Source organism: Glycine soja, chromosome 17 (assembly GCF_004193775.1).
Source record: "Glycine soja cultivar W05 chromosome 17, ASM419377v2, whole genome shotgun sequence".
Classification (NCBI taxonomy): Eukaryota; Viridiplantae; Streptophyta; class Magnoliopsida; order Fabales; family Fabaceae; genus Glycine; species Glycine soja.
The window spans coordinates 17,879,093-17,951,181 of NC_041018.1; the positions used below are offsets into that span (position 1 = coordinate 17,879,093).

General features: G+C 35.5%; 3 protein-coding genes across 12 annotated transcripts in view; 2 read left to right on the forward strand and 1 right to left on the reverse strand.

Annotated features, from left to right (window-relative positions):
* The first annotated feature begins 2,521 nt into the window (after positions 1 to 2,521).
* On the forward strand, positions 2,522 to 15,964 carry LOC114391986. 10 transcript variants are annotated; one of them, XR_003662220.1, is made up of 11 exons: positions 2,523 to 2,787; positions 2,930 to 3,071; positions 4,346 to 4,459; positions 9,396 to 9,619; positions 9,704 to 9,843; positions 10,755 to 10,883; positions 11,095 to 11,232; positions 11,579 to 11,671; positions 12,734 to 12,871; positions 14,010 to 14,072; positions 15,580 to 15,964. XR_003662220.1 is itself a non-coding variant. In XM_028353014.1 (10 exons), the coding sequence occupies exons 2-10, from the start codon at positions 2,994 to 2,996 to the stop codon at positions 15,652 to 15,654; spliced, it is 1,131 nt and encodes a 376-aa protein (XP_028208815.1). In that variant the 5' UTR covers positions 2,523 to 2,846; positions 2,930 to 2,993; the 3' UTR covers positions 15,655 to 15,964. The 10 variants fall into 10 exon arrangements, 9 of the variants coding, with proteins under 9 accessions (XP_028208818.1, XP_028208815.1, XP_028208813.1 ...); XM_028353014.1 differs by lacking the exon at positions 14,010 to 14,072 and having other exon boundaries at positions 2,523 to 2,846; positions 2,930 to 3,078; positions 9,401 to 9,619; XM_028353012.1 differs by lacking the exon at positions 14,010 to 14,072 and having other exon boundaries at positions 2,523 to 2,846.
* A 14,852-nt stretch (positions 15,965 to 30,816) lies between these two features.
* On the reverse strand, positions 30,817 to 33,987 carry LOC114391511. The gene is made up of 3 exons (XM_028352515.1): positions 33,840 to 33,987; positions 31,402 to 31,568; positions 30,817 to 31,314 (listed from the first exon to the last, which is right to left on the reverse strand). Exons 1-3 carry the CDS (start codon positions 33,985 to 33,987, stop codon positions 30,817 to 30,819), a joined length of 813 nt encoding a protein of 270 aa, XP_028208316.1.
* Positions 33,988 to 70,135: 36,148 nt separating this feature from the next.
* Positions 70,136 to 72,089, forward strand: part of LOC114392428 — a 2,019-nt gene continuing 65 nt past the window's right edge. Inside the window, exons 1-3 of the mRNA XM_028353561.1 lie at positions 70,136 to 70,898; positions 71,194 to 71,379; positions 71,492 to 72,089. The exon at positions 71,492 to 72,089 is cut by the window's right edge and continues 65 nt beyond it. Coding sequence (XP_028209362.1) covers positions 70,398 to 70,898; positions 71,194 to 71,379; positions 71,492 to 71,776 — 972 coding nt within the window. The 5' untranslated portion in view covers positions 70,136 to 70,397 and the 3' untranslated portion in view covers positions 71,777 to 72,089. The remainder of the gene's footprint in view (positions 70,899 to 71,193; positions 71,380 to 71,491) is intronic.

The following is a 72,089-nucleotide window of genomic DNA, read 5'->3' on the forward strand; positions in this document are numbered from 1 at the left end:
GTAACTACATGATATTTCATCAAGCATACAGATTCAAATCTATGTGAACACATGTATTATGAAGTATCATTTTGGGTATCAACAAAAGACACAATAATTTTAACTCTAGCTAGAGTATAAACATATGATTCCTTAGTATGTTTATACTTGCATTGTTCTCAACAAGTGTTAAAAAAAAAAATAGCAAAAGTTACTAAAAAAACAAGAAACTATATTAAATCAACAAATCCAAATAGAGAAATTGTACAAAGTTTATCTAATCTACAATGAGTTTAACAAAACATTGAGAAATTACAATACATGTCTTTTGCTTTATTTTCCTAAAAAAATAAAAAGAAATTTCTCAAATAATATATATTTATTTACACTAAAATTAAAATCAAAATATTTTTGTTATTTTTGTCTTTATTTTTTATAGTTCTTTTTCACTGTTGTTACAAATAAAATTAGGTACATAAATTCATCAAATATGAATTTATCAATTAGTTTGTCTTTATCACGATCATATGACTTTCGAAATAAGGCCCAAGGCAACTAGCTATTGTAATGTAATTAAGGTGAAAACTACTTTTTTCTATTTTCTAATATCTTATCCAAATCCCTTGGAAAGTGCAACTAGTGAAATAGACTAACTGTTCTTTTCCCTCCATTTCCTATGTTAAGGAAAAATTGATTATTTTTTGTTTGAGGCCAAGTATAAGATCAACTATTGGCATGACATTGATTTTTCAGGATAGGCAAAGATGACTTGTATCTCTTGATAATTTGGAGCACTTCCATGCAATTGGGTGTCCATTGGGATTTACAATGTTTTTTAATGCACTAGAAGATAGGGCATAGTTGACTGCTAACTTAGATAAGAATATTCATAGTGCGACAATGTGGTCAACCAACCTTTGGACTCACTGTGTGGTTTCTATGCCTTTTATTTTTAGTATGGCCTCACATTATTTGGGGTTGCCTCAATTCCTTAGTCAAATAACATGAAGCAGAGGAATTATCCTCTATGAACCATGAAGGTACATTTCTCTAAGTTAAGACACATTGTCGCAACCTACCATTCGACAGGAGGGCGAGGGGAAATGCCAAAGGTGCATCTTCCAAAAAGGAAAATGCGTTGGAGTCGTCACCAACGTTTATTCGAGGAAAACGTTAGAAAAACCAAAAAGAGGTCTGCGAATTTTGAAAATAAGGGTTCGGGAGTTGTTTACGCATGGGGAAGGTATTAGCACCCCACGCGCCTGTTACGAGGGACGACAACCTTTGATTGAGTGTGCAAAACATGACTTCAAAATTGTGTATTTACCCTTTTTTATTTTTTTATTTTTTTGAGTCGACAAGGGTGTTGCCTTAGCTCCTACATATCCTCAGGTGCGATGAGGAATTCAGACCTACGTAGTTCTTTAAAGTGAGAAAGTTTGTGTGTTAAATTTTTTTTATGCTTTTGAAAGATTCTTTTTAATAAGAACAAAAGAGGGTTGTTAAGGCATTGGACCTTGAATGATTTCAAGTGACTTTGATGGAGAGAAAATTAGTTATGCGTTGGTTTTATTAACTTTCAATGACTTTAAAAGACAACTTTACGGTGCTAATGATCGGTTAAGATTAAACTTTATAAAAGAAAAGAGATTACCGATGATAGAAGGAGGAGATGAATATGCACAAAACAACAAAGGGGACCCCTATGGGTGCATAGATCGCATTCAAATCATAAAAACAAAACTAATCAATGATCGCATGAGAAACACCGAACCAAGAACGATGTAGAGATTGATCACAATCGCAATTTGGCAGCGCCTTGGCTTCATTTCCTTTTCTTTCTTCTTCTTCTCATTTATTTCTCTCAATTTCCTTCACTCCTCAATGCTGGAACCCCTCCCTCAGCTCCCCTTCATGCCTATTTATAGAAAAAAAGGCACTAGGGACCATGGTAGCTCGCCCAGGCGAGCTAAGACTTACTCCTGAAGTAACTGGCTCGCCCAGGCGAGCTGGTTCCTTCAGCCTGAAGTCATTTAAGGGCCCAGGTGAGCCAAAGGCTAGCCTGGGTGAGCTAGGGTCCATGAAACTCAATAAAAAGACCATTTTGTCCCTCCTTTTTGGTATCTTTCGCATTCTTGATCAAAACAATGAACCATCTTTCATCTTGTGCGGTAACTAGTGTCAAACAATGCAGTTCGGCTAGCAAGAATCAAAATATCAGTGAATGATAGTCCCCGGACGAAATTAGGGTCTGACAGTTGTCCCTCTCACTACTAGAAATGTAGCCTTTTACGACGCACATTCTAAGACGGTTATCTAGGACCATCTTAGAATGTGACGCGATGGCAAACTTGTAATTAGAATACCTGAAAATTATTTTTTACAACGCACATTCTAAGACAGTTGTTAATAACCGTCTTAGAATATACTTGGGTGGCAATTTTGTAATTATTGGCAAAACAACAACGACGATTTTAAGAGAAAACCGCCTTTATTCCCAGTAATTAATTACCACTCGATACAATCTTAAAAACACAAGTTCCACCTCTCACGACCATCATTTCCTTGGTCAGCAGAAAACCCTAGATCTTATTTTAAAGCCAAACCCTCCCTTTCTTTCTCCAACGCCCAATTCCAAAGTCGTTGTTTCACTTTTCCCAATCCTCCATGGTCGCTGCCACCGCATTGCTCCACTCTCTCTGCTGCCGCGACCTTCCCTCTTCTCCTCTCTCTGCCTTCTGATCGGTACCATTCCGCCCTCTCTTACTAATAAGGTGTGAGCGCCCCCACACCCTCGTAGCCGCCAAGGTATGCACTAACATAACAAATATCCTTCACATTAGCCTTTAGCCTCTCTCTCTCTACCTGTAAGTTCTTCTTCTTCCTCTCTCACCAACAAGTAAATGCTTTCTTATATGTTCCTTATTCTCTTGTCGTGCTTCCTTGCCAGGATATACTACCTCTATTACCAGTGTGCTCCGTACTGCTTACCAGACTAACGTGATGGCCTTCAAATGGAAATGTTGTTCGCTTGTGCCTTCAAAGGTTGGGGGTTTTGGATTCGCAAGTTTGCTGAGATATACGCGTCCAAGGTTAGGGGTATTGTGTGAATTCTTTACAAAAAAACATTGTGGGGTGCAAAGTATTTTAACATTATTATGACGAAGATGATTGTTGGGAAGGAAGGAGGATTTTTATAAAACAAGTAATTAAAAAAATTATCTAAGAGTCGGGATCCAGAAATTATTTAATAGGGATAAAAAAAATAATTCATTATATTTTCATAGAAAAAATTATAAATTTTTACAAAATACATTTTTATACAAAAAATTCTAAAAGATTTAAGTTTTTATAAATTACAACCACCTTCGGCACATATCAATTGTGAAATCCTGGTGGCTTTGCTTACAGACTCTGGTGGCTTTCAAATGGTAGTATATGACCTTATATATGCTTGATTCTTGTTTTCATCTTGTGAATTTTTAGCATTCTTTCATCCTGCGAATACTATTGCTTGCTAAATTCTCTTTTGTGTATTTAATGTAAATATAAATCTAAAATTCAATCTTGAAATTACTGATTAAAATCAAACAATATCATACCAATTCATTTAACGTGTGCACTTGTAGAAAATTTAAAATTTGAACTAACCTACAATAAACTTATAAATTAGTCAAATACATTATAAGTTAATTAAATTATTTTGTCAAACACAATTTAGTTTAGGTTATATATATATATATATATATATATACACAACGAAATTTTAATTAAATAAAAGCAATCTTAATTTTCATCAAAGTTATAATTAGTCTAAGAATATTTTTTTTTATTTTAAAAAAAGTGGCGCTACTAACATTATATATAGTACCTCCCATGCCATTAACGTAAACAAGCTTTTGTATTTCTTCAGTTTTTGTTTTGTGTATCTCTGTATCTTAAAGATTTGAAGTGTTGTTGTTTTGTTTTTAGATGTTAAATAAATTAGTATAACGTTTTATGTCATTTATTGTTTAACCTTACAAAATGAAGATCATATTTAACTCTTTAAGAACGAAGATATGTTATGTAAAGTGGACCAATATTATACGTTGGTTGATGGATCTGGCTCACAGGATATTTTTTAATTATGATGATGGTATATGGGATTGATTTCGTGTGGTTTCTCTCACCTCAAGACAAGCATTGGCTTTTGACTGTTTCTCTGTACTTTCTGAGGGATGTTATCTATATACTTTTTATTGTTGTGCATGTCTCATTACCAAGTTCGCAAGAAACACATTAATTTCTCATTCAGACTGGTGATATTTTTTAATTAATTTATGTATGTAAATTAATTGCCAACAATGATCTTTATTTGTGCCAGTGAAAAGATCCAGTGGGCTCAATGTAAAGATTGTTTCAAGTGGCGCAAATTGCCAGCAAGTGCACTTCTTCCATCAAAATGGACATGTTCTGATAATTTGTGGGATCCAGAAAGGTAACAAGAGTGATGAAATTCTCTTAATTCTCATAAGCATTTTTGGTCTCCTGTGTTATCATTAGCTTCTTTTTTTGCCCTCCATTTTAAGCTTTCCCGAGTGTATAATAAGAATGTATTTCATATTTAAACAATTAGTATGGATAGAAAGTCATCCTTGATGTTCAAGAGGGTATCTTTCTGGACCTTAGATACATCTAGCTAACATGTACATATGATTTTCCTTTCATAATAGAGTTGCAGTATATAAATGTATTTCTTGCTTTATTTTGGATTCAACTGAAAGTGCTATGGACAAGCTTTGTATACATGGGATATCTTGTGCTGATATTTAGACTTTGGTAGGAAGGTTTGTTATTTAAATATGATTCTTTTGGTGATGTTTTTGTGATATGAAATATTTATCTATTTCAATTTATTGTAGTGTAGAGCACTCTAGGTAACACATATTTCCCTGTCTAGGATGTGGTTGGCAAGAGAGAAAGAAAATATAATAAGTGGGAGAAGGGTTTCGAAAAATGACCACCTTACCATGCATGATGTCAAGATACACCGTCAATTTTCACCCTATTCCCTCAACTTAGTTCATGTTTACTTGCACAAGGCACGTGATTAATTTATCAATCTAACAAGGCTGTCCCATAGAATCATTTGCTCAAACTTTATAAACCTATGTTAGTATGTAACCAATATATTAGTGCATTATTTTTTATTTATCAAATTCTCTATGCTGCCAAATCTTCTTGTTCAACTGCGCAAGAGCTGACAGTAGAGCAACTTGAGAATTTGCTACCTCCTTGTAGTTCAAGTTTGAATAGTTTGATTTATATGAATTGCAACATTAGAGTATGAAAACTATGTTGTTAAATGCATTTTTTTTCTAGAAAATTGATGTTAATGATGCTTGTGTTGCAAGTATAATATAATTTATTCAATTTTTTTTAAATTCTTTGGTGAAGATGCGTGCAAGTTGTTCTCTGTTTTGCATATATCCAGTAACAAGAGGACAGTGTTGAATCTTCTTGTGTCCAAAATGACAATTAGTCTCCATATACTTCTTTGGTGAAAATTAGGATCAAAGGCAATAAGAATAGCAGGTTGGTTGTTGCTTTGTACCACAACCAAGCTATTATTCTTGACTATAGACTAGTTGAATTGAATCGCCTTTATACTTTAGTTTTTTTTTTGGTACATACTTGAGAGTTTGTGACTTTGCAAGAGTTTACCAAGTTTATTAAATTTATTTAAAAAAAAAAGGGTTTGACAAGTGATTTTTGTAGCTAGAAGTATAAATTCTTACGAGTTGACTTGAGAGTTTGATAATAATATTTTAATTTGTATATTGCACAAGATAAACACCCTTAGCTTAAAATTTTTTAGCTGTAATTTTATTGTTCAAAAGGGAGAATTGTCCTAATTTTTAGCTGTAGTTGGTAATTACATTTAGACCTTGTACCCGATGGCCAGGTCTAAACAAAAACCAATTTTCAGATTTTGGCACAGTTATTTGTGAAATATATGTGCAAATAATTATTGCTTCCTGACTTTGAATCTGATCCTTGTTGCACTAATGTAATACTCCTAAATTTTAATTTGAAAATTGGAGCTCACTATTATTGATGTTACACTCATTTACTTCTGCATCATTAATGATTTGAAATGATTTAGCAGTGTAGACTCATTATACACAAATTCTATTGATATCATAAGAAAAAAGTGAAAAGAAGAAAAGAAAAGAAAGAGTATTGATGAGTTTAATATAATCATTAATATACAAATAGAAAATATATCATTAAAAATTCAAAATGATCAAGCAAATTACTATTATCAACTATTGTACCTCAAAATTTGGAATGGTTAAGTAAATTGATTTTGTTTAATTTTTTATGCCCATCGTTAGCTTAGTCAAAAAGTCAATTCGTTAAGAATTTTATTATAGCCCTTCTTTCCCTTGGAAATCCTCTTATTCTTTCCGATAGCCATAGCTCTTCAAGGTCGCTCTGCTCTGTTTCAAGCTGCGGCCGTAACTCCAAAACCTACTTGTCTTAGCACACCTCCTCTTTATATTTAAAACCCTACTTGTGCTTGGGCTTCCTCTTGGAATTTGTTTTATTGAAATAATAAGGTGATTGATATTTTCATTCTCTTTTTCTTCTAAGTACACTCCTTTTTTCTTTTCTAAAATCAAATTAATTAAATACTTTTTTTCTTCCTTGGAGACTCCCCTTTGTAGCTTAACAACACACTCTTTTTTTTTATGGCAAAGCATATTCCTTTTTCTTTCCTTACACTTCCTCCTCTTTTATATAAAATGTTTTAAATATTAGATAAATTATGCCACGTTATTTTATATAAAAATATAAAACAGTGGGATTACAATTCTTGTCTACAAATCATACATGTAACAATAAAAAAATAATATTAAATCTAATATATATATATATATATATATATATATATATATAGATAGATAGATAGATACATATGTGTTATAAATAATTTAAAAAGAAAGGATTTAATTAATTTTCTAAGTAACATAAGAGATGTTCGTTATTTGAAGGAAAAAGTAGAAGAAAAAAATCTTATTTTGTTGCCTATCCTAGCAAATTTTTTGGAACAGATTCATTGACTTTGGTGGCTTTCCATTGTCTTGAACTATTAGATTAATATAATGGCCTATATTTTACCACTTGTTTTAAAAGATATTTTTAATTTAATTATTAGTTTAGTTTTATATTTTTTTATACTTTAAAACCATAGAAAAATATATTGAACATATACATTAACTGATACAGATTCATTTCGCTTTAACCGGTAGTAGCTGTTAAATCGCTAGTAATTTCTTTTACAGTAGAAAAATTGGGATAATGCAAGAATTTATTTTTTATAATTTTACATTGTCAATGTTTTTTTCACAACATATAACAATCTAAAAATTACTTGAGACAACCGGTTAAAATAAAACAACTTTGTAGCTGTTAATTTACACGTTTAACAATATTTTTATAATAAATTTAAAATATAAAAAGTGAATGAGTACTTATATTAAAAATATTTTCTGATGACTGAACCTTTTAGTTTTTATTCGTATCGGGTTGCCCTTTTTCCTTCCTTAACGTCCCATCATGTCATCAAGTACCCAGCCCAATTACACCAACACACATTGTCTTCTCTTCTTTATCTTCCTCCACCATCAGAATTACTATGTTATTATGTGAATGTGCAAATCATTTAATCTTGGCAAAAGCAGCAGACGAGAACACATATCAGTATTATTAGGGCATGCTCGATCAATTTGGAATTTTATTTTGCCTATGCAGTCACTCAGCTAAAGTAGAATGCATAAGAATTCCTTAAGTTTCATAGTTAATGATTTCATGATTGCATGTTTGTCCCTATGTGTTGTGTAAATTTTAACTCTATAAACACTAAATATTGTTCTTCATGTACTTGTTGACTTAAGGAAATTACAGAAAATTGTTAGATTCAAAGCTTTATATAAGGTTTATCTATCATTGTTCTCTTGTTTGGAGAATCATTTAACTTGTGTTACATTACCTAAGATAACATTTTCTCTTGCCTAAATCTAAATCATCCTTTCCCTGAAGACAATTTTCTATCACAACAGCTTACTGCAACGGCAAAAAACTTTGCTAATACCCTCATGTGTCATTCACCCAGATATATTTTCATTCATTTTGTATTGAGAGAAGTGCTATACGTTATCAAGTGGATAGAATAGGAAAAACAATTCCAAGATATAGGGATGATATTCTTGCTCTGTGTCACTATTGCTCCACCTTTTTACGCTTGGTGCTTTGATTATACTGAAACTAAGTTTTATCTATATGACACTACCCTAGTATCCTAACAACTCAAATATTATATTCAACACTGTAGAGATGGGCAAGGAAAAACATTGATCCTCTCCGCTGTGTTTTTTTTCTGTCTGCAGATTTTCCCAAATTTGTCCACTACCCTATATCCTTTGCTCCTGAAATGCCTAGGATGCATGCGTCTTTGTTTCAATGTCCCATAATTGTTTCCCTTTACCAGAGATCTCCTTAAATAGTGCAAAAGGATTACAAGTTTATATGATGACGTATGGTCCTTTCTTTTCATGTTTTCTCATTTTTGCATATCTGTGGTTTCTGGTTAGCCAGTGGATAATAGTTACTGTTTACTATTGTCTCTACTAGAAAAGTGAGATTTTACGACAGCCATTTTACGTCGGTTGATGAAAAACCGGCTTAGAAAGAACATAATGGCATTTTGGTAAATAAATGCAACACCTCTATTATGGTTTTCGGAAAAAACGCCTTTAAAAGACCGTAATTCTAAGACGGTTTTTATAAAAACCGCCTTAGAATATGACTCTACATTTTTTAATATTTCATTTTCTCCCTCCAGCCTCTCGCGTTCTCACTCTTCAACTTCTCTCTCATTCTTCGACTCCGCTTCTAGGGTTCTGCCGTCATCGCTGGTGCCCTCCTCTCTTCCTCCTCTAGGGTTCCTTAGCCGTCATCGCTAACGCCATCATACCATACATGTAACGTGCTTCATCTTCACTTCTTTTTGTTCTTCTTCTTCTTCTTCGTTTTGCTTCTGCCAATTTCGATGTCAGCAATTCCTATTACCTCCAGCTATGCTTCCACCTTTTCTTATTCTGCTGGGTATGCTCTTCATGAGAAAGACACGACACGGCGATGAAGACGGAGAACAGTGGTGTTTGTGTATGTACACTTAATTGTATTTCTGTTTCTGCCCTTTGTCTAGTCTAGTACACTTGTATATGCAAAATCTAGTCTTGTATGCAGTGTCTGTTCTAGCAATGCGTCTCTCTTTTCCATATATGTAGTTATTTACTTGTAAGTATAAATAGATGCTTATGAAACTAATATTATCTACAACATTTATTTTCTCCTGAATTCTAAAGTGAAGATGTAATTGTCGCTCTGACTGATATCTTGAAGCTACCTCTGATGGATAAAAGCAATGGCTGCAGCTTCTCTAGCATATCTTCAATTGTTGTCTTTTCAAGTGCTGTTTTTGTTGTCTCCTTGATTTTGGTTCGTCTCCTTTATCTCTTATACTGTAGCAGCAAGCCCTTGAGCAAAAGGGCTTCAAAACCTTTTAGTACCCTTATTATTTTAGGATCAGGTTTGCACTTTCTTTTCCTTCTTTTCCATCCATATCAAAACATTTCATGAGAATTCCACAAATTTATAGTTTTATCTGTTGTAGGTCGTCATATTGTTGAGATGCTTAATCTACTGGCAGTGTTACAGAAAGGTAGGTTTAATCCAAGATTCTACATTGCTGCTGCTACTGATAATATGAGTCTTCAAAAAGCTCAGTTGTTGGAGAATTCCCTGGCTGCTGAGGTTCTATTTTTTGCTATGTCTCTCAAAGTACCTTTTATTCAATGAACTATATTTTTCTTTTTTTTTCTTTGGTGTGTGTGTGGGTGTTTTGGTGGGGGTGAGGGGGAGTTCTAAAATATAAATTGGGTAGTTTTTAACTTGGTGCTCCTTTATTGCAACATATGGATCAATATGTTAATGGCTATAGAAATAGGTGTTCAACACTTTGTCTATGCTTTCATTTGATAATTATAGGAAAATTATGGAACTCTTTGTTTGGAGATAGTATATGGGCTGAAGTCCTGTATATTTAGATGTCACAATAATTGGCTTTGACTGATGATTATAAGCATGACTACTGCTAATGATTCAACCTGTTGCTTGAATAGGTAGATCCAAAGCAATGTTGTCTGGTGCTTTATAGTTTTGTTACATGACTGCATCTAGGAATCTAATAATAGCTTATTGCCACAAGAACTTTGTAGTCTTTAATTATCTGCCATTATCCTTGATGGAAATTATTTTTAAATACTAAATTAAAATATCTGTATTTTTTAAATGGTATCGATAGTTTGTTTTGCTGATTTCTGCCATTCTTTCTGGTTTGCTAATCTCAAACTTTTGCCAGTTGCAGATTTGGGGACAGGAAATAGACAATATATATCTATCTAACTTGTCCTTTTCTGTTTTCCATTTCTTCTATTGACATATATGTAGCTTATCAGTTTTGGAGAGCATCATTACCTGCCAAAATCAAACATGTTAACGAATTTGATTCAATTAAATAATTCTTATTTGACTCAATTAAATAACATGCTAACGAACATATAATGATTGCTATAAGTTTGAACTTAGAATTACATGCAGACTGTCTAAACCTTCACCACTAACACTAACCTATCCTAATGAGTTTAATCTCTTAATACATTTAGTACGTTCATGATGAATCAGAAACTTTATCTGATATTGATGATGAAGAAGTTGATTTGTACATTCATGATGAGGAGGGGAAGCATATCAAGAAGATACTGTGGGAAACAGCAAATAGGGAGTATCTTGAGGTACAGATAACTTTATCTACTATTTTCTTTTTAATAGTGCTAGATCAAGTTGTCTGTTAAGTTTTTTTTTCCACTATCTATCGTGATTAGAAGTTCAAATTCAGAACTGGGTGCTTGTACTTTTGTTTGTTCCTGGTTTTCTATTTAATTTTAGGCTTATTTGGGAGGTTAATCTGCACGGATCTCACTCAATCTTCCTTTTTTTTTTCAGGAGCAGGCAGCCAAGGAAGCAGCTGCAGCAGCTAGCAAGAAAGCTTTTGAGGCAAAATTTGAAAACTGTTCGGAGGATATACTAGCGGCAAGAGAGCTTGCTGCATCTTCTACTGAAGCTGTGGCAAAATCCAAAAAGGTACTTTATGAAAGTAGAAAGTGCTAATTACCACTGAAATTAACATGGGCATTAGTTTGGAATTAGTTGCTATGAAATAAAAAATTGGGACTTCATGGCCAGTGCAAGTAGAAAGTGCTAATTACCACTGAAAAATATATTTGTGATTGACAGAATTTTTTTTAACTGCTTTATTTTCAAATTGATTATACTCCTCGATATACTTTTCAATGGCTGTGCTTTCGAAGAGTGGATCCAATAGTTATGCACTGTTTTTTTTTTGTTTACATAGTATCATTAATGCTGCATAAACTACTCCAAGACTTCAAGCGTATAATTTTTTTGTTTGTTAAATACACTATTGCAGGAAATGAGACAGAAACGAGCTTATGAGGCAAAAAATACAAGGCCAGCTCAATCTGCTGCAGAGACCTTTGGCCAAATGTCTAATAAAAAAAGGGTATTTATTCAACAAGAGACATACATTTTCTTTAGATATTCTTGTAGCCCAATACATTTTTTAAACTCCTAGTTTCTTTTTTTAGGAGATTTTAACATTGATGTAGTTTAGTCTATATATTGACGTTATGTGCAGTCTTTTGAAATGAGGAATAAAGTTAAGTTGATCTATTTTGCCACTCCTACCCTTTATAACTAAATTATTGTAACAAAGTTCTATTTCATAAATTATATTTGGTTAAGATAATGATAAATATAAGATTTGAGTAACACCTTAATTATTATGTTAAAACTTATCGTGAGAAAATTTATTTCTACGTCTACATTTAATATACATTGAGCTTATATGATCCTTCATAATAAAAGTATTGAATTATATTCCTTTAAATCAAGTTAGTTGATTAAATTATAGAACATAAATTGTAAGTATGTGTTTTGTCTTTTTTAATTCACTTATTCCTTTTTTTGGTGCTATATTTCCTTATTCTTTCTCATTCCCTCCATTCTTTCCTTTGCAAGACATTATGAGCCTCCTTTTTGAAAAAGAATATAAAATTGTATATATAAGTGTGCAACTTAGAAATAAATGGTATGAATGAATTGTGGCACAATAAATTGCAATATTAAATGCAAAATAAAACCGCATTCCCTTAAGCATATTAAATTGATTAAATTACAGAACATTAATTGTGACTATGCAATGTGCTTATCTTTTTTTTTTATTCCCTTATTTCTTCCCTCCTTCTTACAAGATGAATTATGAGTCTTATTTATTTAATTTAAATATAATATAAAGGGAAGGAATGATGTTCAATTCAAAGCAAAGGAAAACCTGTAGACTCAAATATCAATTAGGAGGTAATCTTTTTATTCTAAAATAAATATTTTTTTAGGTTATTTTACACATATAAAAATTAATAAATAAATAAAAGAGAATAATATTAATATTAGATTAAAAACTGGGTGCTTGTACTTTTGTTTGCTCCTGGTTTTCTGTTTAATTTTAGGCTTATTTGGGAGGTTAATCTGCACGGATCTCACTCAATCTTCCTTTTTTTTTCAGGAGCAAGCAGCCAAGGAAGTAGCTGCAGCAATTAACAAGAAAGCTTTTGAGGCAAAATTTGAAAACTGTTCGGAGGATATACTAGCGGCAAGAGAGCTTGGTGCATCTTCTACTGAAGCTGTGGCAAAATCCAGAAAGGTTAGAGGTGTTCATGTTAGAGGTTATGGTGTTCATGTTTGATTTATAGTTATAGACCATTTTTTGGCTAGTACCTAGTAGCATAAGATTTTAGAAGAGTTGGTCCTCGACATGGTATATCGAAGTGCTTATGGCCAATAGGTTAGAGGTTTCCTGGCTTCAAGCCTAAAGATTTTACACGTGAGGGGGAATTTGAGGTATAAATTGTTCCTGACACAATAGCACTGCACTAGCTTAAACTCTTCGGATAGTTGTTGCTTGAGAGTTTGACTTAAACTTGTTCGATTGAGTCTGCAATTTTTGGGACCTGCTTTAGGAAGGAAGGAAATGTTCGTAAGCATGCATGCTCCAATAAGTCATGAGTCATGTTCCTTATTTTTCTTCCTATGTTATTGGGGGTTGCTAAAGCTTTCTTCCACTTCTGTTCCGTGCCAAAGGGAAAATCTTTTGTTGGCTAGAGGAAAATTTTCAATGCATTATGCATAACTCATCTTTGAATCAGTCATGCTTGTGTGTGTATACATAGTCTAAAAATCCCATGGGATTCCTTTGTAAAACCCCAAGATCAAGGGATTAGGTTAATCCAAAAATTACTAGGTTATGATACATTTGTAATTATTAAGAGAATATTTGTTTTTGTATTTTCTAGTAGGATCTGATTATTAAATTTTTCTGGAGTTTGTTCTCTTTTAATGCATATTTTCCTAGTTGATAGGGGATGTTGATGTGTGATTGGCTGGATTGTTGCTGGGTGGGTGCTTGGGTGACTTGGCCTGTTAGAGCTGATGGTATGTTTGATCAGCACGGTTCAGCCCAATCCACTGTTAGGTGGGTGGTTTGTAACTGTCCAGAACAGACGAGTAGAAAAGGAACTCAAAAGTGAACTATTGCTCCCTAGGGTCCATTTGGGCGATAGAACTATCATTTGGAACTCTAATTTCAAATCCTTGAGAATTCAGGTTTAAGGCTTCTTTGTTGACATCTTTTTAGATAAAGATGATCTCAGATTTTTTATGATTTAGGGTTTTTTTATGTGTGTGCAGCTTTGTTGGTCAAATTTTTTAGATTCATTTTAATTATTCACATAAGATCTTATGAAATTGTTAATAAATTACTGACAATACTTGTTTGCTCGTAGAATTTGTAGGGTCTCAAATCTAAAGTCAATTTTGAACTCCTGAATGAATTGTTTGATGAAATGGTAATTCTCTCTAGAACTATTTTTTCTTTTTAATGCATGTAATAATATTGATACTTTTTGAGTTCCACCAACACAAGAAAATATCTCATATTAAAACCTTGTTTGGATAAACTTCTCATTAGCTACTTAAAAGAGAAGAAAATAAAAGGATAAAATGAATAAATTTCCTATAAGTTAAAAATTAGGTTATGCATATGCTAACTTATAGAAAGAAGGATATCCCATTTAGCTTCTCCTAAACCTGATTTTAACGGATACATAAGCTAATTTTGACTTATTAGAGACCTTCAATTCATTTTATCTTCTTTTTTTTCACAAGTGTTTCTTAAGTCCAAAGAGGACCTAGGTTCTTGTTTGGATAAATTCTTCTTTAAGAACTTACAGGGGATGGAAATAAGAAGTTTAAATAAGTTTTTTCTCCTACGAATATTGCTAAGGGCATTGGTTAAGAAATTAAAAAGAGAAAGTATTTATTATGAAGAATCATAGGAGAGTGCAAAAAATATCATGAGTATTGTAATTTTATGCCTCCCAATAAAAATATTTCTATTTTTAGTTCCTTAACCAATAATATCCTTAGGACACTGGCTGGCATTTGTCTTCTCCTACAATCTAAAATTAGCTTATGGGAGAAGTTTATTTCATTTTTTCTTCTTATTTTCCTCTCTATCGAAAAACTTATGCAAATAGGCCTAAATGATTTTGCTTTACCTGCCTGACATTTCATTCTTGATTTACTGGATAGTTTGACATTGCTTTATCTCAACATGTTTAAAAGACAAATTTGGAAAATAGTACCTATATTATAGTTCTTTAAATCAAGATGTTGGACTTCATTTAAATGTTCTTTCATACGCAGGAAAATACCGATGGTCTCAAGAAATAGAAGAAAGTACCTATAATTTGTTTTCTGAGCCTTCTTTAACACTGTTTAATTGCCTAAAAGGATTATAAAACTGTATTATGTATACACATAGTTAATAGTAATAGAGTTTCCAGTTTTTTTCATTATTCTACATCGGTTAAGTGATAAACGATGTAGAAACGCTTCAAATTCTACATCGGTTGACTTATAACCGATGTAGAAACCTTGCCATTATTACCCATTCTACATCGGTTGACTGATAACCGATGTAGAAACCCTATCATTCAACATCGGTTTCAGTCTTAGAATCGATGTAGAAAGCTCACATTCTACATCGGTTGAGCTACACAACCGATGTAGAAAGGTCGTCCTTCAAAGACGGTTCTCCAACCGATGTCGGTATTCAACGACACTGTGTTACCACCACGCGTCGTAACCGATGTAGAAAGCTCATTAGAACCGATGTAGAAGGCCTTTTTTTTAATAGTGTGTGCTATCCTGGCTTTCTCGTAGCTTAATGACTTTTGGATATTGATTTTATCTAAGTAACCAATACATACTTTCTCATAGCTTAAATGATGATACAATATTGGTTATAGGTCTCATGTTTACTTGGTATGTTCTTTTTTGTTTCATATGCAGTTGCAACATCATAAAAGACCTTTTGTTGAGATACGCAGTTCTCTCCATGTTTTGGAGCGCAATTGCTTGCTCTAAAAAGTATAATGAGGCTGACCTCTTAGATGGAGAAACAGGTACTGGGAAGACTACAATTCAAGCTAATTGTGGTGAAGTTTTGTCAAATATTACTCCATATTTTTATTTCTTTTCTCTTTCATATAAACCTGTGTTGCTGATAACAGATCATATAAATTTGGACATAAACTTTGATTTGATCATGTGCCAGTGTGTGATAATTTCTGATTTTTGGGATTGAGTTCTTTGTATTAGTTTGTAAATTATTCTTTCTCTTCAGATTTAGTTCACATTGTTGTCTATACAATAACTCAAATTATTCTTTGTATCATGTGCCACTGCTTACTGGATGATAATTAACTAACAAGGCTAATATGGATAGGATTGTTTGTTGGGGTATTCTTGCATGCAATCTAATATTATTTAGAAAATAAATTAAATTTAATGATATTGTTTGATTGTGGCATGAAGGTATTGGATATCAATAATTGTAAAATAGCAGGGGAAAAAAATTAAGACGAAAAAAAAATCTAAGACTGTTATGTTAAAAATCGTCTTAGAATCCTATAAATACTATGACGGTTGTACAAAAAACCATCTTATTATCTTATATGTACTAAGACGGTTATTGAAGTAACCGTCTTTGAATGTCACACATACTAAGACGATTTTCTGTACAATCGTCTTAGTATGTATATGATACTAAGACAGTTATTTCTCAAAAATAATGCAACGAAGGAGGAATGAAAGCATACAGATAGAGTTTCTTATAACCAATAATGAGATTTAAGACATTTGCATTTCGTATCTAAAGGAGCATTAGAAGAAACACGGGGTCCAATCAAATAGGGGAAAACTGCACAAAGGTGTATAAAGCTTCACACAGGCAAGTGTTTCATCTTAATTCCAAATCACAGATATGTCATAAATCGATTTTGCAAGTCATTTCCCATCAAATCAAGGATAATGTGCATAATCATCATGGATCAATAGGACTTTTTAAGATCAGACTTGTAGGAAATTTTGGCTTTGGTTGCTCTGGTCTTTTTTTTTTTTGGTGTAAGTAGGAGAGCAGGCACAAAGATTTGGTTAGTAACTTAAACGGGTGATCACTTCCTATCCCCTCATATCTTGACCAAGTTACTATCCTTTCCCTTCCTTTTTACTCTTTACCACAACTCTGTACATGGTTCAAACATTGTTTGTTCCAAAAAACCTTGTTTTTCTTTTCCATTTCCTCTTGCTCTTCTCCATTTTGATTGATTTTTCCTCTCTTCCTTTTTTTTCTCTTTTTTTCTTTTCTTTCTTTTGTTTTCCTTTCTTTTTCTTTCTTTGATGAACATTTAATTTCCTTCAAAAATCCATGACTAACCAAAAGATGATAGATATCTCTCTTGGAAGACACCTTTGTTCTCTAATCCTATGGTAAGGTAGGAAACTTTCATCCTAGGTCAAGGTTCTGGTAAAATCAAATATCTAGCTCAAAAGGTTCGCAAATGGCAGAAAATAATGTATATTGGGGCAGTTGTTTGGCCAATGGCTTAGAAAGAAGGAATGCCCATATCACTTCCATGAATCATATGTTATGACAATTAGAAATTCATGCAAAATCAATCATAAAACGTATCCATGCGGACACTCAATATAAAATTTGTGGTCATGCAATCACTAAGGCTTAGGGTCTGTTTCCATATTCAGATCAAACTAGCGTTTCAACAATTGTTCTTTTATCAGGTCCATGCGAAACATCTGAGTCCATTTGGTATTCAGGAAAGTCTTTCATTATTTTCACCCTTAAGATACACATTTTTTCAAAAACCCTTTTTGTTATGTTTTGATCTGCAAAATTTTCAAAGATTGCTGGTGATTGTTTCTTTTTTTTTTATATAAACAACATGTTAGTTTTTAGGAAAAGTTTGAAACCTAGACAAAGTTGTAATCTGAGACCACACTATCAAAAATCAAAGGGCGCGCGAAAATAGAAAAGAAACCACGTGTAAGTTCTTTCAAATTTTTTGTTTTAAATAATCATCACAACGAAATAACATAACAAAGTTCTGAAAGCGATAAATAAGATAAAGACAAGTTCACAAATTTAGAAGATCCTGATCGGGAGGCTCAGTCTCCTCAAAGGAAGAAATCCATCACATTTTCCATATCTCCATCCTCCTCAACTCTGTCTTCGTCTACTTGAGCCTCTGTGGGACCTGCACCTCCCTAAAAATTAGGACTGTCCCTAGGCCATGTGACAATGGCTTTGAACTGCTCGGGAGTAGGCCACAGGTAAGGGTTGGGGTCCTGGTGCTGCTGGTGTAGTGTATACTGATAGAAGCTATCGTTCAACTGCACCTGACCTCTATGGTTTGCTGCCTGCTGGTCAGCCAAATGTTGCATGTATGTGTGCATCTGGAGCTCCATCCTCTACATGTGAGCCGAGATAGACTCTAGGGACGGTGGATGATGTGGAGGCAGTGGTGATGCATCTACTGCCGGCTTCTACTGCTGGTCTTGCCCCGGCTGTTGTGCCTGCCTTGGCATGCAGTACTTCTCAATGAAGGACTTGTTAATGGGGGGTCGGATGAGCTTTGTGGGCGAGACCGGTACCCCGTACAATTGGCAGAGGCCTGTGATCAATGTTGGAAATCCCAGTGCCCTATTGGACTTCTTTGGGTCCACTGGTGTCTCGGAGGTGCAATACCTACAAACTAGTAGATGGCATCCAAGATAACTTCTGCTACATGAACACTAATCTGAGTCAGGATAGCGTAGACCAACTAGCATTTAGGCATTGGGAGATCAAAATTATGGTCACTGGGAAGGATGTTGTTGATCAGAAGCGTCATCCAGATCTGGGTCAAAGTGGTCATGCTAGTGCGCATGATCCGCACCTGCCTCCCTATCACGCTCCGTGCAAAATCCAATCACGGGGAGCACAGTAGTTAGCCTATGGCCTCTTCATCAAAACCTGACACTTGGCTTCTTCTTTCGGTGTATTCACACGTTGTCCTTCTTCCAAGATCAATGGATGCCCCAAGAATTGGTTGATAGCATCTTCATCATAGGGGATCCATTGTCCCCGCACCCAGGAGCGCTTATTCATGACTCCTTCTTCAGTGGGCCAAGCGTTTGCATAGAACTCTATGACTATCTCAGGGTCATACTTAGCCATGGGCTCTGTCAGCTAGGTCCACTGCCCCCTAGCAACCTCTGCCTAAAATTCTGTGTACTATCCTTCTCTTAGTTGGACCCGTCTTTCTTTGAGGAAAAACCAATCCTTAATCGCTTTGAAACAGCGTTGATGCTCCTCGCTTCAGAAACGGTGTCCGTCAAACTCAATCTCCAGTTGCGGGGCTGCACTAGATCCCTTCCCTGTGGTTGCCTTCCTATCCCTTTTAGCAGGAAGCTTCTTCGGAGCCATCGCCTACAAAGACACATCCAATTAAAACTTAGCATGAAAATTATTTTGCATGAAACACATAACCATACTATTTTAGTTATCCCAAGTGTAGACAAAGGATCAAGCTGAATGTTTTGATGATGCCAAAGGATTACATGAATCACATGCTTCTCAAGGATTTATTCAAGACAAAGATATTCAAGATAAATGATCAAGACAGTCTCTAGAGTCTTAGGAAGGGTATATTAAATAGGAAGGAAATTCCAATTGAAGTCGCAAAAGGTTTGGCCAAGAAATCTAAGTTAAAAAGGTTTTTTTCAACAGATTTACTCTCTGGTAATCGATTACCAGTGGCCAAAAACGAATTACAACAGCTATTAAATTTGAATTCAAAATTTGTACTGTGTAATCGATTACACATATATGGTAATCGATTACCAGCAGTTATTGAACATTTTTAATTCAAATTTTAAAGCTTGTAATCGATTACACACATACTCTAATCGATTACCAGAGAAGTTTTTCAGAAATTATTCTCAACAGTCACATCTTTTTACTTGATTCTTGAATGGCTGTCAAAGGCCTATATATGTGTGACTTGGGACATGAATTTGCTAAGAGTTTTTCAGAACAAAAAGGTCTTATCCTCTTAAAAAGCAAATTGTTTTATCCTCTTACAAATTCCTTGGCCAAATTACTTATGATTCAATAAGGAATTATTTGAGTGCTCAAATTGTTAAATCTATCTCTTTAAAGAGAGATTTCTTCTTTTCTTCTTCTTCATTCTGAAAAGGGATTAAGAGACTGAGGGTCTCTTGTTGTGAAAGAATTCTAAACACAAAGGAAGGGTTGTCCTTGTGTGTTTAGAACTTGTAAAAGGAATTTACAAGATAGTGGAACTCTCAAGCGGGTTGCTTGGGGACTAGACGTAGGCACAAGGGTGTGGCCGAACCAGTATAAATTTGAGTTTGCATTTTCTCTTCCCTTAAACTTCTTTATTTATTATTGTTTTATATTCATATTCAAATTGTTCTATTTGAATCATTATTTAAGAAATTCATTATTAAGGGAATTTATAACTTGAATAGAAAGTGAAATAGAATTTTAATTGGGGAAATAAGTTGTAATATCTTAATTCAACCCCCTCTTCTTAAGATATCTGAGGCCACTTGTCCAACAAGTGGTATCAGAGCTTCATTCTTGTATAAAGTTTAGAAGCTTCAAGAATTATGGCCTCATCAAACTACTTGTTTCCCGAGGGAAATTCTATAAATAAACCTCCCATCTTTAATGGAGTGGGTTACCACTACTGGAAAACCCGCATGCAAATCTTTATAGAGGCAATAGATTTAAATATTTGGGAAGCCATAGAACAAGGACCTTATGTTCCCTCTATAATAGCCGGAAGTGCAACAATAGAAAAACCTAGAGCAGATTCGACTGAGGAAGAAAGAAGATTAGTACAATATAATTTAAAGGCCAAAAATATTATTACATCTGCCTTAGGAATAGATGAATACTTTAGGGTTTCAAATTGTAAAAGTGCTAAGGATATGTGGGATACACTACAAGTAACACATGAAGGCACAACAAATGTTAAAAGATCTAGGATAAACACTTTAACTCGTGAGTATGAACTTTTTAGGATGAATGTAAATGAAAGTATACAAGACATGAAAAAGAGGTTCACACACATAGTTAATCATCTTGCATCTCTAGGAAAAACTTTTCAAAATGAAGATCTAGTAAATAAAGTCTTAAGATGTCTTAATAGAGAATGGCAACCAAAAGTAACAGCCATCACAAAATCTCAAGATTTATCTAGTATGTCTCTTGCTACATTATTTGGAAAATTGCAGGAGCATGAAATGGAATTACTAAGATTAAATCAGCATGAAGAAACTGATAAGAAGAAGAAAGGAACTGCTCTTAAAGCCTCATCTGCAATCCAAGAAGATAGTGATAAAGAAGATTCAATTGACTTGGATAATGATGAAGATATTAGTCTGTTTGTAAAAAGATTCAACAAGTTTCTGAGAGTCAGAGGAAATCAAAAGCGACCCAATTTTAAACCTAAAAGAAGGACAAAAACTTCATCCTCTACTCTAAAATGCTTTGAGTGCAATCAACCTGGACATCTGAGGGTTGATTGTCCCATCTTCAAGAAAAAGATGGAGAAGTCTGAAAAGAAAAATATTAATGAAAAGAAATTGAAGAAAGCATACATTACATGGGATGAAAATGATATGGAATCTTCTGAAGATTCAGAAAATGAAGAAATAAACCTCTGCCTTATGGCAAAATGTTATGAAAGTGATGAAGAGGTAACATCTTCAAACAATTTATCTATTTCTTTTGATGAATTGCAAGATGCATTTGCTGATTTGCATAAAGAGTCAATTAAACTTGCAAAGTTAGTTTCATCTTCAAAGAAAACAATTTCAAATTTAGAAAATGAAATTTTAAAATTAAACAAAGAATTAGATCATCTTAGAAATGATGTCTCAATTTCTAAACCAAATGAAAAAGTTCATATCTCTACTATTTCTAACAAGAAAATGTCAGATTCTTGTAGTTGTTGTGAAAAGTATGAAAAAGAAATCAAAGAGTTGAAAAACTCACTTGCAAAATTTACTTATAGTAAAAATAATTTAGATGTCATATTAGGAAAACAAAGACATGTCTCTAATAAGGCTGGACTAGGATATAAATCTGAAAAACAACAAAAATTTCATAAAAACTTCTTTACTTCCACACAAAAATATAATTCTAGTTCTATCACATGTTTTTACTGTGGAAGAAAAGGGCATGGCACATCTACATGCTATTTTAGAAGAAATTGTAACAATATTAAAATGATTTGGGTCCCAAAAGGATCCTTTATTCATACTAACACACAAGGACCCAATAAAGTTTGGGTAGCTAAGTTACAACCTTGATTTTGTAGGAACCCTTGAGGAAAAAGTGGTACATAGATAGCGGATGCTCAAAACATATGACGGGAGACAAATCAAAATTCATACATATCTCTCCCAAGAAAAGCAGACATGTAACTTATGGTGACAACAACAAAGGTAGAATTCTTGGAGTTGGAAAAATAGGTACAAATGCTTCAACCTCCATTGAAAATGTTCTACTTGTTGAAGGTCTTAAACATAGTCTGCTTAGTGTGAGTCAATTATGTGACAAAGGCTATCTGGTATCATTTGATTCTCAAAAGTGTGTCATTGAACATAAACATGATATGAATATAAAGCATATAGGGTTTAGAGTCAACAATGTTTACATGATAGACTTAAGCCAAAAACTAGATAATAATCAATGTTTTCTTAGTAAAGATGATGATCCATGGTTGTGGCATAAACGGATTGCACATATAAACATGGAACACTTAAATAGATTAATATCAAAAGATTTAGTTGTTGGTTTGCCAAAACTAAGATTTGAAAAAGATAGGCTATGTGATGCATGCCAAAAGAGAAAACAAACTAGAGTTTCTTTCAAATCTAAAAACATTGTTACAACTACTCAACCCTTACAATTACTTCATATGGATTTGTTTGGTCCTTCCAGAATCATGAGTTTTGGAGGAAGTTACTATGCTCTTGTTATAGTTGATGATTATTCTAGATACACATGGACTCTTTTTATCACTCATAAGAATGATGCATTTCAAGCATTTAGAAAACTTGCAAAAATCATTCAAAATAAGAAAAATCTAAAGATTATATCTATTAGGCGTGATCATGGGGGTGAGTTTGAAAATAAAGAATTTGAATTATTTTGTGATAAGCATGGGATTGAGCATAACTTTTCTGCACCAAGAACCCCTCAACAAAATGGTGTTGTTGAAAGGAAAAATAGATCTTTGGAAGAGATTGCTAGAACTTTATTAAATGATACTCCTCTTCCAAAATACTTTTGGGCTGAAGCCGTTAACACTGCATGCTACATTTTGAATAGGGCTTTAATAAGACCCATTTTAAAGAAAACTCCATATGAATTGTTCAATGGCAGAAAACCAAACATCTCACATCTTCATATCTTTGGTTGTAAATGTTTTGTATTGAATAATGGAAAAGATAACTTAGGAAAATTTGATGCTAAGTCAGATGTAGGTATTTTCCTTGGATATTCTCTGCATAGTAAAGCTTATAGAATATATAATAAAAGAACAATGACAATTGAAGAGTCTATACATGTTTCCTTTGATGAGTCTAATGCCATTCCTCTAAGGAAGGATTTTTTAAATGATATTTCAGATTCCTTAGAAGATACACATATTCATGGAAATGACTCTAAAGAAAAAGATGAAGGAAGCAATGAGGATTCTCAAGATAATGGGGCTAGAGGAAATAATGAACTTCCAAGAGAATGGAAAGCCTCAAGAGATCATCCCTTCGACAACATTATTGGTGATATATCAAAAGAGGTAACAACTAGACATTTTCTTAAAGATTTACGCAATAATATGGCTTTTGTATCTATGATTGAACCTAAAAATATAAAAGAAGCCATAGTAGATGATAACTGGATAATTGCCATGCAAGAAGAACTGAATCAATTTGAAAGAAATAATGTGTGGAAACTAGTAGAAAAACCTGAAAATTATCCTGTCATAGGAACAAAATGGGTTTTTAGAAATAAATTAGATGAACATGGCATAATTATTAGAAATAAGGCTAGGTTAGTAGCAAAAGGGTATAATCAAGAAGAGGGAATAGACTATGAATAAACATATGCTCCAGTTGCAAGATTAGAAGCCATTAGAATGCTCTTAGCATATGCATCCATAATGAATTTTAAACTCTATCAAATGGATGTTAAAAGTGCTTTTCTAAATGGTTTAATTCAAGAAGAAGTATATGTTGAACAACCCCCAGGCTTTGAAATCCCGGATAAACCAAATCATGTTTATAAATTGCAAAAGGCTCTTTATGGTTTGAAACAAGCCCCTAGGGCGTGGTATGAACGCTTAAGCAATTTTCTTCTAGAAAAAGAATTCTCTAGAGGTAAAGTGGATACCACATTATTCATAAAGAGAAAGCATAATGATATTTTGTTGGTTCAAATATATGTTGATGATATAATTTTTGGATCCACTAATGATTCATTGTGCAAGGAGTTTTCCCTTGATATGAAAAGTGAATTTGAAATGTCAATGATGGGAGAACTAAAGTACTTCCTGGGATTACAAATCAAGCAAACTCAAGAAGGTATATTCATCAAGCAAGCCAAGTACTGCAAGGAATTGATCAAAAGATTTGGGATGGAAAGTGCAAAACACATGGCTACACCGATGAGCACTAGCTGTTACTTAGATAAAGATGAATCTGGTCAATCTATAGACATGAAACAATATCGAGGTATGATCGGATCTCTTCTCTATTTATCTGCTAGTAGACCTGATATTATGTTTAGTGTATACATGTGAGCTAGGTTTCAATCCAACCCCAAACAATCACATTTGAGTGCAGTTAAGAGAATCATGAGATATCTATTAGGTACAATAAATTTAGGATTATGGTATCCTAAGAACTCAACATGTAACTTAATAGGATATTCTGATTCTGACTTTGCCGGATCAAAAACTGATAGAAAAAGCACAAGTGGAACTTGTCAATTCATTGGATCCGCTCTTGTCTCATGGCATAGTAAGAAACAAAACAGTGTTGCTTTATCCACTGCTGAAGCAGAATATATTTCTGCCGGCAGTTGTTGTGCACAGATTTTATGGATGAAGCAACAATTATCTGACTATGGCATCCTTCTTAATCGTATACCAATTAGGTGTGATAATACTAGTGCCATAAATCTATCCAAAAACCCTATTCAACACTCTAGAACCAAACATATAGAAATTAGGCACCATTTTCTTAGAGATCATGTCCTAAAGGGAGATTGTATATTAGAGTTTGTTGATACAAAGAATCAGCTTGCTGATATCTTTACAAAACCTCTCCCAAAAGAAATATTCTTTTCAATAAGAAGAGAATTAGGCCTTTTAGACCTTAGTGATTTGGATAGGTAATTTTTTTTTTATGAATGATTGATTGTGTTTTTGATTGAGTATGACGCTTGTGTTGTTTAATTTAATTTACTTTTTGTTAGTATAATTAATTATTAAGATAGTATAAGTTTTTAGACTTAGAAATAAGTTTTTCTTTTAGGAAAAGGCTATTTTTTTGTTCTGGTAATCGATTACATGAATACTGTAATCGATTACACTAGAACATATGGCTTGTAATCGATTACAGTATTCATGTAATCGATTACTAGTAGGCTGCCTCCTCCTGTAATCGATTACCATTACTTGTAATTGATTACCACGCGTCCTGCTCTATAAATATCACATTTTTCAGACATCCCTGCGCAGCCCCTTTTCCCTTGCGACATTCCTCCATTCCTAAACCTCCAAACCTTCGTATCTCACTCATTTCTTCATCAAATCAACTCCCGTAAATTGCAATCTTCTTCTTTTTCATTTTTCTTTTGATTTCACCGATTGAAATCTACAAAAACTCCTTCAAATGGAAGAATCGTCAAAGAAACGAAAGGGTTCTTCCGCCTCTGCTTCGGCTTCAAGAGCTCATCGTTCCGGAGCCACTAGCGCATCCACAGCACCAATTCCACCCTCTTTGTCCTCTTCCCCATTGTTTTCTTTCGAAGAACAGCAGAAACGGTATTCAAATCTTTTCTCATCTCGTTCCATTATCGACCCTAAGTTTATTGATATGGAATTCTTTTCTGATGAAACCTTTGATTGCATTCAAGCCTTTCAGAACTTAGGTCTTATACCTTTTATGTCATTACAATTGCCTATTTATCCTGAATTGGTTAAAGCTTTTTATTGTAATCTTGAAATTCAGGACAGCACTCTGATTTCTGAGGTTTTTGGGATAAAAATGGTCATTGACCAGTCCCTTTTCCATGACTTAACCAGTGACAGTGTACCATTTGAAGGTACACTGAATGACGACTGGAAATTTGATTTCTCTGCACATGATGCCCGCCAGTTGGTTTGCACCAACAATGCGGATATGACCGGACGTCTTCTTGCCGGGTCATTGGCTTTTGAAAGCCGCATCCTTCACTATTTAATTGTGCGTATTCTGCTTCCACGGTCTTCCAACCTTGCCCAGGTTTCTGAGGAAGATCTAATTATAATGTGGGCCTTTCATACAGGGCGTCAACTTGACTGGGCACACTTAGTCAAATATCGCATGCATAAGGCATTGCGATTTAATGCTCCACTACCATATCCACAGCTTGTTACTCTCTTTCTTCGTCATTTTGGAATTCCTCTTGATTCTGAATCTTATATTCCAATCAAGAGATCCTTTTTAATTGGTGCTGCTGTGATTGCTTCTTTTGGTTACCGCAAAGAGCGTGATGGCTCTTGGGTCAAAAAGGGCGTTCCACCCGCTGATGATGAAGGCCACCTACCAGTTGAAGATAATTCCACTCTTCTTCAAAGGCTTATGGACAAGTTTGATGGACTTCAGACTTTTGTTGGTGACAAGTTTGATGCCATGGAATTGCAAGTTGACATGCGGTTCGATGCTATGGAATCAAGGATCACCAGAGTTGAAGAAGATGTCTCCTTCATCCGAACTTGCTTTGATCCACCACCACCGCCTCCTTCATCCTCTTAGATTATATGTTATTATTCTAACTTAGTTTTATTAGTGGTTAAGTATTATTAGTACTTTGTTTTATCGTCGTGTATTTGGCTTTTTGTTCTAGTTATCGTAGTCTTGCACTGTTATTATAATTCTCGCTTTTGTTTTGGTTAATTATGACGCTGTATGGATTTATTTTGATTTAATGGTTAGCTTTGTTTGGATGTTTATTGTGTTAATGTTTGGATATTGATTGTTTTGCTCTAGTTCTTTTTGATGTTGCCAAAGGGGGAGAGAACTTGGGAGAGCACATATGGGTTAGAAATCAATTAGAAATTTATTAGAAATTTATCAATAACAAAAGTTAGGCATACATGCCAAAAGATAGGGGGAGTAAGGGTTGTGTGAACGTGCTACCATCTTGTGTATAGCTTGTCTTGATTTCAGGTATTGTCATCATCAAAAAGGGGGAGATTGTAGACAAATGATCAAGCTGAATGTTTTGATGATGCCAAAGGATTACATGAATCACATGCTTCTCAAGGATTTATTCAAGACAAAGATATTCAAGATAAATGATCAAGACAGTCTCTAGAGTCTTAGGAAGGGTATATTAAATAGGAAGGAAATTCCAATTGAAGTCGCAAAAGGTTTGGCCAAGAAATCTAAGTTAAAACGGTTTTTCTCAACAGATTTACTCTCTGGTAATCGATTACCACCTCTGGTAATCGATTACCAGTGGCCAAAAACGAATTACAACAGCTATTAAATTTGAATTCAAAATTTGTACTGTGTAATCGATTACACATATATGGTAATCGATTACCAGCAGTTATTGAACATTTTTAATTCAAATTTTAAAGCTTGTAATCGATTACACACATACTCTAATCGATTACCAGAGAAGTTTTTCAGAAATTATTCTCAACAGTCACATCTTTTTACTTGATTCTTGAATGGCTGTCAAAGGCCTATATATGTGTGACTTGGGACACGAATTTGCTAAGAGTTTTTCATAACAAAATAGTCTTATCCTCTTAAAAAGCAAATCGTTTTATCCTCTTACAAATTCCTTGGCCAAATTACTTGTGATTCAATAAGGAATTATTTGAGTGCTCAAATTGTTCAATCTATCTCTTTAAAGAGAGATTTCTTCTTTTCTTCTTCTTCATTCTGAAAAGGGATCAAGAGACTGAGGGTCTCTTGTTGTGAAAGAATTCTAAGCACAAAGGAAGGGTTGTCCTTGTGTGTTTAGAACTTGTAAAAAGAATTTACAAGATAGTGGAACTCTCAAGCGGGTTGCTTGGGGACTAGACGTAGGCACAAGGGTGTGGCCGAACCAGTATAAATATGAGTTTGCATTTTCTCTTCCCTTAAACTTCTTTATTTATTATTGTTTTATATTCATATTCAAATTGTTCTATTTGAATCAATATTTAAGAAATTCATTATTAAGGGAATTTATAACTTGAATAGAAAGTGAAATAGAATTTTAATTGGGGAAATAAGTTGTAATATCTTAATTCAACCCCCCCTTCTTAGGATATCTGAGGCCACTTGTCCAACACCAAGTATAACAACCAAGAAGTCAACCAATTTTTGTGTGGTCTTTATTAATTGTAGGTGTTACCATACAAAGATCACCACTCAGTGTGTATTATTTTGACGGAAAGAATTTGACATTCTACAGCAATTTATGCACAATGTACCCACCTTGGTGCGGCAAGTTTAACCAAACAATTAGGCCAATTCAACTCAAACAACATTAAGCATTCATGTGACTTATGTAATTGCATCTAAAGCAACGTCCAAAACTTCAAGCTTAGTTTATACCCTTGGCATTTAATTTAACAACCTAAGTTGATCATGCACCGAAAATAATGGTTGAACATGTGTAAAGATCATTACCCATTCAAGCTTCAAAATAGTCATTGTGACATTTCATCAAACAGTTGGTGTGCACATGTTAAAACATGTATAAATGAGGGATAAGGAGCAATATGACATGCAAATTCATAGAAGAATCAAAGATAGGCCCAGAGCCATCCATTATAGCCACTAATCCAAGCATTTTGATCATGGGTTTGCACATAACTCATCTCACAAATATTGCAAAGAAACAACAAACAAAGCACCAAACATCACAAGGAAAAGGTAAAATTAGATGGAGATGGCACTTACTTGAGTGGGATGAAAGGAATGCAAGAATAAATGACACAAAGGTGCAGAAAAAGCTTGAAGTTGCTGCAAAAATGAAGGCCCCATAGGTCCTTGGGGAGCCTTTGGTGAGTTTTGAAGAGAATGGGGGAAGATGGGGTGAAATCTGACTTCACCCCTCCCCTTTTTTTTTTCGTCAGCCATGCTCGCCCAGGCAAGCTGGCCACTCGCCCAGGCGAGTTAAGATTTTTTTGCAAAGTTTCTTTTGTTACCATTACTATTATATATATTTCCCTTATAAGCCTTATAACTATGTATAAACTTTCAGGCAAATTCATGAGATAATTCAAGAAAAAGAACAATCCTAACTCGCAACGGAAAGCATAAAAACATAAAATTAAAGAGCAAAGTTTTAGAGATACTAGGTTGCCTCCTAGGAGCGCTTCTTTAATGTCTTTAGCCGGACGCGTGGTCTGAAGTTGAGGCTTCACCATCTCATCCTCCCTAATTCTTTCCCTTGATTGTGAGCAAATCTGACATGGACCTAGCACCCGTTGGCACCTGCTCTAATTCTTTGACATAGAACATGTTAACTGGCACAAAATGTAAAGAAAATGCTACGAGATGCTCGTATCACCTTTCCATTTGCCCCTAGGCTTACCCAAGTTGGTGTGGTGCTGACCATCACCCAAAGTGACCCTTCATTCATTTTCCGGGTTGCGAAAAACTTGGATGATAAGATGTAGATGCATGCATGCTTTCTGATCAAACGTTAAACATAAAAATTAAACGGGTGTTGTGATTTTTTCATTGTCGTGTTCAATTTTACTTAACGCTTACGGCACCTCTGCTGAACATGCAAAATGGCTCCGGAATACTGGTCGTGTGAGTGAGAAAGAACGAGAATGTACGTTCATGCTCAAAGGCAATAAAAAGTGCAAAGGACACAATACTGGAGGGAGAGATTCAAATCATTAATCCATATTAATTAATGTTGTGATTATTGTTTACAAAAAACTTAAGACTTGGAGATCCTAATGAGTCCTTGAGGAGGTCCAAACATTGAGCCTTTGAATTCCCCCAGTATTATGCATAATATCGCTTGACGATGTTGGAATTCACAGGCAAAGGCAGTTCTTCATCATCCATGTTCGTAAGCAACAATGCTCCTCCTAAGAAAGCCTTCTTCACAACAAACGGTCCTTCATAGTTTAGGGCCCATTTACCTTGGTGATCCTTTTGAACCTGCAACACTTTCTTCAGAACAAGATCCCCTTCGCTGAACTTACGCGAGCGCACTCTTTTGTCAAAAGTGTTTTTTACTCTGCTCTGATATAGTCGCCCATGGCTCATGGCAGCCAATCTCTTACCCTCGATAAGATTTAATTGATCAAAGCGTGTCTGGGCCCACTCTGATTTTTTCAATCCTGACTCTACTAGGATTCTTAAAGAAGGAATCTCCACCTCAAACGAGAGCACAACTTCCATCCCGTACGCAAAAGAGAACAGGGTTGCCCCAGTAAATGTGCGCACAGAAGTCTGATAACCATGCAGTGCGAAGAAGAGCATCTCATGTCAATCCTTGTATGATACGGTCATTTTTTGAACGATCTTCTTTATGTTCTTATTGGCAACCTCAACTTCCCCATTCATCTTGGGTTGGATTTAGAAGTCCTCACACATTTCCTTCATCATCTTGTTATTTAAATTGGTGGCATTATCGGTCATGATCTTTCTGGGTAACCAATATCTAGCATATGAAGCTGCTTCCACCCATTTGGTGAAGTAATCAATGGTTACTTAAATGAAGTGATGCCCATTTGAAGCCTTGGGTTAGATGGCCACGATTACGTCTATGCCCCACATTGAGAATGGCCACAGTGCTGCCAATACATTCAACAATACAGGTGGAGCATTAACATTATCAGCGAAGGTCTAGCATTTCCTCACATGAACGCAACAATCGTTCTCCATAGTGAGCCAATAATACCCCGCCCTCAGAATCTTTCAGGCCATGGCATGTCCATTGGCATGTGTACCAAAGGATCCCTCATGCACCTCCACTAGCATTTGTTCGGCCTCTTTTGCATCCACACATTGAAGCAACACCATGTCAAGGTTTCTCTTGTACAAGATATCCCCACTCAGGAAGAAACCAGCTGCCAACCTTCGTAACGTCCTCTTGTCGTTGTCAGAGACCTCGGGTGGGTATTCCTTGTCTTTAATGTATCGTTTGATATCGAAGTACCAAGGCTTACCATCCTCCTTTTCTTTTATCAAACAACAGTGTGCAGGCTCGACATGACATCTGAATTCAATGTACGGCAAATCTCCTTGCGGGCTCACTTTTAACATGGACGATAGAGTGGCAAGGGTGTCGGCCATTTGAATTTCCTCTCTAGGAATATGATGAAATGATATGTCAGCAAAGAGTTCCACCAATTTCCTGATGTAAGCCAGGTAAGTCACCAATTTGTGGTCTCTAGTCTCCCATTCACCTTTCAACTGATGAATTACCAATGTTGAGTCCCCATATACCTTGAGTAACTTGACCCTAAAGTCGATCGCTGCTCAGATCCCAAGGGCACATGCCTCGTACTTCACTATATTGTTTATGTAGTCGAAACACAACCTAGCCGTGAAAGGTATATATTGCTTGTCTGGGGAAACCAACACTACCCCAATCCCATGGCCTAGTGCATTAGACGCACCATCAAACCACGCAATCCACTTATCCATGTCTTCTTCTTCAACCTCCTCTTCAAACAAGCCATAATATCCTCATCAAGAAATTATGGAAGCATAGGCTGATAATCGCTTATGGGTTGTTGAGCTAGATAATATGTCAAGCGTTCCCCTTTATCGCCTTTTGAGTGACATAGAAAATATTGAATTCTAACAACAGAACCTGCCACCAATCTATCCTCCTAGTGAGAACGAGTTTTTCGAAGATGTACTTGATGGGATCCATTTTAGACACCAGCCAAGTAGTGTAACTCAGCATATACTGCCTCAAACAATGAGCTGCCCATGCCACGGCACAACATCTCCTCCCTAGTAACGAGTAGTTCATCTCACATGTTGTGAACTTCTTGCTCAAGTAGTAGATGGCCCGTTCCCTTTTTCTGGATTCATTGTGTTGTCCCAACACACACCCCATCGACTCATCTAATACTGTCAATTCTTCAATTCGAAACCCAGGGAGCATGGTTGCACCCAACTTGGCTGCTCTTTAGTCGGCTTCTTCATCTAGCACAACAACCTAATTCTCATGCATCCACCCCGCGCTGACAAAGCTTTTACTAATATGGCAGATAGGGACCCTTTCCATCTGTGGTCCCCGCCCTTGTAAATGGGCTAGGCTTCTTTCTTTTGTTGGATCGAGTGGCCTCCGAATAATTAAGAAGGGGGGTTGAATTAATTATTCCTAAACCTTTGCTAATTAAAAAATTACTCTTCTAAGGCTTTTACTAAGTTGTTAAGAGAATAAGGAGTAGAAGAGAAACTTAACAGAAAGTAAAAGCAGAAATTAAATGCACAGCGGAAAGTAAAAGAGTAGGGAAGAAGGAAACAAACACATAAGAGTTTTTATACTGGTTCGGCAACAGCCCGTGCCTACATCCAGTCCCCAAGCGACCTGCGGTCCTTGAGATTTCTTTCAACCTTGTAAAAATCCTTTTACAAGCAAAGATCCACAAGGGATGTACCCTCCCTTGTTCTCTTTGAAACCCTAGTGGATGTACCCTCCACTAGAACTGATCCACAAGAGATGTACCCTCTCTTGTTCTCAGTCAAACCCAAGTAGATGTACCCTCTACTTGTACCACAAAGGATGTATCCTCCAATGCGTTAAGACAAAGATCTTAGGCTGTTAAACCTTTGATACTTTGTGAATGGGGATACAAAAGAATTCTCAGGCGGTTAGTCCTTTGAACAATTTTGTATTAGGGAAAGGGAAGAATCAAAAGAATTTTCAGACTGTGTCATTTTGAATTCTTTGACAAGGGAGAAGGGAGACACAAGAATTCAGGCGGTTAGTCCTTTGTTCTTTTGGAAAAGGGAGAAGAGAGACACAAAAAGAATTCAGGCGGTTAGTCCTTGACGAATTCCTTTTGGCAAAGGGAGAAGAGAATGAAAAGGATGAATAGCACAAGTTTTCAAGGTTTAGAAAACCAGAAAACATCATAAAGCTTTTTGGTACAAAGAAGAAGAAGAAGTAGAAGTTCAAAGAGATTCAAGGCTTGTAAATGATTTATGAATAAGTGTAAAAGTGTCTTCAAAAGCAAATCAAAGCCTTGCTTTTATAGACTCTTCATGTCTGGCCAAGAAGACCATTTAGAAGAGTTATAACTTTTAGAAAAACTTAAAAACAATTTGAAAAAGTCAAAAAAACCTTTTGAAGAGTTACATCTTTTGATTTATTCAAAAACAACACTGGTAATTGATTACCAAATTAGTGTAATCGATTACACAAAACTTTTGTGTGAAAGGATGTGACTCTTCACATTTGAATTTGAATTTCAACGTTCAAAGGCACTGGTAATCGATTATCAAAACATTGTAATCGATTACAGCTTTTTGAAAATAATTGGAACGTTGCAAATTCAATTTGAAAACTTTTTCAAAACAATTTTGCTACTGGTAATCAATTACAACAATCTGGTAATCGATTACCAGAGAGTAAAAACTCTTTGGTAAAAGGTTTTGTCAAAAACTCATGTGCTATTCAAAGTTTTGAAAAACTTTTTAATACTTATCTTGATTGAGTCTTCTCTTCATTCTTGAATCTTGAGTCTTGAATTTTGATCTTGATTCTTCAGATCTTGAACCTTGAATCTTGATTCTTGTCTCTAGACTTTCTTCTTGAGTCTTGAATTCTTCTTGATTCTTATCTTGAACTCTTGAATTGTTCTTGATTGATCTTGGATTCTCTTGAGTTGTTCTTTGAGCTTTTTGTCATCACCTTTGTCATCATCTTTTGTCATCATCATTGTTATCATCAAAACACCTTTGAATCACCTTTGATTCACCATGAAGCTTTGCTTCTACATCTTTCCTTTCTAAGGTGACCCTTCTCTTGTCGGCATGTGTAGGCTCGTAACCCAGATCGAACCTTCCATGATTTTCAACAAACCTCACCAAGCTTGTCGTGCCATCACCATTCCAGCCTAAACCCATTCCGGGCTCATACCCATCCCTCAACATAACTCAGACCACCATCAAGGAGGCACCAAATAAACGCGGTAGCACCGGAGGAGGCTCCACATAAGCATTGTTCACAATTTCTAGTGCTTGAAAAGATGTTTCCAATGACTCTTCCGTAGCTTCCACATAGGGTGTAGAGGATGGACAACTCACTAGTATATCTTCTTCACCCGACACTATAACCAGCTGTCCTTCCACCATAAAATTCAATTTCTAGTGCAATGTTGATAGGACCACCCTAACAGAATGGATCCAAGGCCGGCCTAGCAAGGCAACTATAGGCAGGGTTTATGTCCATTACCTAGAAAGTTATCGAGCACATGTGTGGCCCAATTTGAATCAGGAGATCGATCTCTCCTCTTAGGTCATGTCAACTGCCATCAAAAGCCCTTACCACCATAGAGCTTGGCCTCATGTACGATACGTCAAATGGAAGCTTATCCAATGTAGTTTTAGGCATGACATTGAGGGAAGAGCCATTATCAATGAGCACTTTGGCCACTATCCGGTCCATGCATTTGACGGACACGTGCAAAGCCTTGTTGTGTCCCATGCCCTCAACTAGTATCTCTTCATCAGCAAAAGTCAGGTAATTGTTGGCAATGATGTTGTTGACTATTCCTTCGAAGCCCTCCACTGATATGTCTTGCACTACATGGGCCTCATTCAAAATTTTGACCAACAGTGCCCGATGAGGTTCGGAGTTCATGACCAGCCCTAATAGAGAGATCCTAGTTAGATTCTAAATAAGTGTACCAAGTGATAGATGCCCCGACCATACTCTCTTGAAAAAATGCATCAAGAACTTCTCATCCTTCGCGTATGCCCCCATCTTTCGGCTGTACATTTTCAGGTGGTTCTTGGGGCAAGTAGTCCCCTTGTATTTTGTTGGATTTCCTCTGCAATTACTTTTTGGTACACTTTTTCTTTATACAAATATGTTCAAGGGAAATCCGGTTTGCCAGAAAGCGCACCGGATCATCAAGTATTTAAAATTAAAACGGATGAATCCGAGTATCAAACTCAAGGAACTAGTCCAAGACAGGGTTAAATTCAGAAATAAGGTATTGTTAAAAAAAACATTGATAATTGATGATTTAGAACAGAATTAAACTAAGTCTAGGCTAAAAACGGTAAAAATGCAAATAAGTAAAATTAACAGCAGTAGGTAGAAGTGTTGAGTCTTTCTAATAGACCAGCTGATGCATAAAAAGATATTTCCCTAATCAATCATGCTTTTGTGTTCTATGTTGTAGCCTAAGTTACTAAACCTCAATCCCTAGTTAGACTGAATCAATCCAAGTTTCGTCCTCAGATCCCTCTTGTTGGACTAGGCTCAATTTAGACAACCCTCCTAGGTCTAGACTAACTTAAACTAAGCTTCATCCTCAAATCCCTCTTGTTGGATTAGACTTAGCTTAAATAGCTTACGAAAGTTTAGACTAATTTAGCCTAAGCTTTGTCCTCAGATCGCTCTTGTTAGACTAGACTTAAACCAAACAACATTATTGTAAAAGCATACTTAAAACTAAAACTTAATCCACAGATCCCTCTTGTAAGACTAAGTTTCAATTCTGCTTCATTCAAGTTCTAAGGCAACAATACATTTTCCAATGTTAAAATCACCTAACTAGGCACACAAATGGTAGATCAGACCAAGAGCATACAAAATTTAAGCACTGAAAGAAGCACTGAACACAAGAAACACAATCAATTAGATATTAAAATAATTACATCAGTTGTTCATTAGCAATCCCCAACAAGGGTGTTTATCTAGCCATTACAGAAGAAAACCTAACAATAATGAGCTTACATAACCTAGGTATCTCTGCAAAAGCTGCTCCTCTTGCTGCCTCCAGAGCTCTTTTCCCGAAATAGGCATTGTCGTGTGCTATGGAATTATGTGCCCTGGGTATTATAAAAGTTGTGTACCCTGATTCTGCACAAGACAAGCTTTAAATAGGCTCTGAATTCGCGACGTTGTGCTTAGTGCCACCCTCGCGCTTAGCACGAGTAAGTGGATTAAAGCTTAGCGCCAGTCGTGCGCTGAGCCTAGCTAAAGACAACTACTGCGCTTAGCACACTGATCTCGCGCTTAGCGTGCAACCTTGAAATTGATGCTCTGCAAGATTCTTCTGTCGCGCTTAGCGATGGATGAGCGCTTAGCCTACTGATGAGCTAAGTTCAACTGTCACTTTTAGTACTTCATGACTTAGCCTCTTTTTCACCTGAAATTGTGCATATATCATCATTAAATCCAATGGAAATATTCTAGAGACAGCTTTAACCATAAAACAAGATTTATTTACAAAATCACTACAAAATAACCATAAATTGGGGAACTATACAAGTTTTGGGAAATGTTTTCTATACAAAAGTTAGTCGTATAAGACGACTAACATATTTGTCAAAGTTTGGCACTTTGAACTTTAGAGGAATGATGATGACAGGTACTAGGCACAGTTCTGCCATGTCGGCAAAAGGGTAGTCTCCCCCTCCTTCACTGGCCCTCAGCCTTTCTTCTAGGTGATCAAATTGTTCCCTTTCCATCATGGCAGGAGGCAGTCTTCCCACCGGAAAATGTAAGGGTTCTAGTTGCGATTGTGGGCAATACTGAAGGCTCCCCAAGGTGTTTGGCTGGGGTATGCCACCAATTGTTTACCCCTCAGCGGCATATCCGGGGTAAGGCTCGCATTCGGTTTGAGTGTGATCTCAAGGTACTTCATGTGTCTCCCCCATGGGTTGAGCGCCATGTATTGCATTTGGTGGTGCATAGTTGGGAGGCAGACCATACGGTGGGAACGGATGCTTGCTCTGGACCTGTGCAAAATGGGGCCGCCCATACTTCCCAATACTCCCCCCCCCCCTGACCTACCATATCTGGTACTAGACGACTTACTTGATTCATACCAGACAGGTGAGTCGGGTCTACCTTAGTGGTGGCACTTGTAGTGGCAACTGCAGCCACCTTGACCTCCATCATTTTCCTCATACTCATCATGGCCTCCATCATGGTAGTCATTTGGTCTTTCATGACCTCCATGTCAGCCTTCATCTGTTCCTGAACTTCCTCTATCTCGCTCATGATTTTAGCCTTGGCACGTGTTCGGTAAGGGTGCCATAAAGCATGTTCATTCTTTTTTGTTACTATGGTTACTTTTTGATGATGATAATGACTGCTAAAAACAGAATGAAATGAGTGATGCAACAGCTGGATAAACGTGAAAGCATTGCAATGATAAGTCACTGAAGTATTGAATTCACATAGAACATTCCGTAGAACATAGGGTCGAATCAAATCCTATTTTCATTAAAAACAACATGGTTCATCACATCTTTTCAGAGTTAAAGCATAAATACAACACAGACGCCTCAACGACTCCTAATTATGAGGGTCATTAGTTCGACCATGTGTTGGTAGTAATCGAAAAGACCGTGAACTTTGTCGGGAGCCGAGTACGTGTTAGGCACTACCTTGGCTCTGCAACCTTGGAAGCTTTTGACTCTCATTCAGAGTGAGAGCAAATCTATTCATTCATTTCATGGCTTCCCCGTGCAATAACTCTATCACCCTCTCTCTCGCTTCCCTTTCAATCTGCAGAGCCGATACCTTAGCCTGTTCATCTTCCAGCATTTGTCCATGACTAGCAACCTGGTTCACCTTCTCCTTATATTGACCAATGATTATCAACATATTCTTTTCTGTTTTGCTTAGTTGTTCCGTCAAACTTCTCTTTGACCTCTGACAAGCCTTTAACTTATCCTCTAACACCACGCTCTTCATCCTTGATTTGTCCCTCTCATTCTTTCTAAGCTTGAGCTCGTTACTACTGCCCAACAGAGCCCCTCGAAACTTGTTCCTGCTCCATTCTTCCTTTCAGACCCTTTTTCTTTCCCGCTCTAACGCTTCAACAGAGGTCATGTTGATATCTTTCAGCTCATCACACTCTTTCCTGACCCTAGTGACTGCCATCTTCAGCTTCTCTTTCACCACTCTTGTCCTTTAGAGCTATGCTTTCAAAGCTTGCACTTTTTCACTTTCCTCAAGAATTTCAGCATCTTTCCTACTTAGACTTTTTAGCTTTGGGAGCCAAGTTAACCCTTGCATTCTAGACTTCAACCACTTGTGATAGCCGCCAATGACGCCATTGCTACTTCCCCTAAGCTCCTTATCTTTTCTTCCCACTCTATTCGATGCTTTACAGATTTTCTGAAGTATCTTCGCATTAGCTTCACTGAAACCTTGCGCGATGAAAGGCGTGATGATTTCCTCTGGCGGTGCGCCTCTCATAGGGTAGCCTAGCTGTCTTATGGCCAGCACGGGATTATAATTAATACAACCCCTCGTCCCCATCAAGGGGACAATTGAGAATCCCTCACATGAGGATAACACTCCTGTCCCTCCTTCTTTCCACCGTGGGAACCAACTAGTGGACGCTTCCGTCATGCCTGCCAAGATTTCTTCCCAATTTGATTTACCCTTTTTGGAACACATGTGATGACCTTGTAGGGGACAAACACATCTACCCTCATGATAAAAAAACGTGGGATACCAACCATACATAAAGAGTAGGCGTACAACAGATAATTCTTGCACTGCTCTTCCCGCATCTCAAGTCAAATGTATCATATGCATCTACCAAAACAGCGATGACCGGGCTTTCCTTGTTGTGGTGATAAGCAAGAAAGGCATTGATCACCGCTAGATCTGCCAACCTGTCTACATTCAGGAATAGTACCGTTCCAAACACTAGCAAAGCTGATACGTTGATGAATGATGCCCATTCTCCTTGGCTGGCCAGAGCTTCCGCCTTCTCCTCCAAGCGCTTCCTTGGTATCCTTGCCACACCATTCCTATTTTGCTTCATTCGTTCTAGCTCTTGTTTGGAGATCTTGACCAGTTTTGCTATTCTTGCCATAGAAGGATAGAATCCAAAAAAAACGTAAGGCTTCCTCCCTCCTAGTCGGCATCGTAAGATCCCTTCAAACTCCTCTATGGTTGGTGCTAACTGAAAGTCCCCAAAAGTGAAGCATCTGAGTGATTGGTCGTAGTATTGAGTGAGAGATGCGATGGCTTCAACAGACACTTCTATCATTGTCAGATCCCAGATCTTCCCATATACCTTGTTGAAGGCTTGATGCTGAACTTGATCCATTCACTGCCCTAGTTTTCGCAAGTTGGCTAACTCTAGATTCTTCACTTTGACATGATAGAACCTCTTTTTAAAAGGTGGCGCTTGGTCCGACCCCATGTTTGCGAGAACAAAAAATCTGATGACCAATACTTCAACACCTTATCATAGAGGAGATATGATGAATGCATCAGGGCATGGTTATGCTATGCATGAAAAACGTATTTATCAAATGACACAAGACACCCGAAAGACCATTTTTTCTTATCCACAATGCATTGGGCATCATGGTCTGTTTGCAGTTATTATCATGGTACCCAATGCATGCAACTAAGAAAGTGATGCATACTTTCACGCTTCTTTGTGACTTTGACGACAAAAAAGAATGAAAGGCATGAGTCACGACACGGTAGAAGTATGCATGAGTGAACATAATGACTAATGGAAACAGAAGGTATATGGTTAGTAGCACAAACAAACATGCTAGACGAATGAGCATGATAACATAATGACTTAATGCAAAATGCCGCGTGTGAACATAATAAAAATGGTAAACACAGGAATGATGTATACTATTATGACGTATAAAGATATGCATGACTAGATCAAGGAAACAAGACACAGTGAGTTTGTTTTGTATCCCTAATTTAGGATCCTAATGGAGGGGATCAAAAGTTCGCTATCCGGTGATAACACCCCAGGGTAGTTATATGTAACTTTCAAGGTTTCTAGAGATATCATCCTCTTTGATAACAACATTGTGGTGGTAGGGAATACCAGTGACAACACATCATCAAAAGAGGAAAACTTTAGATGAGGCTTCACTATTATCAAGCAAGTCAGAGACCCAACATGACCACAGATCAACCTCCACTTCCTATGTCTCACACAGACTCGGGTATAGGGCCTAATACCTCAATGTGTGTGCAAAGGTGTAGGTACCATGTGTGCATAGAAAAAACAAATATTTCTAACTATGAATGTAATAGATAGATAGACACACAAAGAACACAGTAACACAGCAAGGGGTTATATACAAATATGAAAAAAAAAGAAATATAAAAGAGAAGAGGGAACCTTAAACAAAGAAAAAGTCACGATAAAATTGCACACTGACCGAATGGCCTAACTCTCTAACAAAAGTCCCCAATGGAGTCGCCATTTGTCGCAACCTACCCTTCGACGGGAGGGCAAGGCGAAATCCCAAAGCTGCGTCTTCCAAAAAGGAAAAGGCATTAGAGTCGCCACCAACGTTTATTCGAGGAAAATGTTAGAAAAACCAAAAAGAGGTCTACAAATTTATAAAATAAGGATTCATGAGTTTTTTACGCATGGGGAAGGTATTAGCACCCCATGCGCTCGTCATGAGGGACAACAACCTTTGATCGAGTGTGCAAAACATGACTTCAAAATTGTGTATTTTCCCTTTTTATATTTTTTTTTTGGGGTCGACAAGGGTGTTGCCCTTGCTCCTACATATCCTTAGGTGCGATGAGGAATTCAGACCTACGTAGTTCTTTAAAGTGAGGAAGTTTGTGTGTCAAAATTTTTTTTATGCTTTTGAAAGATTCTTTTTAATAAGAACAAAAGAAGGTCATTAAGGCGTTGGACCTTGAACGATTTCAAGTGACTTTGATGGAGAGAAAATCAGTTATGCATTGGTTTTATTAACTTTCAATGACTTTAAAAGACAACTTTGTGGAGCTAATGATCGGTAAAGATTAAACTTTACAAAAGAAAAGAGATTACCGGTGATAGAAGGAGGAGATGAATATCCACAAAACAACAAAGGGGACCCCTAAGGGTGCATAGGATCACATTCAAATCTTAAAAACAAAACTAACCGATGGTCGCACAAAGAACACCAAACCAAGAACAATGTAGAGATTGATCGTAATCGCGATTTGGTAGTGCCTTGGCTTCATTTCCTCTTCTTTCTTCTTCTTCTAACTTATTTCTCTCAATTTTCTTAACTCTTCAATGTTGGAACCCCTCCCTCAGCTCCCCTTCATGCCTATTTATAGAAAAAAAGGGCACTTGGGACTGATGTGTCATCATTTTCTCATATTTCTTAACCCTTTTTGTCACCATTTTAATTATTGATTAGCCTTAATTATCAAATTAATTATACAGTTTTATCATTTGGGCCTACTTGATTAATTTTGTGTTTTTAATTTAATTTCAGGAGAATTATAAGTAATTGGGCTTGAATCACAAATTGGGCTTGGGCTTGAAGAGAGCAGACAATTTTATTCTACCAAATCTTATCTTATCTAGATTTTATCTCATCTAGATATTATTTAATCTAGATTTTATCTTATCATATCTAGATTTTATCTCATCTAGATATTATTTCATCTAAATATTATCTTATCCTATCTTATCTAGATTTTATTTCATCTAGATATTATTTCATCTAGATTTTGTCTTATCTTATCTTATCTAGATTTTATTTTATTTATGGGCTTGGACTTAAAATAGATTTGTATGCTTTGGGGCTGAGAACTATATAACAGCACCAAGGTTCTAGTTTTAGGCTCTCTCTCTCTCTTTCGTTTTAGTTTTTTTTCGTTTTGGAGAACAATTCTAATTTTCTTCGTTTTCTACTACAATTTCGTTTGCTATTGATTAATGGAAGGCTAAGTCTCCAACGTTATTTTCTCTTGAGGATCAAGCACAGCTCTCTTTGAGGTTTTATTATTACTATTGAATTCTGATCAGTTTTTCCTCTTCACCAATTACTCTGTATTTGTTGCTATTAATCCATGCATGCTTAGTGCTTGATTAATTGTCTCTGCGCTTAATTTATGTTCATGCTTAATGATCAGTTTCGTTCATGATTAATTGGTGTATGTGTTGCTTAATCACATAATGAATGTCTTATGTTAAATTTTGCTTAGTAATTTAATTTAAGGTTGGATTAAGCGGTTGAACTGATAAAGGATAAATTCTCGTAACCTAGGATAAGAGACTTGCTTGTGAATCAAAGGGAAACAACGTGTTTCTAATTCTGATATTTTCTAATTAAAATTTGCTCGCTGTTTAATTTAAAAAAACAAACAACCCCCCCCCCCAATTCGTTACTGTTTTATTACTATCTGTTATGAACGTATGGTTGACCATTGCTCATTGGGAAATGACCTAGGATCACTTCCTAGATACTGCATTTTTAATGTTTATTTGATTCGGGTATAGCCTCGATCAAATTTGGTGTCATTGCCGGGGAGCAGTGGGCTAAAGGTTCATAATAGTGTTTAGTTATCTTATTTTGTGTAGCGTTCTATTTTGCATTTTAGTTGCATTCCCTGTTTAGCAACTATTTTAGCGACTGTTTTAGCGACTGATTCAGCCTTTTGTTTTCGCTGTGAACAATGATTAGCGACTGGAAATTAGTGACGGATTTTGAAATTTAATAAGCGATTTTTGTTTTGATAGTTAAAGTTTTTATTTTTGGCTGAATTTTAGTGTGGTAGCTTCTTTTGATCCATATTTCATGTGAAAAATACCAGGAGCACTTAGTGTGGCAGTATTTGAGAGAGACAAAAATTTTGGGAACTTGTTTTTACCAAAACTTAAAACGGCCATAACTTTTGCTCCGGGTATCAGAATAACTATTATTATATATGCATTTGGGGTAGGAAAAAATTTCCAATACTGTGGAAACTTGCTAAATCCGGTTGGGGTCTCCCAAACTCCAAAAATCAACCGTTTACTAAGTTTTTTTTATTTTTCAAGTATTATTGTCCTATTTTTCTAAACTTTGCTTAGGTAGTTTTCATAGTTAGACTTTGAATTTTTGTTTGAAAAATTTTGTACTATCTTTTCATGATTTTAGGGTGTTCCTCACAAAATTTCAACTTATTTTGATATCGTTTGAGTATAGCTGTAGTTTTACCCCCTTGTTAGGTGCTTGTTGAGAAACACATTATTTGCTACATATAGTGCATGACTAGCGGCAATCCAGGTGATTTACAACCCTTTGATCCTGAAATAGATAGAACCTTTCATAGATTAGTTAGGCATAGTGTGCATCCTGGTCATTCTGTGCATTTTGAGCATTCTGTTGAGGGTGATTATGAATATTCTGATTTTGAGCATTCCACTATTAATTTTCATACTGAGAACATGGCTCAACCTCCACCATGTGAGAGGACTCTTAGAGAGATGGCTGCACCTGATTTCACTTATGAAAGCTTATGCATTCAATATCCTGGTGAGGGTGTTCCATATGTTCTCAAGACTGGACTAATACATTTGTTGCCCAAGTTTCATGGTCTTGCAAGCGAAGATCCTCATAAGCATCTTAAGGAGTTCCATATTGTTTGTTCCACCATGAAGCCCCCGGATTTCCAAGAAGATCATATCTTTCTAAAGGCTTTTCCTCATTCTTTGGAGGGAGTGGCAAAAGATTGGTTGTACTACCTTGCTCCCAGGTTTATTTTCAGCTGGGATGACCTTAAGAGGGTGTTCTTTGAGAAATTCTTCCCTGCATCTAGGACCACTGCCATCAGAAAAGACATTTCAGGCATCAGGCAACTTAGTGGAGAAAGCTTGTATGAGTACTGGGAAAGATTCAAGAAATTGTGTGCAAGCTGTCCTCACTGCCAGATTTCTGAGCAACTCCTTCTTCAATATTTCTATGAGGGACTTAGCAACATGGAGAGGAGTATGATTGATGCTACCAGTGGTGGAGCTCTTGTGTGTGTGTGTGTGTGTGTGTGTGTGTGTGTGATTTATTTAGTAAAGCTTGACAGAGAAATAGAAATTGTCTGAGCTAGATTTACATCTATGCAAGAATTGCACTTTGCATTGAATGTAGTGTAATTTGTCTCTATGTAAGTGAACTTTGTGCAAGTTTCACTTTCAGTACGCATATTCCAAGGGAGGTTATCACATTAATATAGGAATTTAGCACACTAATCTAGAAGATTAGGATAAGATTTATCAGTTTTAGCAAAAAATAATTTTTACCATTTTTAGCAAAACTCTACTTTATCCTTTTATACTAAGTTTTGGAAAAGTGAAAGAGCCATATAAGACATGGATGAGCTCATGGAGAGCACATAAAGGGTTGTCCAAGCTTCCAATTAGTCATATTAATGGTCATTTAAAGTGCTTAGATTAAGAAGATAAGGATTAGGGCTTGCAATTGCATTTGTCCAAGCATTTCACCTACAATAAGTGTTGTTTTTAAAAACCAAAGTCTAGGCCAGTTCTCCCATTCTTCTGAAGCTTTTAGAGAAATAAGAGACCATATTATTCTTCATCTTCCAAGTTTTACCAAGTGTTCTTGAGCCCTTCTTCCATCAAGCTTAGGTAAGTGACCTCCATTTTCAACTCTAAGCTTGATTTTCGCTTCATTTTCTTGCTCTATTCTCACTTGTAGTTTCAAAACCTTATTTTGCACTCTTGAAGGTTGGAAACTTGAATATAAACTCTCTCATTATTCCTTCTAAATTTTAGGGAGATTACAAGAGGTAAGGGGGGTCTCTCTGACTCTAGAACCCTATGCTTGTTAAACTTCCTTGCACATGATGTTGTCTTGAAATTTTCGTGTTTGCTGCCCTGTCCTGAATCTGTGTGCTGAGATATTTTCCTTGAGTTTTTATGCCAAAAATGAGTTATTTTCATGTTAAAACATAGGTTAGTCTTTAATTTCTCATAAATCGGAATTTCCTAGCAAAAGTTATGAGAAACAAGTTTAAGGACCTTTTGTAGAATGAAAATTTGTCACGAAATTGGACTGAGTGTTAGGTTTGAAAATGTAGGGTAGCATATAAGATTTATGAAAATCCGATTTCCGGAGCACTGAGAGCACTAAAAATAAGTTAGGAGTTTGTAAAACTGAGTGACATAGTGATTTGAGACAGTAGAGAACTTAGCATTGGAAGTCGTGCATTTGGATAAAGTTACCTAAGAATTATTTGTTTTTGAAACTATTGATTTAATTGTTATATGATTCTTGAGATAAACTACAAACTCTGATAACTGATGCATACTCTGAAATTGTGATGATTTTTCTATTGATACATTTTCTCAAAAGGTGTGTATATTATTATTGTTGAATGATAAGACTGGCAGAGTGAGAACTCTAGCAATTATATCTATGGCATGCGAATTTATATTTTGTTATATATACCTTTATGCTGTCATTTTATTTGTACATATTGTGATTTGGGTCCAGAGGTGTTCAACCCCTGACAAATTATTTGTTATGTTTGTTTAGATAGCTATAATTACAGCCGCTATAGTGTTCGATTATTTTGTGTGACAAGTGGTTTTACCGCTTAAGGGGTCATGACTGGATCCCTGAGAGTAGTACGTAGGTCTGAACCTTGTCTCTCTTTCTTGTTTTTTGTATGCATTTGTTGATGCACGTGGCACGAGGGCTATGCATGCAATGCAATGGAACTTGTCGAGAGGATTGGATAGAGATTAAGGAACTATTGGTATTATTTCCTTCTGTGAAAAGGTGAGGTTATATTGATGAAGTGGATGATGGATAGAGATACACTGGGATATAGTGGGCGGAGAGGTTCGAGGAACCTAGGAGAATTAGCGAGTGGTACCTACCCGGCATTTGGTGCACTCATTTGCCGCAGGTAACTCACAGGCCTCGCTTTGCTACTCTTAATGGGCTTTGAAACTATGCTTTTTGAGTTAGGAGATGAGGGGTAGGCGTACAATATATCCTTATATAGTGATCACTCTCGATTGTCATCCACATGATTTTGTAAGACCATCAGAACATGGGAGGATTGGTGGAAGTGATTGGGCCCTATTGTAAATTAAGTTTGATAGTTATGCGCTTAGGATGCAAGAATGTTGTTTGTTTAGATAACCACACGTAATGGTTACATAAATTGTATATTTCAATTTTCTTTTGCTATGGCATGTTGTTTGAAGCGTTTAAGGAATGGAGAACTCACCCTTGCAAACAACAACTTTCAGGTACTGACTATGTCAAGTACACCAAGGCGTCTGTGGGCTTAATGTAGCTCGCAAAGAGAGCGGTATGGCCCTCCATCGTAACACGGACTACACATTACACCTATCATACTCAATTCCACATAGTGCCAACTGATAAACGATCAAGGTCGTACCCGAATCAAATAAACATTAAAATGCAGTAACTAGGAAGTGATCCTAGGTCGTTTCCCAACGAGCAATGATAAACCAAATGTTCATAACAGATAGTAGGAAAATAGTAACGAATTGAGGGGGTTGTTTGCGTTTGTAAATTAAACAGCGAATAGATGTGAATTCGAAAATAGCATAATTAAAACATGTTGCTTCCCCTTGATTCACAAGCAAGTCTCTTATCCTAGGTTACGAGAATTTATCCTTAATCAGTTCAACCACTTAATCCAACCCTAAATTAAATTACTAAGCGAAATTTAACATAAGGCATTCATTATGTGATTAAGCAACACATACACCAATTAATCATGAACGATCATTAAGCATGAACGCAAATTAAGTACATAAACAATTAATCAAGCACTAAGCATGCATGGATTAATAGCAACAAATACAGAATAATTGGTGAAGAGGAAAAACTGATCAGAATTTAATAGCAATAATAGAACCTCAAAGAGAGTTGTGCTTGATCCTCAAGAGAAAGCAACGTTGAAGACTTAGTCTTCCATTAATCAATAGAGAATGAAATTTTATTGCTAAAACAAAAAGTAAAAACTGGAATTGTAAAATGAAAAAGTGTCTAAAAGAAGAAGAGAAGCCTAAAACTAAAAACGAAAGAGGAGAGAGAGGAGAGGAGAGAGAGAAGAGAAGAGCCTAAACTAGAAACTTGGTGTTGTTATATAGTTTTCCAGCCCCAAAGCTTACAAATCTGTTTTAAATCCAAGCCCCTAAATAAAATAAAATCAAATCTAGATAAGATAAGATAAGATTTAGATGAAATAATATCTAGATGAGATCAAATCTAAATAATATCTAGATAAGATAAAGTCTAGATAAGATAAAATTTTGTAGAATAAAATAGTCTGCCCTCTTCAAGTCCAAGCCCAATTTTGGATTCAAGCCTAATGCTTCATTAATTCCTGAAATTAGATTAAAAACATCAAATTAGCTGAATGAGCCCAAATAATAAAATTGCCTAATTAATTTGAAAATTAAGACTAATTAGTAATTAAAATGGTGCAAAAAGGGTTAAGAAATAGGAGGAAAAAATGGCACATCATAGACTAAATACAATGTACGTCAAGTACACCCAGTGGAGGTTACAGAGGACCGAGGTGACCATTCAGACATATCCTCCGAGGAGATGGAGGAGTACCGAGAACTACTGAGGCAGTTGGAACCGACATCGGAAGAGGAGAGTGATGATTCTTCCGAGGACACGTCTTAGTTAGTTTTGTACTTCTAGTGTGATAAGTGGTTTGCTTTGGTCTTAGTTTTCTTTACTGTTTTGATGTATTTGCAAAGACATTTTGTCCATAGACATGTATTTTGTTGTAGCAGGGAAATAAAATGTATTTTGTTTAGTATCACACTATTATGGGTTGTATCCGTATATTTCTCTATGACACTACAAGTTTTATTTTATTTATGTATGGAAATTGAATTACTCTACATCTACATTTATTTTAATTCGATGCAACCATTTAGAATTTTTCGACTATTTCGTTTTGTTTTAAAAAAATAGTATATGGAGATGTTTTTATTATTTATAAGTAATAGTTAAAAAAAATATGCATATTTCTAAAATAAATTAAATTAAAGCATTTTCAAGCAACATTTTTAGTTTAAAATTTGAGGTGTTACAAGATTTATACGCTAAGGCCTTAGGACGTTGTAATTTGGTCACAACTCTCCTCATGAAATTGGCCATGGCCCTACTAAAGCTGACCACGACCATGGTTAATGCACCACGACCGTCATCAAGTAAGAATAACATCAAATCTTCATAAAATTGTGCACTTTCCAGCTTTTTCACATAATTGAGCGGTTGTATTTCTACAAGATAAAAATATTGTCCAAACATGAGTCCTGCCAAGAAAATGCATAAAAATAGCACAAAAATTCACACAAAATATCACTCAAAATATTGTTTATCAACCTCCCCATACTTGAGCATTGCTTGTCCTCAAGCAATTATTGTAATTCCCAATTCAACAAAGTCAAAATTCATGCATCAGAAATCCCTCTTTTATTCACAAATACACTCTCACATAAGGGTATTAGAGATGAACTTGGGAATACATTAGGCTTGTAAGTAACATGTAAATAGTCTTCATAGAGCTTTAAGTTCACTCTACTCACTATCCCTTAGTGTTTAGACAAAGGAAGAATTACACTCATAATCGCAAGTCAATAACACATTCATAACTCTGTAAATCAATCAACTCAACTTAAATAAATCCTTAAAATTCAAAATAAGTGAGACATAATGGGTTGTAATAGGGTCAGTCATGTAATGTAAGGTATATACTAAAAGAAATAGGCTAATGTTTCACTCAGTCATATATAAAAACACTCAACAGTAGGGGAAGTTTTCATCTATTTTTGCACCTTCCTTTTAATTTAAATTTTTGCTCCTTTTTTCCTTATCTCTCTTATTTTCTTCAAGGGATTCCTCTCATTTTTTTTTCTTTTTATTTGCAAGCTTTATCTCAAAGAAAATTATTTCTTCTTTCTTTTATTTGCCAATCCCCTTTTTATTCTAATTTTTTCTTTTCTTTATTTTACTTGAGAAAAGGATTTGGGATATACTTACTGGCACAACCTGTCACATACACTCATGTAGAACCAAGCTTCATGATGATGAATCAAGTTGATTCAAGTAGTTTTGATGATGACAAAAAGCCCAAGAGAATGATTTCAAGATTGAGTCAACAAGTTCAAGATCAAGATTAGTTTCAAGTTTCATGAGAAGAAATCAAGAAGATTCAAGATTCAATCACACACAGCAAGAGAATTAATACTCAAAAGTCATATATTTAAGGGTAGCTCTTAAGACAATTCACAGTCATGCATGCTAATGTTCCCTCCTGATAAAAATCTCAATTTTTTTAATAAAGGGATAACTAAAAACACAAAAATCTAAACCGAATAAAATGTTTTTACACAGTGATGGAATCAAAATAATGCAGGAAAGGGATAATACCCATCCCACACTTTATACATCCAATGCCCTCAATGCATAAAACAAAATAAAAGACAACCTAAAATGGAATACAAAAAATAAAAATGAAATACTGAAAACCAAAAACAGCCTAATATGAAACTAAAAAGAAAGTGATATTCTTTAAGCCTCTACAAGCTAACCCAAGTATTCTTTCAGCAAGTCATTGTGAAAAACCTATTATTGGACACACACGACAACCTATTGTGTTCCCTAAGCCCTAAGAAGCCACAACCACCTAACTTATCTTCCTAGTCCTCTTTAGCAATAACTCTATTGGACACACACAAACACTTGTTGTGTTCCTTGAAATTCAGAAGCAGTAGTCACCTGACTAGTTTTCTAAGCTCTCTTAAGTACTGCCTACTAGAACCTATATACAACAATTGTTGTTGTCCCTTCACACCAAAGGAATAGTGGACTAAACACTTCCAAGTTAGGTACAATGGCTTTCACCTAGAGTGTTTCAAACTAAGGAAGGTCCTTCATATAGGGGTATGTATGTCAACTAACCTTGACCCACTACTTTGGTAATCTTCCTTGCACTAAACTCTTTCGCACTTGTTTAATTTAGAGACTTGATCAATGAGCTAGTCATTTATGGCCATTGGAGATTGAATTCAAAGTATGCATGAGTTGTCCATATCCATGCAAGTAGTCATTCTACTTGATTCAATATCCTCCACCAGTAATGTGGAGTCATAAGATGAATCAAACCCCTTAATAATTTTGATTTGATACAAATAAATACTAAGTTTCAAAAGTTGATCTTGGTATGCTTAAAGACGAAAGCATTGTATTTGCATCTGATGAATCATATGGTAGTAGACAAAACTTAGTTCTTGAAGCAATAAACACTGAGTTAATGCTATGATTTATTCATGCTTTGTGCAAAGAATATTTGGACATCCTTTCAAGGATATGTCAAAGTTGAGAAAGTAAGAGACCAATCAAGTTTAAACTCTCTCTTCACCTAAAAAGATGTGCCATTGTTGTGTGGACCTACTCTGATAAAATGATGATGTGACTAGTGAAGACAACAAAAATAGAGTTGAAGTGCTTTATCAACTAGAAATTGGACATGCATTTAATGCTCCCAACAGACACCTTCTCTAAAAACTACACCAGACACAAATGAAATCCATTTAAAGACAATGGTTACTTGCTGAAGAAGACTATAAATACCATAAGAGTTGAAGTGTTGAATGTAACACCTCAAATTTTAGACTGAAAATATTGCTTGAAAATGCTATTATTTAATTTATTTTAGAAATGAATGTCACAATTTTTTTTATTGCCACTTACAATTAGTAAAAACCTCTTCTAATATTTTTTTTCTCTTTTTTTTAACAAACGTGCCAATCAATAAATAATAAAACTTTACATTAAATTAAAATAAATGCAAATATAGAATAACTAAGTCATCATACATAATTAAATAGCATTAGTAGTGTCACAAGAGAAATAATATGAATACAGCCCATGATAGTATGGTAGTAAGCAAAATACATTTTACATCCCTAATACAACAAAATACATATCCGTGGAGAAACCTCTCTCAACATACATAAAAATCAGTAAAGAAAACTAGGACTAGAGTAGACCACTTATCACACTAGAAGTATTGAACTAACTAAGACGTGTCCACAGAAGAATCGTCACTCTCCTCCTCGACATCGACTCTAACTACCTCAGAAACACCCGGTACTCCTCGATCTCCTCAGACGACATGTCTGAATGGTCTCCTTGGTCCTTTGTAACCTCCATTGGGTGCACTTGCTCCATGATGTATCGATGAATGTTGCCCCATCTATCGTACTCCACTAGAGTCAACAGAAATTCCAAATCATGGTGTGGCTCTTCCAGTCTGAAATACAAGCAAGAATCTACATATAATACCAAAGCTCTGCGCGAGATGTGAATCCCTATGGGATATAGCAAGTCAACATACAGTCTATGGTAACAGACACCACTTCGATCTATCTGTTGGCACTAAGTGAACTCAAGTATGGCAGATGTCACGTGTAGTTCATGTTATAGGGCATGGCCATGTTCGATCTCTCTGCAAGTTACGCCAAGCCCTCAAATGACTCGATGTACTTGGCATTGTCAGTACGTGAAAGTTGTTGGTTGTAGGGGTGAGTCTTCCACTCCTCAAATGCCACAAACAAATAGTACTCAAACAAAGACAACATGCAACCTAATTAACCACTACGTGTGGTTTATCTAAGCAAACAACACCCTCAAGATCATAAGCGCATTACTAACACACATATCACCTATTAGGGCCTAACCTCTACCACCAATCCTCCTAGGTCTTGATGATCCTACATAATCATGTAGATGACAGTCGAGAGTGATCGTCACATACAGATATATCATACACCAATCCCCAAGCTCCTAGCTCAAAAAACATAGTCCCGGAGCTCGTCAGGAGTAGCAAAGGGAGGCTTGTGATTTACCCGTACCAAATGAGTGCACCAAATGTTGGGTAATCACCACTCGCAAATTCCCCCAGGTTCTTTGAACCTCTCTGCTCACTATACCTCAGTGTATCTTTGTCCATCATCTACTTTCTCAATGTAATCTCACATTCTCACATAAGAAATAGAACCATTTATTCCTTACTCTTTATCCAATCCTCTTGACTTCTGCCACTTCATTGTGTGTGTAGCAATTAGGCCACGTGCATCAACAAAAATGTACAAACAAACAAACAAAAAAGAGAGACGAGGCTCAAGCCTACATACTACTCTCAGCGAACCAATCATTGTTTCTTAAGCGATAGAAACCACTTGTCACATAAAACAATCGGACAACATAACAGCTATGATTACAGCCATCTAACAATCATAACGAATAATTTTCCGAGGGTCAAACACCCCGGACCCAAACCACAACACATATAGATTAAATTAGAATATACCGATATATAGTATAATATAAATTTAGACGCCACAGATATAATTTGTGGGAGCTCACACTTTGTCGGTCTTATCATTCACCAATAATAATAATTATACATGCATGAATCTCAATAATTTTATCCGCAGAGAAACATCACAATTCCAAAACATGCATGAGTCATCCAATCTTGTCATTTATTTTGGCAATAATATAGCAGTTAAATCAAAAATTCTGGAAAATAAATAATTCTAAGGTAACTTATTCAGAGGCTTGGATTCCAATGTTAAGTTGACTATTGTCTAAAATTACTTTGTTGCTCAGTTTTTTAAAGTTTTGCTCCTAACTTATTTTCAATGTTCTAGGTGTTCCGGGAATCAATTTTTCATTAATCTTATATGCTACCCTACATTTTCAGACCTAACAAACTCATTTTCAAGGCCAAAACTTTAAGAAAGAGAGTCCATATAGCTCCCAATGCTAGTTTAATTTCGTGACAAATTCTATCCAATAAAATGTCCTAAAACTTGTTTTATTCATAACTTTTGCTAGGAAACGCCAATTTAAGTGAAATTTAAGGCTAACTCTAAGTTTTAATACCCAAAGAACTCATTTTTAACCTTAAAATTTCTACAAAACAACATATTATACAGTTCCAATCATGGCAGCAGATACGAAATTTTAAACATTAAAACAACATGCAATGAAGCCTAGCCTCCAAAGAAAACAAGGTTAGGGTTCAAGAAGTGAAATGACTCACCTTAGCTTTAATGAAGCTTCGACAAAATTCTCAAGGAGTAAGGGCTAAGATCTTGAAGTCCCAAGCTTCCAAAGGATGGAAAACAAATTTTTGGAACCAAACATAAGGGCTTTGCATAAATGATGAACAAATGAGAAGAAAATAAGAATTTTAAGAGCCTCTTTCCAAAACTTTGAGAGAAGAAATCTCATGACACTACTATGGTTCTTCGAAGTAGAATAAAATGGTGGTCTCTTCCTCCTTGAAGGTCTCGGGCAAGATGGAGAGGATGAAGGTTCCAAGTTTGTGATTTTTAATGGAAAATGGTGAGAAATGATGCAAAGCTAGTGATGTGTTCAATTGACAAGCTTGAATGACCATTGTATAGGTCATAGGGGTCATGCATCAACTTGCCATAAGTGCGTAGTTTTGCTTTTGAATTTTTAGCCATTAATGGATAAAGTAAACATATGCAAAAATGGTAAAAACTGCTTTTTGCCAAAACTTATAAATCTTATCTTAAATGTCTAGATTACACACTAACTCTCTATATTATTGTTCTAATCTCCCTCAGGATACATGTACTCAACATAAACCTCACACAAAGATAAATTACACTGCGACTCGGTGTGCAGTGCAATTCTTGCACAAATGGAAATATAACTGAGATAGATTATATCTCTTGTCAAGCTTCACTAAACTAATCTCACACACATATAAACTAAACAAAAAAAATGATAATTAAAAAGAAACATATAATCACTATCATTAAATACTTACATGTATAGATGACACAACACAGAGTTTCCTCTATTAGTCTAAGTTGTAATTTCTGTCAAGGTGTTACATTGACTACATGTATTTTTAATTGAATATTCCATTCGACCTTCAAGCTCATTATTCTTGTATATTTATTAAGTTGTAAAGCTCTCAAAACACCTTGTAAATTATGGGGGAAAAGGACAATGTGCTTAACTTGTAATTCCATATATAAGATGCTAGTGATTGTCTGTGTGCACCTTTCTTCAAACAAATCAGTTGATTTGTTTTAGAGCCAAAAGTTGCTTGGTAGAAAATAATACTTGGGGTGGAAAAAGATTGGGATAAGTTGTGTAAGAGCCAAATGTAGCAGTGAAAAATACTTGTATCTTTGTTTAAAGATAGTGAACTTAGTGGGTTGCCAATAATTGGACATAATCTCAGTGGTAGAGACGAACAAGTACAAAACTCATTGTGTGTTTGCTTCTCTCTTATATCTAATTTACATACTCTAGGTTGTGTTTTGATCTGCTGTGAAAACCTATTTTTAAATTTGCTCAAGCTTTTGTCTAATCTAAAAGGTTTTATGAAAACTTCATTTTTAGTCTTTCTATCAACAGACAATAACTTTGATCTTTGAAAAAGCTTACAGAAATTCTTATATCACAATTCAATCATCGTTCTTATGAATTTTGCCTTTACAAGTAATGTTGCCTTCATCCTTTGCTTCGCATAGAGAAACCATGCAATCTAGGGAACATTGCTCAGGTTTCACAGGAGAGGAAGGAAAAAGCATTTTAGTGTAAATAGGAAGAGGAAGAGTCAAAGGAACAAGTGATTGTGTCTTCCGTAGACACGAGAAGGAGAATTATTATGTGATATACTTTTAATGAATCAATATGAACCATTGGATTAAAAAGAAATAAATGGGTCGGGATGTGAAGTAACTCTATAATACTGCCTTCATCCCAAAATAAGTGTTGCATTTGGGGAAAAAAATTGTCCCAAAATAAGTGTTGCATTCGATTTTTCAATGTAATATTAATTGTTTTTTTCCACTAATACTCCTAATAAGTAGGGGTGACAATGAACCAAACCAACTTGAAAATAGTTCGACAATCAGCCCATTGAATTTGGTTCATGAACCAAATGGTGAACTTGAGATAAAAATTGAGCTCATTAAATAAATGAGTAGAACTTGAGTTGCTTATAGTTCGACTCGTTTGATTCATGAATCGGTTCACTCCCTCCCTCTCCCTCCCTCTCTCTCTCTCTCTCTCTCTCTATCTATCTATATATTAAATTTATATAATTGTTTGGGTTTTCAATTATTTGATATATGTAAGGTGGCGTAGTTTTAGTTTATGCAAACTTTGGTTGTAATTATGTTTTTTCGTCATACCTTGTGGCCCTACAAAGCTAATAGAATAAGTTTAGTTGTCTTTTTAAAAAAATTAAACAATCATTTTATCTAAAATCTATTGATAAATTGAAATTTTGAAATGTATAGGATTTAAAAACTTTGACTCTTGGTTTACGTGACTCAAGCTAACGAGTTGTTCAGAAGCTTGAAACGAGTCGAGTTTAAGCTGAAAAAAGGTTCGTGTCGAGCTTAGGTTGATCTTCGAACTGAGCTAAATATTAAAGAGCCAAGTCAAGCTGAACCAAGCTTGACTCAACTCGGCTCATTTCAAGCCCTACTAATAAGTGTCACTTTAGTTTTTAGTTGTATTGAATGTAATATTAATACTAAGGTTAATTTTGTAAACTCACTACTCATTTTTATCTATTTATTAGATTTTCTCGATCTGTGTAAAACAACCTATGATTTTGGAAGAAAGGGAGTATATATTATTATATTATATGTATATATGAATGTGTATACATGTGTGCACATAGTGGTGGCACTTCTCAGAAGTGAGGGGCAGCCAAGGCCCCCTTAAAAAAATTCATTTCCTTTTAGTACGTATATAACTTTTTTATAAATAAAACTAAATAAATTTACATATATTTTTTTAATCCACCCCCCCCCCTAAGTTTTTGGGCAAGATCCACCACTATGTGCACATGTACACATACAACTTACTACAACATGATATCATATCCCATCTTATTATATCTTAGTCACCAACTAGTCCTTGATATTAGATATTTTCATATTAATATTCTATAATCTTTCTCATTAAGGTATTGTATTATTTTTTAGACTTAATTCTATTTTTAGTCTCCAAGGTAACACAATTTGTAATTTTGATACTTAAGGTTTTAGTTGTACCGATTAAGTCTCTCTCGAGTTTTTTTCTTCAATGTTGTTTTAAAATATTAATTTACTCATAAAATCATCCATCTAATAATTAAGTTATTATAGTGTTAACACCTAAGTTTTGTTGCAAGCGATGAAATTCAGTTGTTGAGGATTCAATAAAATGACTACCAAGTAATGTGGATTTCAGATAACTTCTATGTTAGCTGAATCAGGAGAAGGCTAGTCCAGTTAAATGTGAAGTTGACAACTTTTCAATATTACCCAAACAAGAAGGTTAGATTAACATTGATAAGGTCAATATGGTTACCTACGATTTTAGCTGAATAGGCAGAATTAAGCTAATTTCAAGGTTAGCTGAAAAAGTAGAAGGTTAATTCGACTATGTTAAGTATAAGTTGAATGGCAGAATTTGGCTAACTTTAATGTTAGTTGAATGTGGATAAGATCAATTCAGCTACCTACAATGTGAATGCAAGTTTTCGGCTAACTTTAAGCATCAAAATATTGTTAAATTAAGTCAAATTTAATTTAATAAAGATAAGATGATATATTCCATGACTTTCTAATATTTAAACGGCTTGTAGCAATTAAAACTAGTCAATGATAGTGCTCCCTAAAAAATAGGAAGTGGTTGTCATCTTCTTCGAAATTGGAAATAATTGAGTAGTTGCCTTGTGAAAAGGGAAAAATGTGGCTAGATTTTAGGAGCAGTTGCTAGCAATTACTAGTACATAAATCATCCTCAGAATTAGTTAGCAAAATTGTTAGCCAAATTCAATTGTTGCTAGATGAATGACTCCCAAACCATGTTCTAGGAAGTTGTCAAGTAGAAAAACGTGGTTTAATAAAGGATTTGGGTTTGTAGCTTATAAATAGACCATGTACTTAATTTTAGAAAAATCAATCAAGCCTATTTTATCATGCATTTTTTCTTAATGCCTTTTATTTATTTACATTACATCTTTCCTTTACTGCTTCTATTTACTAGTTTTCATTTATAGCCATTTGGTTATAGCTTTTCACCTTTATTTTCATGCAAATCTTCTCCTTCATTTTCATTCTTATTCTTTGTTCACCTACACTAAGCACTCTTTGGAGAAGCTTAGGAACCCATAGCCATGGAGCATATTCCTTTTCTTGGCATAGATCATTTGACCATTATTAGGGATTGTGTTGAAGCAAGGCTAGTCAAAAACTATACATTTTTATGCAACAACAAATTGGCACGCCTTGATGTAATCCTACCCCGCAAGGGCATTGGATAGAAGACTCCAAGTAGATTAGGCCAAAGATCCAAGGGAAGGCCCTAGGGTTCTCATTAGCCTTAGGGTAGATTTCGAGTCCATGGGCTAAGTATGAGCCAGCTTATCTTTGTAAATATTAGAATAGGTTTTTCCTTCGTTTAAGCCTTGTATCTTGGCCATTCTAGTAGTATAGGGTTTTAGCCTTGTATTTTAAGGCATTTTGAGTAGTCTTTGTAGTAGGGATTTTTTTTGTATTTTCATGTATTTTGTCATGGGGGTGAGCTTAGCTATTATAGGGGGTGTGTAGCTAAGCTCTAGCTTCTCATCTCAAGGAGGTGAGCTTAGCTATTAGAGAGGTATGTGTAGCTAAGCTCTAGCTTCTTTAGGAATCTTCTTAAGGAAGCTTCTCAAGGAGGTGAGCTTAGTTATGAGAGGGGTGTGTGTAGCTAACCTCTAGCTTCCCAAGGAATTTTTCTCAAAGAAGCTTCTCAAGGAAGTTTTCTCAAGAAAGCTTCTCAAGGAAGCTACCTAGTCCATAAATAGAAGCATGTGTAACACTTGTGGTAACTTTGATGAATGAAAGCCTTATGAGATACACTTCAAAGTTCCACTTCTTTCCCTCTTTTATTCCTTCAATTTTGTGCTCCCCCCTTCTCTCTTTCTTTTCCTCCATTAAAGTATCCTCTTCAAGCTTCTTATCCAAGGCAATTCTTGGTGGTGAAGCTCCTTCTTCCTTGGCTTATTCCCTAGTGGATGGTGCCTCCCCTCTCCTCTTCTCCTTTGCCTTCCGCTGCATCTCCATGGTGAAAAATCACCATTGAAGGACCTCATTGAAGCTCAAAGATCCAGCCTCCATAGAAGCTCCACAAGCAAGCTTCCATCAAGTGGTAATCAGAGCACAAGAGCTTCAAGTAGGTGCTTCTTAAACCTCCATTAATTTTTTGCTTTCTCTTCCATTGTTGTTTCTTCATTTTTCTCCATGTATCTCCTCACATGTCTTGTGCTAAATGTTGTTAATATGATTCTTTAGAGCTTCCACCGATTAAACTTGCTATAGAAGCTAAATTTGATTTTCTATGGTTCAAATCTCTTGTTCTTGTTCTTGAACCATGAATTGTGTTGAGTTTAGGTTCCTTTGAGTTTTGTCTTGTTATTTTTTGTGGCTGAAACCTAAACCATAAAATTCTTAGAAAAATATTAAAGTAGAAGAAAACCTCAAAAATCTAGAGTGACTTGTTCACCTATTGTAGTTTTGTCATAGAAGTCATGTCTAGTCATGAAACTTGTCAAATAAGATTTCTTATGTTGTGCTGAATTTTAATTTTCTTGTTTCTTTGTCTAACTCATTTGTTCATGAGTGTATGAAATTCTCTTTGCCTATTATTTGATTTGAGTCAAATCTTTCATGTTAATTAGTCCTTAACATGTTCATGCAAAATTCTTAGAGAGTCTTTGATTGTGAACCTTTTCTTGAACTTTTAGGTTTCCTTATGATTGTATCTATTGTGAATTTGAGTTTTGGTGATTGACTTGCTGGCTGAAATGTTTATCCTAAGTGAATATTGAACTCCTAAAACTGTGGTAAACAATCCTAGTGAGTTCAACATACATAGGAAGGTTGAAAGTAAGCCCAAGGCAATCAATATACCATGCTTTAAAAAAAATCGCTGGTTCTGGCAGCTTGGACATACAAACTTGTAAAAATTACTGAGAATTGGTTACTTCGAATTTTGAGCTTACATTTTTACTGAATTTTCTAGACATCGAAAAAATTTAGAAAAAAAAGAAACAAGTGATTTGGATAAAAGTAAAAAATAAGAAAAATCACACAAGTTGGAAGAAAAATCAGTATCCAGAAAAAAAAAAAGTGAAAGGAAAGTGTGCTTTTTGTTTTGGCTCAAAATTTATTCTATAATTGGTGCCTATGTTATACCAATCTTAGCTCCAAAATTTCAATTGAAAATCACTGTGAAAACAAGTGCCAAAGCTAGAGGTTTCCTAAGTCTTTTTTTATATAGTTTTTTTACTCTACTCTAGAGCCATTCTAAGTTTCTCTTTGAGCCCTAGCTTGCTTCTATGTCCTTTTTCATTGCTTTAATTGTTGAGTAATCCTTGAAACATTGTCTTGTTAAAACTCCATTGGTTTAGCTTTCATTTCATTTTTTTTGGTCTTTGGTTATTGCTTGTCTCTTTGTTTCCTTGTTTGTGAGTTGCCATATAGGGAATTGGAAAGGAGGATTGGTGTCATCTGTCGCAATTCTTAAGAGTGAATCAAGCGATTCTTTTTACTTGAATTTATGATCATTTTTAAGGCGTTGGACCTTAAAAATGATCCTTTTTACTTGGTAAGAAACTGAAATGATAAACTTTCAAACCCTATTTTTGTGGACGAGCTTGACTAGGCGAGTTGATTTTAGCCTTAGTTTCACTTTAGTTATTAGTCAATCCAATTAAGAATGAGAAATCCCAAAAAGAAAACGTCCGATTGATTTTTTCGCTTCATTTTACTAAAAGATATTTTTTATTTTTATATTATTATTTTACCTCTTTTTTTATTTTCAACGTGGTTACGGCACGACCGAACGGTCGGAATTCATTTTAACCGAAATTAACGGATGATACAATTCAAATGATCGGTGGAAATTTATTTTATTTTTTGATTAGGCGAGAAATGACTTAAATAAATGACTGAAGCACGTCAAAAGGGGGTATAGAAAGCGAATGAAAACGATAATAAAAATACATGAAACAAAATGTGGACCACCACGGGTACATAGAATGAATTGAAAAGCTCGGTTTGGGGTACTTACCAGTTGAAGACTGAAGAAAACGAAGAACGAACGATGAATGTCGAAGAACGGTTGAAAATCTTTGCGTAATTACTCACGGAAACGTTATGGAAATGTTACGGAAGTGCCTCGACTTGGATTTTCTTCACGGAAACAATTTTCCTCAGCAATTTTGAGAGAATAAGAAGTGCCAAGAAGGCTGAACCCTTCTCCCTTCATTCCTCCCCCTATTTATAGCAAAATAGCGGAGGAGCTTGCCACCCAGCTCACCCAGGCGAGCAAGGTTGCTTCCTCCAGAAGCAACAGCCTTTTGGAGGAAGAATTTGGAAGTCCCAAGTGGGTCTGATTGCTATTTGTACCCCCCCTTTTTACTAAATGCACCCCCCTTTACCTTTTTTGGTAATTCTTTTTCCGTAACGTTACAAAACTTTACGAATTTCGTAACGATATTTATTTTCCTTCCGCAAGGTTACGAATCCTTACGGATTATGTATTTACTCTTTTTTAGCTTTCGAAGAAGTTACGAAAACTCACGGATTGCGAAAAATACCTCCTTTCGATTTCCGTCACATTACGGAATTTTCACGGATCGCGTAAGCCTGCTTCCTTTTGATTTTCGGCACGTCTCGGGACTTCACATATTGTGCAACAAAGGGTGTCAAGTATCTCGAAGCGGCCAATCAAAGGTTGTATATCATCAAATAATAATCCCCGGACGAAATTAGGGTATGACATCATCCCTTGAAGAATTTGAGTCAAGAAGCAAGGGGCCAACCACCTTAAGAGCTATTGGACTAAGAAGCACTCCAAATCGAGTGAATCACCAAAGAGATAACAACCACCAAAATTGAGGACGTTTTGTAATTTTTTAATTTGCAATTTACTTACCTTTATTGCTTTCAAGTTTTGTAACAAAAAGGCTTTTCATTGGAAGAGTGTTGGGAGCCTCCAATAGGTTACCAAACTTCCATTTGTGTGTAATAATTTTAGGCAATATTTCCTTAGGATAATGAGTGTTTTGTTGGGAACCTTGATGTAGTCATCCAAACACTCTTAGGATTCACCTAGTTTACTTTTCTTGCTTACTTTCATAGCTTATTTCCTTTACCTTCCATTGTCAAACCGCCTAGATAACTTTCCTTTTACCAATTAGTTTTTTACCTTATCTTTCACACCTCTTTTAGTGTTTATTTTGGCCAGTTTCAACCATAGTTTCTTTTACCTTTTGTTTTCAAACCTCCAACAAGAAAGAACCACAACTTAGAAACCAACACGAGTCATCATTCATCTAGTGTTAATGGCGAGGGTACTAGTCATAAAAGCCCTTTATCTAGAATCTTAGATGAGTTGAGTTCCCTCAGGTTATGGAAAGAAAAACAAGAGAGAAAAGAAAAAGGAAAAAAAAAGTGGAAGAAATAAGTCAAGATGAAAGAAAGAAAATAAGAGAGGAAGAAAGAAGAAAAATAATGAAAGAAATAAAAAGAGAAAAACATGCCTCCTATAGTAGTCATAACTCTTGCAAGAGCCTAAGTGAAGAACTTCGTGACTATTATGAAGGAAGGCATAGGTCACATCTTAGACCTCACTCCCATAGAAGAGAAAGGGAAAGAAAGCCTCAAGAGGCTAACATTAACCTCCCATACTTCCATGGGAAGGACAATGTAGAGGCTAACTTAGATTGGGAAATAAGGGTAGAGCAACAACTTAAAAAGAACTCTACTTCAAAATCTTATGGCTCTCACTCTTATCCAAAGAAAGACCAAGGTCAAGGCATCTTAGGGGTGACACCTTCTAAGCCCAAAGATGATAAGGGGAAGACAATAGAAAAGCAAACCCCTAAGGCTAGTATGCAAGAGAAGACTAGCTCTATAAAGCGCTTTAAATGTCTTGGAAGAGGACAAATTACTTCTCAATGCCCTACCACAAAAACCATGATTATGAGGAGCCAAGACATTTATAGTAGCCAAGATGAGGCTACTACATCACCTTCCTCTAGTGAAAGTGAAGAAACAAAAGGGGAAGAATCTAGTGAAGAAATCTACCCCCAAGAAGAAGGACAACCATTAGTGGTTAAAGAGAAGTGTAAGGAGGTAAGTGTCTCTTCCAAGAGGTTAGCTAAGAAGGAAACTCATTTTACAATAAAGACAAACATTAAAGAAACTTCCCCTCCTAGATAACCTCCATATTTTCTCTTTTGTAAAAAGACACTTGCTAGCATTGCCACACCTCTTGAGCTTGAGTTTATTCCTCAAGTAAAGGAGTTATTGGATGATGGTTTGGTTCACAAGAGCTTAAATCCTTGTGCTTTTTTGGTGCCCAAAATAGATATTATTAGGCACCAAATCCCTAAAATAGGTGGTATGATTAATGTTTTGAGTGGTGCAACCCTCTTTTGTAAAATCACTCATGCACCCAACATCTTCATGGTTTGTGTACATAGGGACCCATTAGGTAGGTTTGTTCTTATTTTTAGTTTCAATACAAACTTAGGTACTCATATGGGACACCTTACGTTTGTCATACTTTTTGGTAGGAATAATCAATATGAAAATACAGAAAAAGGTATGTTTTATTGCGTTACTTTTCTTAATTTTTCAAATAGTGATCAAGGGGTTCCCATGAACCCTAAGAGAATAAAGGTTATTCCTGAGTGGCCCACTCCACCAAGTATAAGAAAAATTTGGGGCTTCCATGACTTAACAAACTTTTACAAAAGGTTTGTCCCATATTTTTCTATACTTGTAGCACCACTCATTGAGTTGGTGAGAAACCATGTTCCTTCATGGGAAGATGCCCAGGAAATGGGTTTTCAGACCTTACCTTACTTCAACATACCAAACACCACTAATACATATATTTTTGTTCTTTTTACAGGTGTTGAGGGAAGGAGCCCAGAGTATGAAAAACCTCAAGATTTGATGTCAAATCCTTTCCAATGTAGAGGGAATGATGCAATCCTACCCTGCAAGGGAATTAGATAGAAGAATCCAAGTAGATTGGGCCAAAGATCTAAGGGAAGGCCCTAGGGTTCTCATTATCCTTAGGGTAGATTTTGAGCCCATGGGCTAAGTATGAGCCCGCTTATCTTTGTAAATATTAGAATAAGTTTTTCCTTCGTTTGGGCCTTGTATTTTGGCCATTCTAGTAGTATAGGGTTTTAGCCTTGTATTTTAAGGCATTTTGAGTAGTCTTTGTAGTAGGGTTTTTTTTTGTATTTTCATGTATTTTGTCATGGGGGTGAGCTTAGCTATTATAGGGGGTGTGTAGCTAAGCTCTAGCTTCTCATCTCAAGGAGGTGAGCTTAGCTATTAGAAAGGTATGTGTAGCTAAGCTCTAGCTTCTTTAGGAATCTTCTTAAGGAAGCTTCTCAAAGAGGTGAGCTTAGTTATGAGAGGGGTGTGTGTAGCTAAGCTCTAGCTTCCCAAGGAAGTTTTCTCAAAGAAGCTTCTCAAGGAAGTTTTCTCAAGAAAGCTTCTCAAGGAAGCTACCTAGTCTATAAATAGAAGCATGTGTAACACTTGTGGTAACTTTGATGAATGAAAGCCTTATGAGATACACTTCAAAGTTCCACTTCTTTCCCTCTTTTATTCCTTCAATTTTGTGCTCCCCCTTCTCTCTTTCTTTCCTCCATTAAAGCATCCTCTTCAAGCTTCTTATCCAAGGCAATTCTCGATGGTGAAGCTCATTCTTCCTTGGCTTATTCCCTAGTGGATGGTGCCTCCCCTCTCCTCTTCTCCTTTGCCTTCCGCTGCATCTCTATGGTGAAAAATCACCAATGAAGGACCTCATTGAAGCTCAAAGATCCAGCCTCCATAGAAGTTCCACAAGCAAGCTTCCATCATGCCTGATGGGACCAAATAGGTGATTTTCATTCTAGAAAAAAACTTGAATGCCATGGACCTGTGCAAAAGAAAAGTGGTTTCTACAAATCAATTGATGCAATTACCTTAAGAGTACCTACAATAATGGTTACTACACTGCTTTCCAGCCAACATAGACCATGCCTATGTATGTTGCAATACCTTCTATTGTAGCAAAAATTCTTGTGGAAGAACAACAAATGAAGACCTCGTTCATATAGAAACAAATTGATATGGGGATACATAATATTACGTATCAGTTATCCAAACAGTTAGCAAGTGTTGTGAAACCCATGGTTCATAACGAGGTTCGACAGGCTAGGGAGATAGAAAAGAAACTAGTAGAACTGGTTCAACTAGTTCGTTTGAATTCAGTTTAGGCAGGATTGGTTCAAATAGTCCAGCCAAATTTAGATAAGCTTGTTTCGTCAAATTTGAATAAGCTAGTTCATCCAAATTTGTTTCAGCTGGTTTAGCCCAATTCATTTCAGCTAGTTCAACAAAATTCATATCATCTAGTTTAACCAAATTTGGATTAGCTAGTTCAGCCAAATTTGGTTCAACTAGTTCATTCAAGTTCATTTCAAGTAGGATTGGTTTCCCCAGTTCAGTTGAACCCATCAAAGTTGATTGACCCAATCATGATAATTGAAACTATGAAAAGATATTCACGGAATTCAACTGAAACTACTAGACAAGCCAACATATAAGGAACTGTATCCTGAGTGGGTTGATAAGATGAAGCCTTTCCTAAGTAACTATATAATTGATGAGTCGTTATTTGATTGTGTTTGGACCTTAATTTTTATCTCATTTTATACTAATTTTTACTTTATTTTGTTTATCAAGCTCATGGATATATGTTAAGTGTGTACAATTGAGTAAGGAAGCCAATAAAGAAGCAAAAGCACCAAAAGAGTCAAGAAAATGGGATTCAGAATCTTCACTAAGCATAGACCGTGCTGGACCTACAAGTCATGCTGAAATAGCATGACCCATGCTAAATTCTCCACATTTGCTCAAATCAGTGTCAAGAGTTTGAGCATGACCGAGCTGACCCAACACAGCCCGTGTTGGATTTCACGTTGCAGCTTGTTTTAAACTTTATAAATAAGAAGTATAGGTGGTCTTTTAGGTTATGCTATATTTTATTTATGAGCAACAAGAGCTTTTGAGAGGAGACCTACACCGGGAACAATTGGGGTTTGAATCTGTAAGGGTTTTCGATCTCTTTTATTTCTAATGCAATATGGTATGTTGTTTAGCTATTATGTGGCCATGATTGGCTAAACCCCTTAGAACTCATATTATGATATAGTTGTGCCCATGTACTCTAATTTCTCTTTTTAATAAATTTCTTTGAGGTTATTCAATTGATTGTATCTTTTTATTGCTTTCACTTCTATATTGGAATTAATCACTCTAATTATTAGTTAATTGTATGTTAATGACCATCTTCTTGTAATTAACTGACCTATAGAATGATATAGGGTTGATAAAACTTATATGACAAAACCGGTGGCATGAATCCCCATTTTACAAGCCTTTATGTTATCCATCATTAAATCCCAAATGACCAATGCAAGATTGATTTAAAAGGAAGAGTATTTTTATGCCTTGACCATAGGCCGATAACTAAAATAATGTGAAATCATAATCTGAGCGCTTCTCTTCATACATATCTCTACTTGAAACTGTTGCATGTCTTTAGTTTTATTTTATTAAGCGTAAGCACAAACAATCCCCAACTCAACATAAAAATCTAAAATTATTTAGTTTATGCGATTTAGATTATTTGGGAGCACAACTAGTCTCTAAGGTACGACATTCAGAATTTGGAGTCCATTGTTGCTACTACATAAGGTACACTTGCCCTTAACGAGTACATATTTTATGCATCAATAATTCTAAATTTCACAATCATCTCTAGCAAAGACAATAAGTCTATAATTGAACATGTTGGTCAATTCATTGTTCAATGTGGGGAGGCTAGCCATAATGAATATTATAAATTGCAGTTGTTTTTGTTATCTTTAATAGGAGCTGTATTTACATGGTATTCCTCCTTTCCACCTCGTTCAATTCAAAATTGGACAAACATGGAAATGTGCTTCCATAACAGGTTTTATAGAACCCAAATTGAAGTTATGGTAGCTAACTTGAAGAATTTGAAACAACAAAAGGATTAGACGACTACTGGCTTCATAGAAAGATTTAGAAAGTTGACTAGCAAATGTTTTGTACAACTTCCAATATATGAATACATTTCTATAGTTGTTGGTAACCTGCACCCCCAAATGAGAGAAATGTTGCTTGCACATCAACATTCTTACTTAGTCTCTTTGCAACCAAAGCTTCCATGATTGAACATTTTGTTATTGAGATGCAATGGAGATCTCACTAAGAAATAAATCCATATGTAGTCTTTATTGAAGATTATGAGTCTGGATAAGCATATAATTATCATAGTGATTAGGCAACTTGTATCATGGCAGCCTAGTTTCTTATGGAATTGTTGTCAAAAAAGTGTTGATGGATTAGAGCGTCTTGGATCAACTTAAGTTGGGGAACATGTAGTAATGTTATCTTAAACATTGTGAGTCTACTTTTTGCAAACCTAGTCAAGTTGAAGTTGGGGGTATATAGCACTGTTATTAAAGCACTGTAAGTCTACTTTCTGCAAACCTAGTCAACTTGAAGTTGGGGAGCATATAGCAAAGTTATTAAGTCTACTTTTTGCAAACCTAGTAGTTCTAGAAGATCCAAGTTTCCACATGCAGCAAAACCATGTTAGTCGAGAATCATAGGCATTAGTAGCTGAAAGAATGGTGGTCGCATGATTCGATTAACACAATGCATCTTCCAGCTTCCTATTTATGTTGTTAGCTAAAAGATGCATGGGGCATTTGTTAACACCCAAACATTGTTGCAAGCGATGAAATTTAGTTGTTGAGGATTCAGTAGAGTTGTTGTCAGCTGATGTGGAATTTGACTTACTTTTATGCTAGCTAAATTAGGAAAAGGTTGATCCGGTTGAATGTGGAATTGATGATTTTTCAATATTGATCAAACAAGAAGGTTTGCTGAACATGAATAAGGTCAATATGAATACCTACGATGTTAGCCAAATTGGCAGAATTCGACTAATTTTAGCTTAATGAGTAGAAGGTCAATTAGGCTATGTTCAATATTAGTCAAATGGGACAGATAACTTTAGTGTTAGTTAAATATGAATAAGGTCAATTCAGCTACCTACAATGTTATCCAAAATGTTAGCGAATGGAAAATTTCGACTAACTTTAAGCATCCAAAAATTGGTTGAATTAAGTCATATTTAATTTAATAAAGATAGGATGATATTTTTCCATAATTTTTTTATATTCAAATGGCATGTAGTGGTTAAGACTGATCAATGATAGTGCTCCCTAAAAAATAGGAAGCAATTTCCATCTTCTTCAAAATTTTGAAATAACTTATTAGTTGGCTTGTGGAAAGAACATAATGTGCCTAGATTTTAGGAGCAGTTACTAGAAGATAAATTTGTCTCATAATTAGTTAGCCAAATTGTTAGTCGAATTCAACTGCTACTACCCAGATTCAACTACTAGAATTAGTCGAATGACTCCCAAACCTGGTTGTATGACTCCCAAACCACATTCTAGGAAGTTGTCAAGTAGAAAAATTTAGTTCATTAGAGGGTTTGGGTTTATAGCCTATAAATAGGCCTTGCACTTATTTATAGAAAAATCAATTAATTTGAAGAAGCCTATTTTATCATGCATTTTATCTTTCTGCCTTTTATCTTTTTGCATTACAACTTTTCTTTACTGTTTTCATTTATAGCCCTTCGTTTAAGGATTTCCATTTTTATTTTCATGCAAATCTTCTCCTTCATTTTCTTTATTCTTCTTTGTTCATTTACAGTGAGCACTCTTGGAGAAACTTACAAACCCATAGCCAAGGAGCAGATACTCCTTCTATATACTAGCATAAACCATTTGATCATTATTTGGAATCATGCGTGTTAAGCAAGGCTGGCCAAAACATATTACGACTAACTTTATATTTTTTACGCAACAATATATAGGAAGAGAATAATTTTTATGTCATTATAATTCAAATATTTTTATGTTTTATAGTAGGTATATTGTATTTATTTACTGTCACGTCATGTCCAATTTTCTATACATTTCTAATTTCGTTAAATATTGGATGAAATCATGATGGAAGAATCTAATTGTAAGTGAAACAAACTAGAAATGACCTAATTAGAGAATGAGATCTATGGCCTCTGTACCGAGAAGCGAGATCTAAATTTGGATAGAGGTTGGATTTGAAGAAGCAAGATACGTTTGACAGAGGTTGAGTTTGGATCTAAAGCGAGATCTGTGTTTGGATCTGAAGACGTTTGGTTTGGTGTTCTGTTTTATTCGTTCTTGATTTTTTATGATAATAGTGAAGACATATATGATTTATGGGTGTTTGATTTCGATTTTCAATTGGGCACTGGCGAGGAGAGTGTGATATGTCGAGGGTAGACCTAGCCTGAGCCAGGTGGCACAATGCTTGGGTCAGGTGTGGGTTTGGTTTAAGTTGACGATCCTTGTTGTAGATTTGGGTTCTAGATTGAGTTGTTTGGTTGCGGATGTTGTGTGTGATGAAGAACAAGGAAAGGGTTAGGATTAAGATGCCCAACTCCAACATAGCCTTCATCACAATTTTTGTTTTTAATAAATTTAATATTAACTTAATTAACCTACTAATCTTAATTATTAACTACTTACCTTCTAATAAATATGTCGTCTAATAGATTAATTGATTAACCTTCATATTCTAACGGTAAAGCAAGTGACAAAAGTATCAAAAACGACCAATTTTCAAAACTAGGGAACTTAATTTTACCATTAAAATTTAGGACAATGAAAATCATAAATTTATAAAATTAGGAAGATCAAAATTACAATTTATTCTAAAAACTTATTAAGAAACCAAATTCACATAATCAAAATGCCTCATAAATTATACATGTAATTAAGCTTCTTTTATGTATTGAATCCAAAACCTAATATAGACCCACGACTCATGAAACTTGGTAATTAATTCCTAGAATCTTCACAAAAATTATTTCCTTGTCACATACTCACATTTATTTTCAAAATTTATATTGGACCCTAATTCTCATACATTCAATACAACAACATATATATCTTATGGGAAATTATTAATATTATATACATAAAGGACGCCATCCTTGTCAATTAATTACATATAACTCACTCTATTGTTTTGATTGGCCTGTGTTAGTTAACTTTAGTGTCAAAGTATCTTAGAAGGTTCATAAATCAAATCACATCTCTAACTATTGCTGCCATTTATGGGAGGAGATAATTAAACACATCCCTACTTACATCATATTTTCAAAACATAGAGGGAACAAGTAGCAGTAAAGCAAGACAGGAAGGTGGATGAAAAGCTTCCAACTCTCCTAGCAATTATCCATCGCATTTAAGAATGAGTCTTGCTTGCTACCGATATATATATATATATATATATATATATATATATATATATATATATATATATATATATATATATATATATATATATATATATATATATATACTAGCTTAATACCGCATTTTATATGGAACAAAATGGTAAGCAATTTGTGTATTATATAAGTATTTTAAACTTAAACAAAATTCTAAAGACTATAAATTTGAAAAACATTTTAAATCATAATTAAGAAAATATGAATATTGATTTATGTAAAATTAAAAAAATATATATTAAAATAGAAAAATTAAAAATTTATAATTAATTTAGAAGAATGAAAATTCATTATATAAAAGAAAGAAAGCTATAGAAATAATACATATGTAACTACTTAATTGAACAAACAAAGTTATTTTCAAGATAAAATGTTTTGATTTAATTTGTGAAAGTGGAATGACTAAGATTTGGGTGAGAGAAAAAACTTTAATTTATGTAAAATAAATAAAATATTCGAAAATAAAAATAGTTGAGATGTTAGGACGTAGCGTAGGAGGAAAGAAATTGAAAATTATTATGGGAGATAAGCTTCTAAGATTAAAAAAAATTAATAATTCAAATTTTACAAAAATTATAAAAAAAAAACTATGTTTATGTAATAAGACAAATTAAAGAATATTTTGAAATGGTATAAATTACGTATCACTGACATACATATGATATTATTAATTTGACATGGTATATATATATTAATTAAACAAGTGGAAATGCATAGCATCTGACAAAGTCCAGCTTCCTCTGCTATTAATTAGGTGCCACGAGGAAAAGCTTGGTAAAGAGTAAAGAAAGAGAGAAAAAAATCACCAGTAATGGCCCTATCTGCCCCAACAAGTACGCTATGAAGATTCTGCATACACCCTTCAGGGTAACATGACACGAACCACTCTTCGTCCTCACTCTTCTTCACTACTACTCCACTCTCTTATTCTTTCTCTTTCTCTCTTCTCTCACTGAACCCAAAACCCAAACCCAAACCCACCAATTCAGATCACAATGAAGCCCAACGACAACATGGCAATGCTGGCCAAGACCGACTCCGAGGTTAGCAGCCTCACGCAGTCCTCGCCGACGCGATCCCCGCGACGGGCAGTGTACTATGTGCAGAGCCCGTCGCGAGACTCATCGCACGACGGGGAGAAGACTACGAACTCGTTTCACTCGAGTCCGCTGCAGAGCCCATTGGGCTCCCCGCCCCACTCCCACTCCAACTCCTCCTTGGGCCATCACTCGCGCGAGTCCGCCTCCACGCGCTTCTCTGGCTCGCGCAAGAGCAGCTCCTCGGGCAACAACCGCAAGGGCCCGTGGCGGCCCTGGAAGGACCAGTTCCATGCCATCGAGGAGGAGGGCCTCATCGATGCTCACGACAATGCCCGTGGCTTCCCTCGTTGCTGCTATTTCCCAGCATTTGTCATCGGCTTCGTCCTCCTCTTCTCCGCATTCTCCCTCATTCTCTGGGGTGCTAGTCGCCCCCAAAAGCCCGCCATTTCTCTCAAGGTTCTTCTTTTATTATTTGTCAATTTTTTTTATCCACAATAATCAAAACACAAATAAGTTATTAGAAAGTTTATAACTCCTTATGCATATTACTCAACCCAAAATTGAGTTAGACCCTATTGATCTACTTTTAACTTGTGTCATCATTGTATAGGTGGAAAGTATCTCCTGGCATGTTTTATCTTATTAAAGCATGATCTCGAAACCTTACGAACGACGTGTTGGTTCACTTTTAAATTTATTTAATTATTATAATTCTTGCTAATTTACTGATTTCATGATCTTAATTTGGCAGAGTATAACCTTTGATCAATTCGTGATACAAGCCGGAGCGGACATGTCAGGAGTTGCCACAAGTTTGGTGTCCATGAATTCATCTGTGAAAATGACGTTTCGTAACACCGCTACATTTTTCGGGGTCCATGTGACCTCAACTCCCGTGGATCTCAATTATTATCAACTTACTCTAGCCACTGGAACTGTAAGTTAATCATAAATATTCTCTCAATCAATCAATTAATATCATTATATGTTGTAAATGTTGTATTATTATAATTATACATAACGTGGGATTTAATTTGATTAATTCGCAGATGCCAAAGTTTTATCAATCTAGGAAGAGCCAAAGATCTGTTAGAGTGATGGTGATTGGGAGTCATATACCACTGTACGGAGGAGGAGCAAACCTGAACAGTGTGAACGGTAAACCGGTTGAACCGGTGCCACTGACGTTGAGCGTGATGGTGCGGTCTAGGGCTTATGTTTTGGGCAAATTGGTGAAGCCAAAGTTCTACAAGAAAATAGAGTGTTCCATCGTTATGGATCCGAAGAAGATGGGCAAGGCCATTTCACTGGTCAAGAAATGCACTTACCAGTAAAGTCAGCTACATGATTATTATTAATTAATGAAATCAAACAATAAGGTAAATTTAAGGGTATGGTTGCATTACACGAAATTTCCATGAAACAGCCGAAAGGGTAGTTTGGATCTAGTCGGTGGCTCAATTCCCAGCTCAAGATAAAATTATTATTTTTAATTTTTAATATTTTTCTTACTATCTCAGTTTCTCTTTCCTTTTTTTCCTATCTAATGTATCCCGGAGTACGTAGTTGCGGTAGTCAAGACAAGAAATAAAATATTGAATTTGGGAATTGTATTGTATCCCAACCCAAAGAGAGAGTAGATTGTTG

Excerpts from the sequence above, each read along its gene's own strand:
- LOC114391986 (XM_028353012.1), top strand. The coding sequence starts at position 2,983 with ATGGCCTTCAAATGGAAATGTTGTTCGCTTGTGCCTTCAAAGGTTGGG. Across the intron at positions 3,072-4,345 it reads CTGAGATATACGCGTCCAAG|TGAAAAGATCCAGTGGGCTC; the intron begins GTTAGGGGTATT and ends TATTTGTGCCAG. Across the intron at positions 10,884-11,094 it reads CAAATAGGGAGTATCTTGAG|GAGCAGGCAGCCAAGGAAGC; the intron begins GTACAGATAACT and ends TTTTTTTTTCAG.
- LOC114391511 (XM_028352515.1), bottom strand. The coding sequence starts at position 33,987 with ATGGGTTTAGGCTGGAATGGTGATGGCACGACAAGCTTGGTGAGGTTT. Across the intron at positions 31,569-33,839 it reads TGTAGAAGCAAAGCTTCATG|AGGAGGTTGAAGAAGAAGAC; the intron begins GTGAATCAAAGG and ends GCTTGTTTGAAG. Across the intron at positions 31,315-31,401 it reads ACAATATAGTGAAGTACGAG|TTGAAAGGTGAATGGGAGAC; the intron begins GCATGTGCCCTT and ends GTAATTCATCAG.